This window comes from Primulina eburnea, unplaced genomic scaffold (assembly GCF_022965805.1).
Source record: "Primulina eburnea isolate SZY01 unplaced genomic scaffold, ASM2296580v1 ctg128_ERROPOS2300000, whole genome shotgun sequence".
Classification (NCBI taxonomy): Eukaryota; Viridiplantae; Streptophyta; class Magnoliopsida; order Lamiales; family Gesneriaceae; genus Primulina; species Primulina eburnea.
In genome coordinates, this window is record NW_027330812.1 from 757,651 (window position 1) to 829,739 (window position 72,089).

Sequence of the window (72,089 nt, forward strand, 5' to 3'; positions counted from 1 at the left end):
GAAAGAAGCGTTCTTTCCAGCGTACCAAGAAGAGCGAGCCCTTGAAGAGGCAGACTTCGAGTCCCGTAGTGGCAGCCGCGCCAGTGAAGGCTGAAAAGACTGTTGACATCTGTCACCACTGCAAGAAGCCTGGACATTGGAGGCTTAACTGCAGGGAATATCTTGCGCAGAAGGGTTCTGCCAAAGGTATGTTCTTTATTGAAGTAAATATCTCGATTAACTCTACTTCTTGGGTATTGGATACCGGCTGTGGCTCACATCTCTGTAACGATTTGCAGGTGATGGGAAGAAGTAGAAGGCTCCGAGAGGGTGAGACCTTCTTAAGGATGGGCAATGGAGCAAGAGTTGCTGCCAAGGCCATAGGAGATGTTTGTTTAATTTTGAACAATGATTTTAAGTTTGTATTAAGAGATGTTTTATTTGTACCAGACTTGATTAAAAACATTATTTCCATTCCTATGCTTGATATTGATGGATATTCTTGTTTATTTGGCAAAGGTGTTTGCAATATTTACAAGAATGAATGTTTAGTTGGTACCGGTGAACTTGAAAACAATCTCTACACCTTAAAATTAAAAGATATTCCACTTAACAATGTCCAAACGATAACAACAACAAATAAGCGCAAACAAGATACTCTTAATTCGGCACAATTATGGCATGCTCGATTAGGTCATATATCCCTAAGAAGGATGAACAAGTTAGTGGGAGTTGGCATGTTTGATATGTCCGATATTAATGCTCTCACGACTTGTGAATCCTGTCTAAAAGGAAAGATGACCAAAATTCCCTTTAAGGGCCATGCGGAGCGAGCCAAAGGGTTATTGGATTTGATCCATACCGATGTGTGCGGTCCGCTTAGCATCACCACTAAGCATGGACATGCCTACTTCATCACCTTTACCGATGACCATTCGAGGTATGGGTATGTGTATTTGATGAAATACAAGTCTGAAGCCTTTGAAAAGTTCAAAGAATTCAGAAGTGAAGTAGAGAATCAATTGGGACGAAGCATCAAGACACTTCGATCGGATCGAGGTGGTGAGTACTTGAGTGCCGAGTTCCAAGAGTATCTTAGAGAGAATGGGATTCTCTCGCAGTGGACTCCGCCCGCTACACCGCAGTTGAATGGTGTTTCGGAGCGTCGTAACCGGACTTTGATGGACATGGTTCGGTCTATGATGGGGTTCACAGAGTTGCCGCCATCCTTTTGGGGATATGCGCTTGAAACAGCGGCAATGTTGTTGAACAATGTCCATACAAAGGCAGTTGACAAGACTCCATATAAGATATGGATGGGTAAGCCTCCCAAGTATTCTTATCTAAGAATATGGGGGTGTCCTGCTTATGTGAAGCAGACAGTGGGAGATAAATTGGATAGTCGATCCATTTTATGCTACTTTGTGGGATATCCAAAGAATTCAATTGGATATTACTTCTATCATCCCCAAGAAACAAAGGTGTTTGTTTCTAGGAACGCAACCTTTTTGGAAAAGGAATTTCTATTGGATAGAAAAGGCGAGATGATAGAACTCGAAGAGGTTCGAGAGACACCCACAGTTGTAGAACCCACACCCGAGAAGCCAAGTGAGGAGATACAAGCTCCTAGAAGAACCGAGAGAGTCTCGAGACCACCTGTGAGGTATGGTCTGCTTCTTGAAGAGGGCCATGATGAGCCTAATCTTGGATGTGATCCAAGGACCTTCAAGGAAGCGTTATCTGATGCCGATTCATCCAAATGGCTTGAAGCAATGGAATCTGAGATGAATTCCATGCATTCAAACCAAGTGTGGAATCTCGTGGATCCACCTGAGGGAATTGTTCCCATAGGGTGTAAATGGATTTACAAGAGGAAACTTGGGGCGGATGGGAAGGTATTGACCTTCAAGGCGCGACTGGTAGCAAAAGGGTATACTCAAAGGCAAGGTGTTGACTATGAGGAAACCTTTTCTCCAGTTGCGATGTTCAAGTCCATTAGGATTTTGCTAGCCATAGCTGCATGGTATGACTATGAGATATGGCAGATGGATGTCAAGACTGCCTTCCTTAATGGGGATATTAAGGAAGAGATTTACATGTCTCAACCTGAAGGGTTTACATCTATCGGAAGTGAGCATATGGTATGCAAACTTCAAAGATCTATTTATGGTCTTAAGCAGGCATCTAGGAGCTGGAACCTCAGATTCGATAGTACAATCAAAGAGTTTGGTTTTACTAAGAATCCTAAGGAACCCTGTGTGTATAAGAAGGTCAGTGGGAGTGCTGTGACATTCCTAGTTCTTTATGTTGATGACATTCTACTCATTGGGAATGATGTAGGAATGTTGCAATCAACAAAGATATGGTTAGCAAGTAAGTTCTCAATGCAGGACTTGGGTGAAGCATCTTTTGTATTGGGAATACAGATCTATAGAGATAGATCAAAAAGATTGCTTGGTCTCACCCAGTCCACATACATTGATACCATCGTGAAGCGGTTCTCGATGGATGAGTCCAAGAGAGGACATCTACCAATGTGTCATGGCGTGTCCCTATCCAAGTCTATGTCTCCCAAGACTGATGCAGAGATAGCGGCGATGACACGAATTCCGTATGCTTCGGCTATTGGTAGTATCATGTATGGGATGATATCTACACGTCCTGACGTGGCATTTGCACTAAGTGTAGTGAGTAGATATCAATCCAACCCCGGTCTTCCACACTGGAAAGCTGTGAAAGACATCCTCAAGTATTTGAGAAGGACCAATAAGCTGTTCTTGGTCTATGGGGGTGGAGAACTGAAATTGGAAGGCTATACCGACTCTAGCTTCCAAAGCGATGTTGATGACTCGAAGTCAACCTCCGGATTCATATTCATGCTCAATGGTGGTGCTGTCTCTTGGAAGAGTTCCAAGCAAGACAGTACTGCGGATTCCACCACTGAGGCAGAATACATTGCTGCATCGGCTGCAGCAAAGGAGGCTGTTTGGATTAGGAATTTCGTCCAAGAGTTGGGCGTCATTCCAAATGGAGTTGCTCCTATCCCGGTGATGTGCGACAACACGGGAGCCATAGCTCAGGCGAAGGAGCCAAGGTCTCATCAGAAGTCCAAACACGTATTGAGAAAGTACCACATCCTCAGAGAGATCGTGGAAAGAGGAGATGTCGTGATTGACAAAGTCGGCTCCGCAGATAATGTTGCTGATCCACTAACTAAGCCTTTACCAGGACCATCGTTCGAGAAGCATCGCGAATCAATGGGTCTAAAGTATATAGGTAGTTGGCTCTAGTGCAAGTGGGAGATTGTTAGAGTAGGTGCACGTCGAGCCAAGTGTTGGCCGACTGTTCACGATGAAACTCTTTGTATAAACGATCTTTATTTTAATAATATTTCAATTTATTAATTTGGCGCATCTTTATCTTTATACCCATGCTTGTTGCATAGATAAAGTCCTTGAATATACAAATAGTAGAAAGAATATGAGATGCTCATATGATGAGTATCATGAAACTCATATTTGGAATACTGTATATTCTAAACCGTTCCTAGTCGATTCAGCCGCCACTAAGAAGGATAAAGGCCGCTCGAGTTAGAGACTAGTATCTGCGATGTGAGTACCATGTTTCATTGGTAGGGGACATTGTGATGTCCGAGCATGCAGATAGGTGCTCCTGGTAGAGTGCACTGAACAACCCTCTATAAAGGACTTTCCAAGTGGTTCTCACTTATCGAGTGGAAACGTCCTAGTTTATGGTTGTACACCATTAGTCCTTATGACCCGGGACAACATTGAGACTCTATATGCTAGCGTTCCACTTTGACTTGTTTACCGACTCTTTTGGGGTCATTAGGTGGCAAGATTGGGTGTTACGGCGAAACATATAGGAGTCGATGCATTGTAGTCGGGGATTCACCGCTTACCTACGGGTATGGATATCCTATGTGTTTTTCATGTATGTGTGGGTTGAAATCTCTGATCAGAGTATGGTGGTAATTATGAAAAGGGTTTCATAGATTACACCATCGATGCAACCACGACATGACACATAGTATCGATTCATTGACAACTCTCGATAGACCAATAGTTGTCGAATCGGTCGGGATATATGAGTTGAAGGGACCGTACTGTACGCTAACCATAATTGAATGGTTCTTGCAGGCACTATCATGTGATACCTAGGGAATCACGTAAGCGATGCTGCTAGGCGCTTAACGTGATTGGTTGGGTACTATCAGACTTGAAGTTCTGACGTTCTTACTATCAAGGAGTTGATAAGTAAGAATGGAGCAATTGGGGTATGCTCGTATAAGGACATGTTTAGTCCGAATCACATTGAGATGTGAACCCACGGCTAGTTGTATCAATGAACCATTGAGGGCCACACAAGTACTTGCTTAGTAAATCCCGAAGAGAAGTAAAATAGTTCAATGTGTTGAACGGCTTATAAATGTGTTTATAAGCGTAAAGAAAATTAGAAGTATGACTTCTATGAGAGAAATATAAATTTTAATTTATGGAAGTGTTCCTAAGATTAAAATTTGGCCAAGTAAATAATGTAGTTGAAAATTGTGATTTTCATAAACATTGTTGTGGACTAAATTAAATTAATTCAAGTGTTGAATTAATTAAACACTAGTGGACCTAGTAGAGTCTAAATAATTAAATTAATTCAAGTGTTGAATTAATTAAATAATATTGAGTCTTGTAGAGCTCAATTTAAATAATTATTTAACTAGTGGGACTTGAGTAAAATCAAGTAGTATTTAATTAATCTCAAAATGTTTGAGATAATTAAAATTTAGTCTATGGTTTTTAATGTGTTAAAAACCATATAATATATGTGAGACATGCTAGGGTTTGCATGCTTGGGAGGTGAAGAGGTGTGGAATATTTTTGATTAAAAAATTGCAAAGGCATGCAACTTTTCTCCCAACTTTTCCCACACCCAAGACTAGACTTCACTACACACACTTCCCTCCTCACTTGGCCGAAACTTGAAGGCATTTCTCTCTCAAATTTTTCCTTTTGTTCTTCATTTTCTTGGAGAAAAAATTCTTCTCTTTGATAAATCTTCAAATATTTCTAGTGCAATATTTGAAGGGGTTTACAAAGCTAAGTGGTGGGCCTAATTTTTGGAGGATTGGAGGTGGAAGCTTGTAGACTTATCTTGCCAAGAAGAGCTTAGTTGCTAGCAACTAAGTTGGAGCCATCATCAACTTCTTGAAGTTGATAGGTAAAAATCCTAAATCATCCTATGCATGGTTTTAGTTTATTTGTAAATATTGCACAAAAACAATGAGGGGGCCAAAATTTTCTTGATAAAATTTTATTTTTCGCTTCCGTTGCGTTTCCGGCCCCCGTAACCGGTCCGCTTTCAAGTGGTATCCGAGCTAAGGTTACGGTTTTTGTGTAATATTTGCATAATGTTATGTTGAGATCGATTTCTAACCGTTTGAGATTTTTTGTGCAAGAAAATCAAAGGGCCGAAAATTTTGAAGAAAAACAAAAAAAAAAAAATGATTTTTCGGGCAGCATGTTGCTGCCCGAGGGCTGCCCGAGCTGCCCTGAAATTTCGGGCAGCAAAGGGCAGCCCGAGGGGCTGCCCGAATAAATCCAGCTTTTAAAATAAAAAAAAAAAATTTTTTTTTTTTTGTTGTTGCCGGAATCCGGCGACGGAGCTCCGGCGACGGCGATGACGGCTAGGGTTTCCAAAAGTGTTTTGGACAATCTTAGTGTCATGGGCCTTGAGATGTTGGGCCATTGGATGGCCAACATAATTTGTGAAATTTAAATGGGCCTAAATATTTTTGGTGAAAAATGGTTTTTGGGCCCTTAAGTTTAAATTTACAATTGTTGCACATATTTTCTCATAAAATAAATAATTGAAGTTGGACTTTAATTATTTATAGTAAATTGTGATTTACAAGAAATTCGATTATAAATAAATTAATTTGAAAGTAGACAAAGGGGTTTGTATACTTTGTTAATTTAATTTATAATTGTGGCGGTTAGTGATTGGATCAAGATATATAATATTGGATCAATTAATCATAGTGATAATTAATTGATGGTGTATGATATGTGATATTATGCATGAAGGATGATCAAAAGCCCAAGCCCAATTTGCTAGGTGTATGCTAGGATATTTGTGTTGTATGATTGTAATAATTATCAATTTATAAAGTGGGCTTGGTTTATGGCCCGTTCCCACCCCATGAGATGTATCCCTATGTGCCATGGATATTTAATTGTAAATATTAGAATAGGGGAAGATCAAGATTGGAAGATGGTGGCCTTGGTGATTATGAAGATCGAAGACATGTAATATTGGATGCTAATGTAATAATTTAGTTGCATTGCATCCCTGCATTTACCCTAGGATTGGACCTAGGCCCGTGTTTGGCTCACACGGGCCATTAGTTTTGGGGCAATTGATCATCCTTGTACTGTTTTCTATTTATAATATATGCATGATATGTTATAAATAATGAGTATGTGCGTTATTATTATTATAATAACAAAGTTGCATGAATCCGGCAAACATACGATCAAACATGGCGAGCTTTTAAAATAAAATTAATGATGAGACCTTTCAAAATTAAAAACCCTCATTTTGAATAAGATTCAAAATTAATATCAAGTCCGAAAAGGGGAATTATAAATTTGTTTATAATTTCCTTGTCTTCCATCGACAATGGATGCATGATGAACGCTACCCGTACTCGGGGCTCGGCTCATATTATTGAGGGGGCCCTGGGTGCCGGAAAGCTGTGACATCCATTGACATGGTGATGTGAACTACGTGGAACTCCCATGATTTCGGCTCATATTATTGAGGGAACTCATGGCGACCGTCCATTAAGGTTCAATATCGATGGGTTAGGCTTGACACGTAAAGATGAACGACGTCATATTATTGGGTCCTAATCAAACGTGAGACAAAAGTATACGTAGAGGGTTGCATGGCGATGCAATTGGAAACTACCTTTTAGGAATTGTGATGGCCGATATTATTCGGGATCACAATTCGCTAATTGGACCTTACGTACCTTCTGAGGAAAGTGTTTCCCGTTTTCACTAGAGGGTAGTGAAAATGTCAAAACAGTGGGAGCGATTATTTATAAAGTAAAAGTCCAAACTTTATATCTTATTAAATATTTTAAAATAGTCATTAACATTTATCTGTTTTACTTTTCAGTACAATCTTTGACATGTCATCAATTCGCAACCCGTTTTCGGTCATTCTCGAAAAACACATTCTAACCGGACCAAACTATATCACTTGGCTAAGAAATTTAAAGCTTGTCCTAAACTCGGAGAAGATCGCATATACACTTACTGAGGCGCCCCCTGCTGAGGCTCCTATAGGCTGCACTCCTGAGGAATTGCAGACCTACAAGGATTGGTGCGACCATGACTTGAAGGCGAAGTGTTATATGCAGGCTTCGATGAACGATGAGCTGCAAAGGCGATTCGAGGATGCTAAGAATGCTGCTGACATTCATATGCACCTCAAGGAGCTCTTCGGTGAGCAGACTCGGCTTTTGAGGCATGCCACAGTGAAGGAGCTCATCACTTTACGCATGCGAGATGGGACTTCGGTCCATGAGCATGGCCTAAAGTTGATTGGGCTCGTGGACAAGCTCGTAGGCATGGATTTGATCTTGCCATCGGAGTTGACCACGGATGTGTTGCTGTTGTCACTGCCCAGCTCTTTCGATCCTTTTGTCGTGAACTTCAACATGAACAAGCTTGAGCCCAGCCTTGAAGAGTTGGTGAACATGCTTGTGACCTTTGAGTCCACGATCAAGAAGGAGAAGCAGGTTCTTTTTGTGGGCTCTTCATCTGGCACGAAGACCGGTCCACCTGGGAAGGGAAAGAAGCGTTCTTTCCAGCGTACCAAGAAGAGCGAGCCCTTGAAGAGGCAGACTTCGAGTCCCGTAGTGGCAGCCGCGCCAGTGAAGGCTGAAAAGACTGTTGACATCTGTCACCACTGCAAGAAGCCTGGACATTGGAGGCGTAACTGCAGGGAATATCTTGCGCAGAAGGGTTCTGCCAAAGGTATGTTCTTTATTGAAGTAAATATCTCGATTAACTCTACTTCTTGGGTATTGGATACCGGCTGTGGCTCACATCTCTGTAACGATTTGCAGGTGATGGGAAGAAGTAGAAGGCTCCGAGAGGGTGAGACCTTCTTAAGGATGGGCAATGGAGCAAGAGTTGCTGCCAAGGCCATAGGAGATGTTTGTTTAATTTTGAACAATGATTTTAAGTTTGTATTAAGAGATGTTTTATTTGTACCAGACTTGATTAAAAACATTATTTCCATTCCTATGCTTGATATTGATGGATATTCTTGTTTATTTGGCAAAGGTGTTTGCAATATTTACAAGAATGAATGTTTAGTTGGTACCGGTGAACTTGAAAACAATCTCTACACCTTAAAATTAAAAGATATTCCACTTAACAATGTCCAAACGATAACAACAACAAATAAGCGCAAACAAGATACTCTTAATTCGGCACAATTATGGCATGCTCGATTAGGTCATATATCCCTAAGAAGGATGAACAAGTTAGTGGGAGTTGGCATGTTTGATATGTCCGATATTAATGCTCTCACGACTTGTGAATCCTGTCTAAAAGAAAAGATGACCAAAATTCCCTTTAAGGGCCATGCGGAGCGAGCCAAAGGGTTATTGGATTTGATCCATACCGATGTGTGCGGTCCGCTTAGCATCACCACTAAGCATGGACATGCCTACTTCATCACCTTTACCGATGACCATTCGAGGTATGGGTATGTGTATTTGATGAAATACAAGTCTGAAGCCTTTGAAAAGTTCAAAGAATTCAGAAGTGAAGTAGAGAATCAATTGGGACGAAGCATCAAGACACTTCGATCGGATCGAGGTGGTGAGTACTTGAGTGCCGAGTTCCAAGAGTATCTTAGAGAGAATGGGATTCTCTCGCAGTGGACTCCGCCCGCTACACCGCAGTTGAATGGTGTTTCGGAGCGTCGTAACCGGACTTTGATGGACATGGTTCGGTCTATGATGGGGTTCACAGAGTTGCCGCCATCCTTTTGGGGATATGCGCTTGAAACAGCGGCAATGTTGTTGAACAATGTCCATACAAAGGCAGTTGACAAGACTCCATATGAGATATGGATGGGTAAGCCTCCCAAGTATTCTTATCTAAGAATATGGGGGTGTCCTGCTTATGTGAAGCAGACAGTGGGAGATAAATTGGATAGTCGATCCATTTTATGCTACTTTGTGGGATATCCAAAGAATTCAATTGGATATTACTTCTATCATCCCCAAGAAACAAAGGTGTTTGTTTCTAGGAACGCAACCTTTTTGGAAAAGGAATTTCTATTGGATAGAAAAGGCGAGATGATAGAACTCGAAGAGGTTCGAGAGACACCCACAGTTGTAGAACCCACACCCGAGAAGCCAAGTGAGGAGATACAAGCTCCTAGAAGAACCGAGAGAGTCTCGAGACCACCTGTGAGGTATGGTCTGCTTCTTGAAGAGGGCCATGATGAGCCTAATCTTGGATGTGATCCAAGGACCTTCAAGGAAGCGTTATCTGATGCCGATTCATCCAAATGGCTTGAAGCAATGGAATCTGAGATGAATTCCATGCATTCAAACCAAGTGTGGAATCTCGTGGATCCACCTGAGGGAATTGTTCCCATAGGGTGTAAATGGATTTACAAGAGGAAACTTGGGGCGGATGGGAAGGTATTGACCTTCAAGGCGCGACTGGTAGCAAAAGGGTATACTCAAAGGCAAGGTGTTGACTATGAGGAAACCTTTTCTCCAGTTGCGATGTTCAAGTCCATTAGGATTTTGCTAGCCATAGCTGCATGGTATGACTATGAGATATGGCAGATGGATGTCAAGACTGCCTTCCTTAATGGGGATATTAAGGAAGAGATTTACATGTCTCAACCTGAAGGGTTTACATCTATCGGAAGTGAGCATATGGTATGCAAACTTCAAAGATCTATTTATGGTCTTAAGCAGGCATCTAGGAGCTGGAACCTCAGATTCGATAGTACAATCAAAGAGTTTGGTTTTACTAAGAATCCTGAGGAACCCTGTGTGTATAAGAAGGTCAGTGGGAGTGCTGTGACATTCCTAGTTCTTTATGTTGATGACATTCTACTCATTGGGAATGATGTAGGAATGTTGCAATCAACAAAGATATGGTTAGCAAGTAAGTTCTCAATGCAGGACTTGGGTGAAGCATCTTTTGTATTGGGAATACAGATCTATAGAGATAGATCAAAAAGATTGCTTGGTCTCACCCAGTCCACATACATTGATACCATCGTGAAGCGGTTCTCGATGGATGAGTCCAAGAGAGGACATCTACCAATGTGTCATGGCGTGTCCCTATCCAAGTCTATGTCTCCCAAGACTGATGCAGAGATAGCGGCGATGACACGAATTCCGTATGCTTCGGCTATTGGTAGTATCATGTATGGGATGATATCTACACGTCCTGACGTGGCATTTGCACTAAGTGTAGTGAGTAGATATCAATCCAACCCCGGTCTTCCACACTGGAAAGCTGTGAAAGACATCCTCAAGTATTTGAGAAGGACCAATAAGCTGTTCTTGGTCTATGGGGGTGGAGAACTGAAATTGGAAGGCTATACCGACTCTAGCTTCCAAAGCGATGTTGATGACTCGAAGTCAACCTCCGGATTCATATTCATGCTCAATGGTGGTGCTGTCTCTTGGAAGAGTTCCAAGCAAGACAGTACTGCGGATTCCACCACTGAGGCAGAATACATTGCTGCATCGGCTGCAGCAAAGGAGGCTGTTTGGATTAGGAATTTCGTCCAAGAGTTGGGCGTCATTCCAAATGGAGTTGCTCCTATCCCGGTGATGTGCGACAACACGGGAGCCATAGCTCAGGCGAAGGAGCCAAGGTCTCATCAGAAGTCCAAACACGTATTGAGAAAGTACCACATCCTCAGAGAGATCGTGGAAAGAGGAGATGTCGTGATTGACAAAGTCGGCTCCGCAGATAATGTTGCTGATCCACTAACTAAGCCTTTACCAGGACCATCGTTCGAGAAGCATCGCGAATCAATGGGTCTAAAGTATATAGGTAGTTGGCTCTAGTGCAAGTGGGAGATTGTTAGAGTAGGTGCACGTCGAGCCAAGTGTTGGCCGACTGTTCACGATGAAACTCTTTGTATAAACGATCTTTATTTTAATAATATTTCAATTTATTAATTTGGCGCATCTTTATCTTTATACCCATGCTTGTTGCATAGATAAAGTCCTTGAATATACAAATAGTAGAAAGAATATGAGATGCTCATATGATGAGTATCATGAAACTCATATTTGGAATACTGTATATTCTAAACCGTTCCTAGTCGATTCAGCCGCCACTAAGAAGGATAAAGGCCGCTCGAGTTAGAGACTAGTATCTGCGATGTGAGTACCATGTTTCATTGGTAGGGGACATTGTGATGTCCGAGCATGCAGATAGGTGCTCCTGGTAGAGTGCACTGAACAACCCTCTATAAAGGACTTTCCAAGTGGTTCTCACTTATCGAGTGGAAACGTCCTAGTTTATGGTTGTACACCATTAGTCCTTATGACCCGGGACAACATTGAGACTCTATATGCTAGCGTTCCACTTTGACTTGTTTACCGACTCTTTTGGGGTCATTAGGTGGCAAGATTGGGTGTTACGGCGAAACATATAGGAGTCGATGCATTGTAGTCGGGGATTCACCGCTTACCTACGGGTATGGATATCCTATGTGTTTTTCATGTATGTGTGGGTTGAAATCTCTGATCAGAGTATGGTGGTAATTATGAAAAGGGTTTCATAGATTACACCATCGATGCAACCACGACATGACACATAGTATCGATTCATTGACAACTCTCGATAGACCAATAGTTGTCGAATCGGTCGGGATATATGAGTTGAAGGGACCGTACTGTACGCTAACCATAATTGAATGGTTCTTGCAGGCACTATCATGTGATACCTAGGGAATCACGTAAGCGATGCTGCTAGGCGCTTAACGTGATTGGTTGGGTACTATCAGACTTGAAGTTCTGACGTTCTTACTATCAAGGAGTTGATAAGTAAGAATGGAGCAATTGGGGTATGCTCGTATAAGGACATGTTTAGTCCGAATCACATTGAGATGTGAACCCACGGCTAGTTGTATCAATGAACCATTGAGGGCCACACAAGTACTTGCTTAGTAAATCCCGAAGAGAAGTAAAATAGTTCAATGTGTTGAACGGCTTATAAATGTGTTTATAAGCGTAAAGAAAATTAGAAGTATGACTTCTATGAGAGAAATATAAATTTTAATTTATGGAAGTGTTCCTAAGATTAAAATTTGGCCAAGTAAATAATGTAGTTGAAAATTGTGATTTTCATAAACATTGTTGTGGACTAAATTAAATTAATTCAAGTGTTGAATTAATTAAACACTAGTGGACCTAGTAGAGTCTAAATAATTAAATTAATTCAAGTGTTGAATTAATTAAATAATATTGAGTCTTGTAGAGCTCAATTTAAATAATTATTTAACTAGTGGGACTTGAGTAAAATCAAGTAGTATTTAATTAATCTCAAAATGTTTGAGATAATTAAAATTTAGTCTATGGTTTTTAATGTGTTAAAAACCATATAATATATGTGAGACATGCTAGGGTTTGCATGCTTGGGAGGTGAAGAGGTGTGGAATATTTTTGATTAAAAAATTGCAAAGGCATGCAACTTTTCTCCCAACTTTTCCCACACCCAAGACTAGACTTCACTACACACACTTCCCTCCTCACTTGGCCGAAACTTGAAGGCATTTCTCTCTCAAATTTTTCCTTTTTGTTCTTCATTTTCTTGGAGAAAAAATTCTTCTCTTTGATAAATCTTCAAATATTTCTAGTGCAATATTTGAAGGGGTTTACAAAGCTAAGTGGTGGGCCTAATTTTTGGAGGATTGGAGGTGGAAGCTTGTAGACTTATCTTGCCAAGAAGAGCTTAGTTGCTAGCAACTAAGTTGGAGCCATCATCAACTTCTTGAAGTTGATAGGTAAAAATCCTAAATCATCCTATGCATGGTTTTAGTTTATTTGTAAATATTGCACAAAAACAATGAGGGGGCCGAAATTTTCTTGATAAAATTTTATTTTTCGCTTCCGTTGCGTTTCCGGCCCCCGTAACCGGTCTGCTTTCATGTTGTACAAAGTTTGAGCAAAAATTTGTTGGATCGGTTTTGAAATGATTTTAGATCTGAAAACTCGAAATTTTCTGTCATTTCAAATACTACGACTTTTCTGTCGATTTTCTGGAAAAAATTTCAACATATAAAACGTAAAACTTTTATATGTCATCTGTCAGTACAGAGATCTCTTCAGTCAGAGATTCAGATATTTTGGTTAGAGGTTTATCCTAAGGGTAGAGCTCCTAAGCTGTCTAATATGACAGTCCAATCTTCTTTGTTTGACCGAATCCGTAGATGTTAGCCTACAGATAAGCAGTTCCAGAAATGACGACTGAAGGGTGAAGCCAATGGCAATGTACTCTACACAGTGTTTGATGATATTGTGAGGTACAGAGGAAGGTTGTGGGTGGCATGTGTTGATTCGATCAGAGAGTGGGTTAGCATTTTTAATTGTTTTCTAGTTATTAATTAAGCTCATTATTTCCCATTGCACCTAAACTCATGCACACATCCACTAACACAAACACACACACACACACACACTCAGCCTACACACACACAATTCCTTACACTCCCATTTCAGATTTTTATTGGAGAAACCTAGGGTTCTAAGAACTTCAGAAGCCGCACCTCCCCTCACTGATTTTCCTAGCTATTTGTTGGCTTTTATTCAAGAAAAATCGTATCCCGTTCGTCCCGGATCGTCTCTCGCATCCTTCCCGCTTCGGTGTCGTCGTTTCGGTAACTTTAAATATTAAAAGACATGTATATTCTTTTGTTTATGCATCGATCTCGTCATAGTATTTGTTTTTATGTTTATTATGTGTAAAATTCACGTATGTTGTACAAAGTTTGAGCAAAAAAAAAGTTGTTGGATCGGCTTTGAAATGATTTTAGATCTGAAAACCCGAAATTTTCTGTCATTTCAAATACTACGACTTTTCTGTTGATTTTCTGGAAAAAATTTCAACATATAAAACGTAAAACTTTTATATGCCAGCTGTCAGTACAGAGATCTCTTCAGTCAGAGATTCAGATATTTGGGTTAGAGGTTTATCCTAAGGGCAGAGCTCCTAAGCTGTCTAATATGACAGTCCAATCTTCTTTGTTTGATCGAATCCGTAGATGTTAGCCTACGGATAAGTAGTTGTAGAAATGGCGACTGAAGGGTAAAGCCAATGGCAATGTACTCTACACAGTGTTTGATGATATTGTGAGGTACAGAGGAAGGTTGTGGGTGCCAAGTGTTGATTCGATCAGAGAGGATATTCTGACAGAGGCACATGCATCTCCGTATTCCATTCATCCAGGAGGTACCAAGATGTACAAGATTTTACAGATTCTATATTTGTGGCCAGGTATGAAGAGAGATATCCGTCGATTTGTGTCTGAATGCCTCACTTGTCAACAAGTGAAGGCAGGTCATCAGAGGCCAGAATGAATTCTTAAGCCACTCCCTATCCCTGATTGGAAGTGGGAGCATATCAGAATGGACTTCGTTGTTGGTTTGCTGAGGTCAGACAGAGGATCCAATGCCATTTGGGTTATAGTGGATCGACTCACTAAGTCAGCGCACTTCTTGCCAGTGAAGACGACTTTCTCCATGACGTAGTATGCGGAGATCTATCAGGGAGATAGTCCGATTGCATGGAATCTCAATTTCTATTGTGTCCGACAAGGACCCGAGATTTACATTGTCCTTTTGGAAGAGTTTGCATGCATCCATGGTGACGAAGTTGCTATTCAGTACAGCTTTCCACCCTCAGACAGATGGCTAGTCTGAGCGAGTGATTCAGATTTTGGAGGATTTGTTGATAGCTTGTGTGATTGATTTCCATGGGAATTGGGAATTGAAGCTACCTCTTGTGGAGTTTACATACAACAACAGCTTCCAATCATCTATAGGTATGGCTCCCTACGAGGCATTGTATGGGAGGAAGTGCAGATCGCCGATTCATTGGGATGAAGTTGGTGAGAGATCATAACTTGATCCAGAGATTGTTCAGCAGACTGCAGATGTGGTGGTCAAAATCCGAGACAGGATGAAGACCACACAGAGTCGTCAAAAGAGTTATGTTGACAAGAGGAGGATGGATCTAGAGTTTTCCGTAGACGATCACGTTTTCGTGAAGATAACACCCATGAAGGTTCTTATGAGATTTCGGAAGAGAGGCAAGCTTAGTTCGAGGTTTATTGGACCGTTCGAGATTCTTGATAGGGTTTGGACATTAGCTTATCGTGTAGCTCGGATCTAAGCTATGAGCCGTTACATCTTGCTCCGGATCTGTCGTATGAGAAAAGACCTGTCCAAATCCTAGACCGACAGAAACGGAGATTTTGGAACAAAGTATCCAAACTGGTCAAAGTCCGGTGGCTAAATCAATCAGTAGAGGCCACTTGGGAGACTGAGGCAGATATGAGGAACCACTACCCAGAATTGTTTGGAAAGATTTAATTTCGAGGACGAAATTTATATAAGTGGGAGATGAACTGTAGAGCCCAAAATCAGTACACGTAAAACCCATGCTTTTATTTAATTGTTAAATTATTTATTTAAGTTTAAAATGATTTTTAGTGATGCATGATTGATTAAATTACATTATTTTGATTATTTATGTTTATTTGATGCACGTTAAAATGTTTTATTGAGTTTCATATTTCAAGCGATTATTCGATGCGAGTTCGAGGAAAAGAGAACGTTGATGATTTTGACAATTTTAAAATGTGGTATTTTATTTTAAGTTGGGTTTGGGGCATTTTAAATGATTTATTAAATTTTAGTATTTTAAAGTCTAATTTATTATTTAGTGATTTTAGGATTTTAAAGTTTAACAAGAGTGCATTTCATTTTTAATTAAGGGATTTTATTAAGTTAAAAGTGAGTTAGCATTTTTAAATGTTTTCTAATTATTAATTAAGCACATTATTTCCCTAATTTACACCTAAACTCATGCACACACCCACTAACACACACACATTCACGCCTACACGCACACACACAATTCCTTACACTCCCATTTCAGATTTTTATTGGAGAAACCTTGGGTTCTAAGAACTTCAGCAGCCGTCCCTCCCCTCTCTTATTTTCCCAGCGATTTCGTTGGCTTTTCTTCAAGAAAAATTGTACCGCTTTTGTCCCGGATCGTCTCTCGCATTCTTCCCGCTTCGGTGTCGTCGTTTCAGTAACTTTAAATATCAAAAGGGAGGTATATTCTTTCGTTTATGCATCGATCTCGTCATATTATATGTTTTTATGTTTATTATGTGTAAAAATTCAAATATGTTGTACAAGGTTTGAGAAAAAATTTGTTGGATCTGTTTGGAAACGATTTTAGATCTGAAAATTGTAAATTTGATGTCATTTTAAATACTGCGACTTTTTGCTCGATTTTCTGGAAACAACTTTCCACATATAAAACGTAGAACTTTTTGATACCTTCGATTTGGCAGTAAATTCGAAATATTTGGATAAGAAATGAGCGAGTTATGATTGTCTGCTCAAACTGCGATTTTCTGAAAATGCGTTCTTGATGTGTTCTTGAAGTTTTATTGTTGCACGCTTCATTGCTGATCGATAGGTGATCGTTGCTGCATTTAATTATGTTGAGTATGATGTTGGGATGGTTTTTTGTGTGTCGGATCGCATTGATAGGCACTTGGTTGCATTAGAAGTCGTAGGATGCATTTTGGTGTCAAATGTCGAGTTCACGGATTGGGTTGCATTGTTTGTGATGCGTAGTTTTTTTGGGGAGTTTGTTTGAGTTTGAACAAGTGTCATAGAATCCTAGGATGGGTCTCGAGGCATTGGTTCACGGTCCGTATGATCGAGTTAGGAGGAATAAGCCATAAGTGTAGTATTTCTTCCTCGGTTCACAATTCTAGCACCTACACGGACCCAAAGTCGGACCCTGGCACGGGGTCCGTGCACTTTTTCCTTCAAAATACAAATTTCCAGCAACTACATGGGCCCCGACACGGACCCTTACATGAAGTCCGTGTCCTTTTAAAAAAATTAATTTTTTTAAGGATTGTTTTGGGTTTTGATTTTATGATTTAGTACGATAATTAAACGAGGTCAAGTCCCGAGAGATTTAGAACGTTTTGTCATTTTTGGGTGTAAGCATGACTATACGTCTAAGTATGCAAGTTAGGTATTCGAAATCATGTTAGTATGTTCAGCAGTGACCTCAAGCGAGATCCAACGAATCCCTCAAAGCCACGTAAGTATGTTCGACGTGCAAAAGAAAATATTTTAAGTTTTTGAGGTATGCTAAATGTCTTGTGACCAAATTATGAATGTTTTTGGAAGTCGGTGAACGTGGCCGAGGAGGACCTCTCCACCCCGGTAAAGCATGACCGGGTTTAGATCAAGATTGGAAAGCGGTAGAGCATGACCAGGGACCAATCCATCCGGTAAAGCATGACTGGGGATCTCATGTATGTGGCAGTGGATTTTTTCTGTCAGCTCAGTACTGCTGTTTAGTCTGATCAGGCACATTTATGTATGGGTCACTTGCTTTGAAACATATCTCTACGCAAAATGATGTTATGTATGCTCAAGTATGTATGATGCAAGTATGTTTAAGAAAAGCCTTATGATGATAGCACGTCTACGTTTATGCTACTACGTTCAAGTTTCAAGTATGTTTATGCTATTACGTTTAAGTTTTAAGTATGTAACCCCTACTTTAAAGATGCATGTGGTTTTATTACGTATTACTTCTTTTATCCAGTTTATACGTGTTGAGTATTTAGACTCACTAGACTTGATCGATGCAGGTGATGATGACTTTGAGGAGACGAGTGGTGGGGGCCAATGAGCCGACTTGGACTGAGCAGGAGGCTAAACCCGAGGACCGCCGATGTTTTTGAAAAATTATGCAATGATTTTAATATTCTGATTTTCATGTAGTTGTTTATGATCTTTAAAGGATTATTACTTTTGACAAACTTGGTTGTTGTTGTTTTTATTGCAAATGTTTTTAGACGAGCAAGTTATTTTAATGCAAATTTGAAAGTTTATTTTGTATTTAAGAAAATTTTAATTTTTCCAAAAATTTTAAAATAGTTAAAAGTACGGTACGTTAGAGAATAAATTTAAGAAGTTGAATTTATATAATGATATATTAAATTCAAGGAGTTGATTTTATGATAATTAAGTTTTGAGAAAATAACTTCAAGGGGTTGAATTTATGAGATAATAAATTCAAAAATTGAATTTATGAAATTTTGAGAGAATAAATTCAAATGGTTGAATTTATAAAATTTGAAGATTTAATTTATTAAACTCCAAAGTTGAGTTTATTAAATATTAAATTAAATATAGTGAGAAGTATGCATAATGGGCTTGTAGGAGTATAAGTCCAACATACTAAATAATTAAGTTCTTCATGGACTTTGATTAATTAATTAAACTAGTTGGACTAGCTCAATTAATTAATCAAGCCCATTAATATTAATCTTATAAAAGGTAATAATCAAGGCATAACCTGAGCCACCACCATTGAAAACCTCGAAATTCCCTCTCCCAAAAGTCTCAAAATTTCGGCCACCCTCTTTGCAAAAGGGGATTGAGTCGCCTCTCAAATTTTGATCTCCTACGTAAAAAATTCTTCCAAATATTCTAGTGCTATTTCGAAGAGGAACAATTCTTCCAGCCGTGGACTTAATAAAAGATCGAAGGAAGGAGTTTTTGAAGAAAGTTCATAGGGAATTCATCAAGATCTATATCCGCCTATACCAGATTAGTTGGAGCCAAGTGAATTAATTCATCAAACGTAAAAGTTTTAAACATCCTATGTATGTTTAATTATTAAAACCATACAAGTGTTCAAATATATCTTGAAGGTCATAATCTAAAAAAATTTCAAAACTTCCTCTGTGTTTGGACACGAGAAAACCGAGATCCAACAGTGGTATAAGAGCCAGGTTTTTTTCTATATCGTATGATTTTAAATCATATTAAATAATTTATTTCTAACAACACAAGAAAATTTTTGGACCATAAAAAAATTAATTTTTCAAGAAATAAAAAAAAAGAAGCTGCCCTGAACTCTTCTGGGCAGTGCGCGCTGGCGGAGCGTCCCCACAGCACGCGGTGTGCGGAACGTCCTCACGCTGTGCGCAGGGCATGCCGCCGCGCAGAGCGCGAAGATCGCACGCAGCGTGCGCAGCGTCCGCACGCTGCGTGCCCTATGCACCCAGGTTGCTGGGCGGGTGGCTGCCCAAGAGTGTATCGAGAACCGTTCTGAATAATGGGCTTGAATTGTCTGGGCCAAGGGTACGATTTTCTGATTTTTTAAAACTTTGGACTAAATTGATATTTTATAAAAATTAGTTCAATTTATTGTTTTTGAAAAATTTATTTTTGGAAAAATAATAATTTTTTTGTAAATAAATAATTAGAATATGATTTTAATTATTTATGGTAAAAATGAGTTTTACAAGATATCAATTATTATTGAATTAATTGAAAATTAAATAAATGTGTTTATTTAATTTATTAATTCTTTAATAATTGTGGTTGTTAGTAACAAAATTATTAGATATATGATTTATTTGTTAATTAAATTTGTTTAATTAATTGATGTTAATATTTGATATTAAATGCATGAAGGATGATCGAGAGCCTTGACCAAAGTGTTAGATGTATGTTAGGATATTTTACTGTTTTATACATTTTGTTAATATTTGATATTATTAAAGTGAGCTTGGTTTATGGCTCGTTCCTACCCCATGAGATTTATTCCTTATGTGTCATGGCTATTTAAATATAATTATTAGAAATAGTGGGAGATCAAGACTAGAAGATGGTGGACCCGATGCACAAGATGAAGACTTGTAAAATATTGGAAGCTCTTGTAATAGTTGCATGTGCATCCCTGCATTCACCTAGGTTTTGGACCAAGATCCATGTCTGGTTCACATGGATCTAATAGTGTTGGCAATCGATCATCTTTATTTATTATTGAATGTCATATTATGATATATGTGCGATATATAGTAGTATGCATGTATGTATATTATTAAATAATATAGTTGTATGGATCCGACAAACATACAAACTCGTGGCACACGATTTTAAATTAAAATCATGAGAAAATTTTAAAATTGAAATCCCTCATTTTGAATAAGATTCAAAATTTATATCAAATAGAAAAGTAAAAATTAAAAGAGTTTAATTTATTCTTGCCTTCCATCAACCGTGGTTGCATGTTGATCGCTACCCGCAGACCGTGTCTGACTCATATTATTGGGGAGGCTTGGATGCCGGAAAGCTGTGACTTCCACCAGACATATGATGTGAATTGAGTGGAACTTTCATGACTTCAGCTCATATTATTGGAGAAACTTATGGCGACCGTCCACTACAATTCAATATTGATGGGTCGGTTTGACACGTAAAAATAAACGACGTCATATTATCGGGTCCTTATTAAACGTGGGGCGAAACACGCTGAGGTTGCATAGGGATGCAATTAGATTTTACCTTTTAGAAATTAAAATTGCCTGATATTATTCGGGATTATAATTGGCTAATTGGACTCTATGTGCCCACTAAGGAAATACGATTTTCTTTTTTCATCAGAGGGTGGTGGTAATGTCAAAATAAAGGGAGGAAAATTTATATAATAAAATCCATATTTTATATCTTAGAATTATTTTCAAATAATCAGTAACCATTATTCTGTTTCCATATCGGTATATTTTCGATTTCGTCACATAATCCATTTCTGTTATTAACAAGCTAACTGAATCTAATTTTCAAGACTGGTTGGGAAAATTGTTCTGAATTCAGAGAAAGTTGCATACACACTAATGTCAGTCCTGCTGAATTGACAAAGAATGCAAGATGGTAGGACCATAGTATACAAGCTAAAGTGTAACATGCTCGTTTCTATATCAAATGAATTGTAGGGACAGTTTGAGCAAATATTGAATGCTGCTAACATTCAAATACACGTGCAAGAGTTGCATGGTGCAAGAAAGTCATACAATGATGCACACCACTTTCAAGGAGCTCATAACTGCACGCATGAAAGATGTGGCTCTGGCCCATAAGCGTGGTGTACATATGACTGGGCTTATTGAGAATGTGTTGGGCCTTGAATTTGTGATTCCTAACGAGTTACTTGATGAAATCAATTTGTTGTCTTTCTTTTTCTCATTTGACAGGGTTATGGTGAACTTCAATTTGAAGAAGATAGATGATAGCCTTGAATAGCTAGTCAATACTCTTATGACGTATGAGATCACCATAAAATAGGAAATTTTTTTTTCTAATGGGTCTCCCGTCAGGATGAAAAATGGCTCACAAAGTAAGGGAAAGAAATGTTCTGTCCCTCACAAGAAAACAAACCCAATAAGAGGAAACTCTGAAGGACACTTAAGGGGCATACAAAGCTCGATAAGTCAGAACATATTTATTTCACTGCAAGAAGCCCGTATATAAGAAATTATATATGCCAGAAATGTTCTAGAAATGATAAGTGAATGTCCAAGTAAACAGGAATTCAACAACAAACAAAATAAAGTTAGATGAACCAAATCCCGCGCAAATATGGCATGCTATCATGTCACATTTCTCAAATAATGATGCACAAACTAGTGGGAGAATGCGTGTTTGACTTGTCAGATATAAATTCTCTAATTACCAGTGAGTCCTTCCTAAAAGGAAAAATGACCAAGACTACATTCAATAGAACGTGGAACGTGCGCATGGTCTACTGGATTTGATCCACACGGACGTTTGTGGCTCGCTAAGTGTTAGTACAAAATATGGGCAATCCTACTTCATTACATTTACTGATGACCATTCGAGATATTTGTACGTTTATTTGATGAAACACAAATCTGAAGCATTTGAAAGGTTACAAGGATTCAGATCTGAAGCAGAAAATAGCTAGAAATGAGTATTAATACACTTTCTAAGATGAAATCTCTAGGATGTCGAACAGTCCGATGAATCTAGGGCTGATCTTGCCTTTCTTCCCAAATCTCATCACACCCTTCATCGGTACGACTTTCATGAAAATGTGATCCCCTACTGTGAAATCAAGAACTATGCGCCTCTGATCTGCATAATTTTTCTAGCGGCCCTCATCTAGTCCTGAATCTTTACCACAAATCTGCGGTCTGCCTGACAATATCCGGACCTAACTCTGCTCTCTCTCATACCTCATCCCAATACACTGGGGACCTACAATTCCTCCCGTACAGTGCTCGTATAGAGCCATATCAATCAAAGCCTGATAACTGTTGTTGCATGTGAACTCCACGAAAAGTAACTTCGGCTCCCAGCTATCCTGGAAGTAGATCATGCAAGCTCGGATTAGGTCCTCCATAATTTGAATCACCCTCTCTGACTGTCCGTCTGTCTAAGGATGGAAGGCAGTACTGAACAGAAATTTAGTACCCAATGCCTAGTATAGACTCTTCCAGAACACAGACGTGAACCTCTGATCCCTGTCTGACAAGATGGACATTGGAATCTCGTGAAGTCTGACTATCTCTCTGATGTGCAGATATGAATATTGAGTCATGGTGAAATTCTTCCATATCGGTAGGAAATGAGCTGATTTAGTGAGCCGATCAACTATCACCCATATGGCATTATATCATCCAGTAGTCCTCGGAAGCCGTGACTCAAAGTCCATGGTGATGTTCTCTAATTTCCACTCCGGAATAGGGAGTGGTCTCAGCTTCCCTGCAAGCCTCTGATGCTCTGCCTTGACCTACTGACAAGTTAAACACTAGGAAACGAATCTCAAAATATCCCGCTTCATGCCCGGCCACCAATAAAGAGTCTGCAGATCCTTATACATCTTCGTACTCCCTGGATGGATGGATGGATGGATTACGGGGTGCTGCGGCCTCGATCAAGATATCTCCTCTAAATGAATCACTATCAGGAACCCATAGATGGTCCATATATCTGACTATGCCGTCCATTACTATGTACAGTCTCTGGCCCTTAGCTTCGTCCCTCTGTCTCCAATTCTTCAACTGCTCGTCAAAAGTCTACCCTACCCGAATTTTGTCTCTCAATGTCGGCTATACTATCAGAGAAGCAAGATTTGGGGCGTCGCCCTAGCATTAACTGCAAGCTCAAATCTCCGAATCTCCGCCTGTAGCGGTCTATGTAGTGATAAATGAGCAATCACTGAGTGCTTCCTGCTCAGAACGTCCGCAACCACATTAGCTTTACCCGGATGATAGCTAATGTCATAGTTATAATCCTTCATTAGCTCTAGCCATCTCCTTTGTCTCATGTTCAGCTCTTTCTGTGTGAAGAAGACTTCAAGCTCTTGTGATCAGTGAAAATCCTGTACTTCTCCACATATGAATAGTTTCTCCAATTATTCAGGGCAAATACCATTGCTGCTAGCTCGAGGTCATGAGTCAGATAATTATTCTCACGGACCTTCAACTGTCTGGATGCATAGGCTATAACCCTGTCATGCTGCATCGGAACCGCGCCCAAACCGAGCTTCGAATCATCTGTGTAAATGACGAAGTCTCCTTACCCAGATGGTATAGATAGAACTGGTGTAGTGGTCAATCCTTTCTTCAGTCTGTGAAACCTCTCCTGGCATTCAGATCCCCATAAAGACTCGGCGTTCTTCTTCGTCAAGGCGGTCAAGGACATCGCAAAAGAAGAGAAGCCCTGAATAAACTTCCTGTAATAACCGGCCAATCCCAAGAAGCTATGGATCTCTGTAACACTCTTATGCACTGGCCAATCTCTTACTGCCTCGACCTTAGTGGGTCGACCTCAATACCATCTTGAGATACAATGTGGGCCTAGAATGTCAATCTGTCAAGCCAGAACTCGCACTTACTGAACTTGGCATACATCCGTCTATCCTGTAGAATCTACCGTACGGTCCTCAGATGCTGACTGTGCTCCTCTCTGCTCTTCGAATAGATCGGGATATCGTCAATGAAAACTATGATGAACTGATCAAAAAATGGGTGAAACACGTGATTCATGAGATCCATGAAGTCAGACCGAAGGGCATCACCATAAACTCGTAGCGTCATAACGCGTCCTGAAGGCTGTCTTATGTACGTCACACTCTCTCACCTTCAACTAATGGTATCCGGATCGGATGTCTATCTTAGAGAATATTGATGCTCCCTTAAGCTGGCAACGAATATTTTTTCTTGATTGTGACTCTGTTCAGCTCTCTGTAGTAAATGTAGATTCGCATGCTACCATCTTTTTTCTTGAAAAACAGTACCGACACACCCCATGGAGAAAATCTAGGGCGAATGAAACCCTTATCTTGCAAATCCTATATATGATCTTTCAGTTCTATCATCTCTGCATGTGCTAAACGGTAGGGTGCCTTAGAGATAGGCACAACACCTGGCATGAGTTCGATAGAGAAGTCCACCTCTTTGCCTGGTGGGATGCTTGAAACATCGTCAGGGAAAACACTGGAGAACTCTCTGACCATATCCACGTCCTCTAGCCAATGAATGACTGGCTCTGGCACTGATATAATACTGGCCAAAAACTCCTGCCAGCCTCTCTTCATGAGCTTCCTCGCACACATGCAAGAAATGATTTGAGGCATCTGCTGATGTCTGGCTGCGTAAAAAATAAACAGCTTACCATTAGGCAGTCGGACAAACACCAACCTTTGTCGAAAGTGTATGATAACTCCGTTAAACGAAAGCAAGTCCATACCCAAAATGATGTCAAAATCCGGCAACGGTAGCACTATCAAATCTGCCTGCACCGTATAATTCTGTAACCGAAGCTCCAATTTCTTCACTATCAGTGAGGTAAACATCAGATCCCCGAATGGAATTGATACTCGGAATCCCAAATTCATAGCCTCCGGTATGATACCTTGTCTCTTGAAGAAAGATTCGGATATAAACGAATGTGTAGCTCCTAAATCTAGAAAGGCATGCATGCCTACACCAGAAATATAAATAATTCCTGCGACAAAACACACCATCAAATCTAATCGTGTTGAAACTTAAGAAATTTTTTTACCGGAAATTATCCCAAAATTCTCGAAAAATTAATGAATTTACCTAAGTATTCGTCAAAAATTTCTGAATTTGTAGTTTAATCCTTAAAGTTTCGAAAATCACGCTTTGACCCTAACAAAATTTTTAGAAATCTGCAATATGGCCCCATGAAAATTTCGAATTTAGCCTCATGAACTCGTAAAATTCTTGAAAATAAGTATTAAATCCCATTAATTTACAAAATTCGGAAATAGCCCCTTGAATGTTTGAGTTTAGCAAATAGGTCCTCAAATTATCGGTTATTACAATAGTGTCCCCAAGATTCTCAAATTAAACAATTAAATTCTTAATCCCAACTAGGTAGAGCATGCATCCTACTTTTTTCTATGTTCACAATTTCAGAAATTGATTCTAACAACAAGCGTATAACTCATGCAATCAAGCGATAAATTTAAAATCTTAAACATAAGGGTTACCAGTAAAAAAATTCGAATCTGGCTCTGCCTCGACCTCCTCGGCATGCAACATATATGCTAGGCCAGTAGTGGGCCCTTGTTCCTATGGTAGTCTGCTGCCCTATGTCCCTCCTTGTAACGACCCGAAAATTTAAAGGTCCATGCAAACCACATGCATGCAATTATTAAATTATCTTGTATTTTTGTTAAATTTTTTAATTGCATGAAATAATTATGTTGTGCATATTTTCATGTTTAAAATTATATTTTTCTACATGGTTGCATTAAAAGGTATTTTTAAAGGTTATTCGAGTTGCGATCGAGGAACGGAGACCGAGGACTGAAATATAAAAAATGTTTTTATTTGTTAATTATTTTTAATTATTCAAATTTAGGGTGATGCTTTTTCTTAATTTTGAAAATAAGGGGGTTTGAGGTGATTTTATACGCTGGTACGTAAATTTTATAGGTGTCGATTTTTCAATAAAAATGCGAGCTTTTTTGGCAACCCTGCTAATAAATTCACAAATTTATTTAAGCAAAAACCTTGGTAATATTTTTTAATTTAAATCCTAATTAAGATTAATGAGCCTAATTTAGTGGCTTAATAGGCCTAAAGCCTTGTTAGTGACTTAATTAGTATAAGGTATACAAATCCCACCCCAAAACCCTACCATTGTACATGCCTCCCTCTCATTAAAATATTCAGAAACTCTCCCAAACCTAGACCCGGCACAAACTAAATTTGGAAGGAGAAATCAAGCACGGTTTGGGAGAAAAGCATCCTAAGGTCTCTTACGTCAAAGTCCCTCGTATCGTCAACGCTTAATCGTGCTTTTAAAACGCAAAGGCACGCCATATTTCTTTCTTTTCTCATGTTTCACACCATAGTAATTATTTAAAATTCTTTTGAATGAGAAACATGGCACACAAGATGGAATTTTCGTAACTATATGCATAGTTGTCTTGAACTCGTGTTTTTGCTTCCCAAAATCATGTTTTTATATTGTATAAGGGGCTGTCATGATTAGGACTTTGTTAAGGATGATTTTCATGAAATTAAGAGTCCTAAAGCACACCAAAACATTGCAAAAAAAAAAAAAAAAGAACAAAGCTGTAACCGAAGGCCAAAGAAAAGAGGCAAGGAACGTGAGTTTGTTGGGTTGTGCAAAGCCAAAGGGTTTGATCACTATGCATGGGGCCTTGGGGCTTGACCAGGTCAGGGTGTTGGGTCCTAAGGGACATGGGTCAGGGTCAGGAAAGGTCCTAGCATGGCTAGGACCCCTCGCGCGCAGCCCTTGAGGAGTCCCATGGAGAAGGGACTCCTCACGCGATCTGTTGCAAGGGGCAGCAGCGCGGTTCATGGGATTACTACGGGGACGTGGGCAAGTTAGGTAGGTGCAATAGGGTCTAAGGATGATGGGCAGGGGTCGGGGTAAGGGCTGGTGCGGCTGGGTCGCAGCTGGCTCAAGTAAAAAGCTGCAAACGTAAAGAATCAAAGACGCGCAGGTTGTATCCTTGGATTCAGAAGCTTCGAGCTTGGGTTCCAGGAGCTGTGCCGGTCTGGGCTAGGTCTGGGTGTGGTCCACGGAAGGTTAGGGTCCTGAAGGGTCAAGTGGTTGAGGGCTGGGAGAAGTCCTAGACTAGTTAGGAGTCCTATGGGTCATGGGAGTCTCATGCATAAATCATGCAGAAATTGGGTGAGTTTCCAGCAAGCTTTGGGTCGGGCCAGGGCTTGTTTTACGGACTGGGCTTTGTCAGGAGGGTCTCTAGATGGGTTGGCTAGGTTTTGGTTTGAGGTGGCTCGGGCATGACTCGAGTAAATTTTGAGATGGCTCGTTGTGTCAAAAACGAAAATTATAGAAGGAAAATTGAATCCATGGGTCCACGGGTGTGGCTCATGAATTGGAGGGTAGAATAAATATTAAAAAGGTTATGTTTAAAATTTGGGAGCAAAATATTGAGTTTTGGATTTATTCGGGATTTAATCGCCGCACGAAATGCTAATTAACGAGTTAATTGAAACGCCTGGTTTTAAGCTTTATAAAATTATGAAAAATTATATTTAAGCTTAAATAATTATTATAAGTCTAAGTTTTTAATTTGGTAATTTTATATTAAGATTTGATTTAATTTGGGATTAAAACGCATTAATAAGTCACATTTAAAGATTAATTTGAAAGTCATTGATTTATGCTAAATAAAAATATGAGAAAATTTATGAAAGCTTAAATAATTATTTGGGACATGTTGGAGTCAATGCAATTAAGAAAATTTCAAAAACGTGAGATTTTATGTCTAGGGGTAAAACGGTCTTTTTACACCTATAAATTAGTAAACGTCATGGCAGTGTCCTGAATGTTGTTTTTTTATGTTAATATGATTATTTTCAATGATTATGGATGTTTATATGTTAATATGTCAATTTTACATGTTTATGCAGTTTTAAGTCATTAATATGTTTAATGTTTTATGATTAATATGCTAAAACATTTATTTTAAATGTTCATGATTTAAATGTTTCGTTTAAGCGTTTATGATGTTATGTTAGGATCGGTTAGGGGAGTAAATCGATGAGCTACAATAGCTCGGTTCTTGAAATATTGAACACCGATGAATTAAATCAAGTTTGATATGAAATCAAGCGGAAAACACTCGAAATAATCCTTTGTAGAAACCGATTAAATATTTTGTAAAGCATTTAAAATATATGCAAGTTGAATGAGTAAAAAATATTTTGGTTGAAGCATTTTATCAAACACTTGGTATGCAATATTTTGGTATTTGAAGAACACATAAAATGCTTCAACAATGCATCCTTTAAAAACTACGAAAATGATAAGTAAATGCAATAAACAAATAGACAAGAATTTGTTTATGGATGTTCGGAGATTTCAACACTCCTACGTCACCCCTTCTTCCCCTTGGGAAGGATTCACTAGAGGACTTTGATTTATACAACACTTTGTACAAACCCATTCACCTAGGACTTACCAACTGCCTAAACTGAACTCCTAGCACTCAAGATTGTAGGCAGCACCTCACAATCATCATATTGTTTAATGTCTCATATGCAAAGACTACATACACAAGTTTTACGTCTTTGTGCAAGACTCACTCAACTAGTCTTTGAACTTCAACTCTCTTGTATATGTGTGAGTGATCGTGTGTGAGTAATTTATCAGTTACAGTGTACATCTCAAATGTATCCTCACACAAGAGCTTATGCTCACAACTAGCTAATATATTCATGCTAACTGCCCATGCTTTGAATCCACTTCAAAAGCTCTTGTTTAATCTTCAATATGTTGTATTTATAGGCTCCAACACTGATATATATGTTAGACACAAGAATATGACCGTTTGAAAAGTTTTTGTACTGTTTCCGAGATTGCAACGGTCACATTCAGCTTGCTGGGCATTTTCCCGACTGGTCAACTCTGGTCAATTGGTCAACTCTGGTCAACTCAACTATTCGTTCAGTTCAACTGGTCAGCAACTGGTTCAGTTCAGTTGGTCAACTGCTGGTTTAGTTCAGTTGGTTGGTCAGCTGGTCAGCAGCTGGTTCAGTTTCAGCTGATGTGCTGAAATCAGCCTAGCTGATTTCAGTTTGTGCAGAACCAGTAGCTTCATCGTCATTTATCAGCATCGTAAGCTTCGATTCAGACTTTGACTTCTCAGAATGATTTGTATATCTTTGTCTTATCTTTCCAACTTATACTTAATCGCTTCGTTTCGATAACCAAGCTGAGAGATATGACCAAAATACAGCAGCTGCTCAAACACAACTGATTGCTGTTTTCGTGTGATCAGTTCGGTAATTGAGCGATCGGTTAGACCATGATAACATCCGATTTTGCCCAACTGACGTGAAATACGATTTGTTCCAAATTGAGTTTTCTGATCAGTCCAATTGGCGGAATTTCATTTGAATCATCCATTAAGAGATATCATCAAAACACCGAAGCTTGCTAGAAATTCAGTTTGTGCATAATTCAGTTTCAGCTTGCTTCTTGTGTTTGCAACTTCACACTTGAGTAAATATGTTAGAAACACAATAAAAAGTTTTGTTAACATCAAAATCAAGATTGAGAACTTGAAAAGTTCCAACAATCTCCCCCTTTTTGATGATCACAAAACTTGGATAAACAATCAACTCAACCAACATATTTCTCCCCCTTTTTGTGTGAATCAAAAAGTCATATTTTCAAAAAATTTTAAACAAAATTTTCTCCCCCTAAATATTTAAAAAAATATATACTCATTAAAGTTATAATGAGTTCTCCCCCTATATTTTTGAAATTTTGAAAAATGTAAAAGAAGAGGGATAACTAACCAATTTTCTCCATGGCTCATTTTCTACTGCAACACATATGACCTGTCTTCCACGAATAAACTGTATTTTCTCGAGCATAATTAGGCTGCAAATTTTATACCGTTGTAAACCTCTATGAGTTTAGTTTGCAACGCAAAACACGGTTTGTCATTTGGACACTCGAGCAAAGAGATATGCCATTTTTCCCATGGTCGCTACAAGCTGCGCGAAAATTAAGTTTTGCATATATATATGTGTAAAAAATCTGAAATTTCAAATTTTAAACATCAAAATCAATTTCAATGTTATTTCAAGAACAACCCGCTCTGATACCACTTGTTAGGATCGGTTAGGGGAGTAAATCGATGAGCTACAATAGCTCGGTTCTTGAAATATTGAACACCGATGAATTAAATCAAGTTTGATATGAAATCAAGCGGAAAACACTCGAAATAATCCTTTGTAGAAACCGATTAAATATTTTGTAAAGCATTTAAAATATATGCAAGTTGAATGAGTAAAAAATATTTTGGTTGAAGCATTTTATCAAACACTTTGTATGCAATATTTTGGTATTTGAAGAACACATAAAATGCTTCAACAATGCATCCTTTAAAAACTACGAAAATGATAAGTAAATGCAATAAACAAATAGACAAGAATTTGTTTATGGATGTTCGGAGATTTCAACACTCCTACGTCACCCCTTCTTCCCCTTGGGAAAGATTCACTAGAAGACTTTGATTTATACAACACTTTGTACAAACCCATTCACCTAGGACTTACCAACTGCCTAAACTGAACTCCTAGCACTCAAGATTGTAGGCAGCACCTCACAATCATCATATTGTTTAATGTCTCATATGCAAAGACTACATACACAAGTTTTACGTCTCTGTGCAAGACTCACTCAACTAATCTTTGAACTTCAACTCTCTTGTATATGTGTGAGTGATCGTGTGTGAGGAATTTATCAGTTACAGTGTACATCTCAAATGTATCCTCACACAAGAGCTTGTGCTCACAACTAGCTAATATATTCATGCTAACTGCCCATGCTTTGAATCCACTTTAAAAGCTCTTGTTTGATCTTCAATATGTTGTATTTATAGGATCAACATTGATATATACGTTAGACACAAGAATATGACCGTTTGAAAAGTTTATGTACTATTTCCGAGATTGCAACGGTCAAATTCAGCTTGCTGGGCATTTTCCCGACTGGTCAACTCTAGTCAATTGGTCAACTATGGTCAACTCAACTGGTCGTTCAGTTCAACTGATCAGCAACTGGTTCAGTTCAGTTGGTCAACTGCTGGTTCAGTTCAGTTGGTTAGTCAGCTGGTTAGCAGCTGGTTCAGTTTCAGCTGATGTGCTGAAATCAGCCTAGCTGATTTCAGTTTGTGCAGAACCAGTAGCTTCACCGTCATTTATCAGCATCGTAAGCTTCGATTCAGACTTTGACTTCTGAGAATGATTTGTAGATCTTTGTCTTATCTTTCCAACGCATACTTAATTGCTTCGTTTCGATAACCGAGCTGAGAGATATGACCAAAATACGGCAGCTGCTCAAACACAACTGATTGCTGTTTTCGTGTGATCAGTTGGATAATTGAGCGATCCATTAGACCATGATAACATCCGATTTTGCCCAACTAACGTGAAATACGATTTGTTCCAAATTGAGTTTTCTAATCAGTACAATTGGCGAATGTCATTTGAATCATCCAGTTAAGAGATATCATCAAAACACCGAAGCTTGCCAGAAATTCAGTTTGTGCAGAATTCAGTTTCAGCTTGCTTCTTGTGTTTGCAACTTCACACTTGAGTAAATATGTTAGAAACACAATAAAAAGTTTTGTTAACATCAAAATCAAGATTGAGAACTTGAAAAGTTCCAACATGTTAAAATGTTTATTTTAAAATGTTCATGGATGTTTATGATTTTTAATATGTTAAGTTATGATTTTTAAATGTCTATGATTTTATGATTTAAATATGAGCATTTAAAAAGTATGTTGCATACTAGGTTTCAAAATAAAATGATATTATATGCATGATTTTATTAAGTGATGGAAATACGACATGTTGAAGGATGTGAAGGATTATAACTACTACTACATGTTGGAGATATCGTGAGGGTTATGGTCCCAGTGGGAGCCCGACGATCGTGTTTCTTTTGATACGGACACGGATAAGGAGTCGGATACGAATACATGATACAAATATGAATATGTTAATATGTTGGCCAAGGCCCAGTTGACGGGTGAGAGTATCGCCTGTGTCCCCGCCGTCCAGTACTGTGGTTACATGTAAATGGACCCATCGCATAATACGTTTAAGAATACGAGTCACAATCACGATTTGAATTCAACAAACATGAACATGAACATGATTATGAATATGAATATGAATATGGGTACGAATATGAATATGAATACGAACATGGACACAAATATGGATATGATATGAATATGTTTATGTGATATGTTTATGTTTTTGAAAATGTTTAAGTTTAAAATTTATGCATTACGAAGAAAATGATATTTTAATTACAACTATTTTTCACTGTTATATGTTAAATGTATTACACATTACTCGTTATCAAGAATATGACGTGTTGAGTCTTTAGACTCACTAGTTGTGATTGACATAGGTGATATTGATTATGAATATGATAATGGAGGTCTTCATGGTTGACTTTGCTGGACTGACGGTACACATAACCCGAGGACCGACGCTAGTTTTCCGCACTAGTTATGATTTTAAGTAATGTTAAAGATATATTTACGTCTTTTATTTATGTTATGAGAGATTTTTGAGAGGTTATAGTATGAGCTATACTTTTCAAATAATGTTTTTAGGTTAGTAAAATGTTTGACGATTTTATGCTTTAAAATATTTTCCTTTGGATTTTTAAATGGCAGTTGGATGTTTATTTTTAAAATGGTGACAAGATATTTTAAATATTTATATATATGTATATTTTCAATTATGGAGATTAAGGAGAGAGAAAAAAAAATTTCTAGCACCTTTTAAGAAAACGAATAGCAGACGTTTCAGTTGGTATCAGAGCAAAGGTCCTGTAAAGGGTTGTGCCACCATCCGCGCCGGGAAGATCAGTCGTCAAGCCTCAAATTTGTAAGTTTTTACATGCTTTATATGATTCAGTATGATGATACCTGCATAAATACATGAATTATATGTTTACGTCACATGTAGAATAGCATCACGAGGATATATGTTTTATATGAATTAATACTTTTATACGTGATACGATATGAAATAGTAAATTATTTGATTTCAACGCATGTGGGTTTGTGTTGGAAATTGAACTATGTTGATTTTTGGGTTTTAGTATTGACATTCTACTTTTTGGGCCATAAGTTAATCATGAATATTATGAATGCTTTGGGACACATAGATCTTTTTAAGAAAATATTTATGATTCGTGGTTACTAGTCGAATTAATTTTTGAGAATTACTCATAAGAAATAATGATTCGAGGATGTGCAATGACTTGAGAGTAAAAAAATATATAAATTGGGAATTTAAGTTTTATGTAAAAGTAAGATTGGTTATAGGAATCGATTTTTGGGTAAATAAGTTTATTTTTTTTTTTGAAATTTCATTATGAGAAACTTGTAGAAAGAAATTAAAAATGCCAAAAATTTATGGGATAATTAAGGAATTTTCGAAATTAAGGAACAATGGGAAATTTTTTGGGAAAATTAAGAATTTATTTTGCAATTTTTAAGAACTTGGGAACTAGTTTAACAATAAGCGAGAATCAAATGGGTTCAATAAAAATTTTCGATGATTTAGACTTTTAAGAATATTTGGAACCTTGAGATATTTTGGTTATAATGCGATAAGGAATGTTAATCAAGGATTTTTAAGATTGAATTAATATTAGGCTTGAAAATCTAAGCGTTAGCGGATGCATATGAGATTTTAAGATTGAAATTTGATAAGTTGATGAATATTTTGAGTATAAAATAAGGAAAGTAATATACGATAAGTTTGGTCATCCATCTTTTAATATTGGGAATTGTAAGAAAAATTGAAATTCGAGGTTATAGTAGTAATAGCACTAAGTCATTATGGGTTTTTTAAGTTGCGAATCGAAAATAAGAATTTAGAAGGAAAATTTAATTGGAATGAAGGAGACGTAAGACCTTCTAGAATTTAAGTTTTACCAGAGTAGTGCAGCGGAAGCGTGGATTTTTGGGAGACTAGAACTAAGTCTAAACGTTGGGTTATTAAGGATAAGCGAATTTCGAGGACGAAATTCAATTTAAGAGGGGAGGATTGTAACGCCCCGAAAATTTAAAGGTCCGTGCAAACCACATGCATGCAATTATTAAATTCTCATGTATTTTAGTTAAATATTTTAATTGCATGAAGTAATTATGTTGTAGTACATATTTGCATGTTTAAAATTATATTTTTCTACATGGTTGCATTAAAAGGTATTTTTAAAGGTTATTCAAGTTGCGATCAAGGAACGGAGACCGAGGGCTCAAAAATAGAAAATGTTTTAATTGGTTAATTTTTTAAATTATTCAAATTTAGGGTGATGCTTTTTCTTACTTTTGAAAAAAGGGGTTTTGAGGTGATTTTATACGCCGGGCGTAAATTTTATCGTTGTCGATTTTTCAATGAAAATGCGAGCTTTTTTGGTAACGCGGCTAATAAATTCACAAATTTATTTAAGCAAAAACCTTGGTAATATTTTATTTTAATCCTAATTAAGATTAAGGGACCTAATTTTGTGGCTTAATAGGCTTAAAGTCTTGTTAGTGACTTAATTAGTATAAAATATACAAATTCAACCCCAAAACCCTACCATTGTACACGCCTCCCTCTCATTAAAATATTCAGAAACTCTCCCCACCTAGACACGGCACACACGAAATTTGGAAGGAGAAATCAAGCAAGGTTTGGAAGAAAAGCATCCTAAGGTCTCCTACGTCAAAGTTCCTCGCATCGTCAATGTTTAATCGTGCGTTTAAAATGCAAAGGCACGCCATATTTCTTCCTTTTCTCATCTTTCACACCATAGTAATTATTTAAAATTGTTTTGCATGAGAAACATTGCACATAAGATGTAATTTCCGTAACTACATGCATAGGTGTCTTAAACTTGTGTTTTTGCTTCCCAAAATCATGTTTTTATATTGTATAAGGGGCTGCCATGATTAGGACTTTGTTAAGGATGATTTTCATGAAATTAAGAGTCCTAAAGCACACAAAAAACATTGCCCAAAAAAAATAACAAAGCTGTAACCGAAGGCCAAAGAAAATAGGTAAGGAACGTGAGTTTGTTGGGTTGTGCAAAGCCAAAGGGTTCGATCACTATGCATGTGGTCTTGGGGCTCGACCAGGTTAGGGTGTTGGGTCCCAAGGGACATGGTTTAGGGTCAGGAAAGGTCCTAGCATGGCTAGGACCCCTCGCGCGTAGCCCTGGAGGAGTCCCATGGAGAAGGGACTCCTCACGCGATCTGTTGCAAGGGGCAGCAGCGCGGTTCATGGGATCACCACGGGGGCGTGGGTGAGTTAGTTAGGTGCAATAGGGTCTAAGGATGATGGGTAGGGGTCGGGCTAGGGGCTGATGCGGCTGGGTCGCTGCTGGCTCAAGGAAAAAGCTGCAACCGTAAAGAATCAAAGACGCGCAGGTTGTATCCTTGGATTCAGAAGCTTCGAGCTTGGGTTCCAGGGGCTGTGCCAATCTGGGCTGGGTCTGGGTGTTGTCCAGAGAAGGTTAGGGTTGTGAAGGGTCAAGTGGTTGAGGGCTGGGAGAAGTCCTAGACTGGTTAGGAGTCATATGGGTCATGGGAGTCTCACGCATAAATCATGCAGAAATCGGGTGAGTTTCCAGCAAGCTTTGGATCGGGCCAGGGCTTGTTTTATGGGCTGGGCTTTGTCAAGAGGGTCCCTAGATAGGTTGGCTAGGTTTTGGCTCGAGGTGGCTCGGGCGTGGCTCGAGTAAATTGTGAGGTGGCTCGGTGTGTTTGTCGTTGTGTCAAAAACGAAAATTATAGAAGGAAAATTGAATCCATGGGTCCACGGGTGTGGCTCATGAATTGGAAGGGTATAATAAATATTAAAAAGGCAATGTTTAAAATTTGGGAGCAAAATATTGAGTTTTGGATTTATTCCGAATTTAATCGTCACACGAAACGCTAATTAAAGAGTTAAATGAAACGCCTATTTTTATGCTTTATAAAATTATGAAAAATCATATTTAAGCTTAAATAATTATTATAAGTCTAAGTTTTTAATTTGGGAATTTAATATTAAGGTTTGATTTAATTCGGGTTTAAAACGCATTAATAAGTCACATTTAAAGATTGATTTAAAAGTCATTGATTTATGCTAAATAAAAATATCAGAAAATTCATGAAAGCTTAAATAATTATTTGGGATATGTTGGAGTCAATGCAATTAAGAAAAATTCAAAAAAGTGAGATTTTATGTCTAAGGGTAAAACGGTCTTTTTACACCTAAAAATTAGTAAACGTCATGGCAGTGTCCTAATGCTGTTTTATATGCTAATATGATTATTTTCAATTATTATGATGTTTATATGTTAATATGTCAATTTTAAATGTTTATGGACTTTTAAGACGTTAATATGTTTAATGTTTTATGATTTAATATGCTAAAACGTTTATTTTAAATGTTCATGATTTAAATGTTTATTTTAAACGTTTATGATGTTAAAATGTTTATTTTAAAATGTTCATGGATGTTTATGATTTTTAATATGTTAAGTTATGATTTTTAAATGTCTATGATTTTATGAGTTAAATATGATATTATTTTATTTTGAAACCAAGCATGCACATGTCTTTTAAATGTCTATGATTTTATGAGTTAAATATGGGAATTTAAAAGACATGTGCATGCTTGATTTCAAAATAAAATAATATTATATGCATGTTTTTATTAAGTGATGGAAATACGACATGTTGAAGGATGTGAAAGATTGTGACTACTACATGTTGGAGATATCGTGAGGGTTATGGTCCCAATGGGAGCCCGACGATCGTGTTTTCTTGGATACGGATACATATACAAATATGAATACGAATACGTGATACGAATACGAATATGTTAATACGTTGGCCAAGGCCCAGTTGACGGGTGAGAGTGTCGCTGGTGTCCCCGCCGCCCGGTACTATGGTTACATGTAGATGGATCCATCGCCCAATACGTTTAAGAATACGAGTTACAATCACGATCTGAATTCAACAAACATGAATACGAACATGATTATGAATATGGATACAAATATGAATATGAATACGAACATGGACACAAATATGGATATGATATGAATATGTTTATGTGATATGTTTATGTTTTTGAAAATGTTTAAGTTTAAAGTTTATGCATTACGAAGAACATGATATTTTAAGTTCAAGTATTTTTCACTGTTATATGTTAACTGTATTACGTATTACTCGTTATCAAGAATATGACGTGTTGAGTCTTTAGACTCACTATGTGTGATTGATTCAGGTGATATTGATTATGAATATGATAATGGAGGTCTTTATGGTTGACTTTGCTGAACTGAAGGTGCACATAACCCGAGGACCGACGCTAGTGTTCCGCACTAGTTATGATTTATGATTTTAAGTAATGTTAAAGATATTTTTACGTCTTTTATTTATGTTATGAGAGATTTTTGAGAGGTTATAGTATGAGCTATACTTTTCAAATAATGTTTTTAGGTTGGTAAAATGTTTGACGATTTTATGCTTGAAGACTGAGCTGCAAAAGCTGGCGGTGGCGCAACCCTATACAGGACCCTTGCTCTGATACCAACTGTGACGTCTACTGATTTAAAATGCTGGAATTTTTTTTAAAGCTTACATTAATCGAAAATAAACATATAAACATTTTGCGTACATAAAACCCTACTGAAAATTACACCTTTTAAAAAAAAGTATAATCGTAATCCGATGGTAGAAAAAATTCCACAGTTTAAAAAAAATCTGACAAATAAAACATTGTAGTTTAAAATTGCCAATACATCCATAATATGTGCACGTAAAATAACTCAAGCAAAAATCTTGATAATCATCACCCTAACAAAATCAACGTATCAAAATGTTCATGTCCTCTCAAACTCATAAAAACATGATGTGCGGAAAAGTGTGGTCCTCTAGTCGTGTGCGCACCTCCAGCCTGCCTACTAAGAATTCGGCACCTCCTGTCCCCTCATCGACATGCTCACTGTTGCGACTCTGATTGTTGCACTCCTAAGAGCAGGTTGTCCACAAGTAGTATAATTCGGTGAGTCCGATATCGTATCTACAGGGAAGCTAAGGTAATTACAAGTCCACTACAATGTCTTTTTGTTTTGTTTTTGTTTCTTTTTAATTTTAATTGTTTAAATCTTTAATGGGTAAATTTTAATTGTTCAAATTTTAATTTAAGTAGTTGAGATTAAAGGATCCACTCTTGGTATTTTAATAAAGTTAACATTAACGAACAATATTGAAATCCACTTAATAAAATGGTTCCAATATATTAAATAATCATATTTATATTATGTTATAAATTATTATCTCATAAATATATAATATATACCAAAACTTATAAATGTAGTCAAGTATTTATTGTGCTATATATATATATTTATAAACACTAAATCAAGGTTCCCACTTTAAATGGTTGGTAAAACCAAACTAACATTTAAATGGTACCAAGAAAATATTATTATGATATATTTATATATAGTAAATCAAGGAATCCAAGTTAAATGGTTGGTAAAACCAAACTAACATTTAAATGGTTCCAAGAATTTAATATTATAATATATTTATATATAATAAATCAAGGCATCCACTTTAAATGGTTGGTAATACCAAACTAACATTTAAATGGTTCCAAGAATTTAGTGTAACATATAGCAACAATATATCAAAACTCCCACTTATAAGTAGGGTATAAAAATGCTTAAAGAAATAAATATAACATAAACAATAAATAATGATTAAATAATATAAAATATAGATTCTTAACTTTTAATAACCTTATTATCATGCCAAGAGTTTCACCTTATCATCTCAACTTTAGGAAGTTAGCTATTCATTATTCAAAGTGTAAAACTTTGAATATGAAATTAACATGCTAATTATATTTAAATGAAGAAATAAAGGAAAAATATAGAGAGAAATATTATGAACTCAAAGGTTTGTTCATAGAATGAGGGATATCTCAATACATTACAATGCACCCCTATTTATAGCCAAATTTGGGGAGACAACCACAAATAAAATATTATTTTTTTACACAAAAGTCTTCATTGGTGTTCCAAGATATTATATTATATTACACACCACTTTTGAAAATCTTCTTTTCCGAATTTGCTTCTTCACATAAAAAGAAACATGTGGATAATTGAGTTGTCTAGTTGTGGTATTTTTTTCAAACCATTTGACCAAGTAATTTGAGAGATATGATCAAAATACTAGAGCATGGTAAAACTGCCACTCTTTTGGTAACTTTATTTGTTGCTTAATTTGATCCCACTTGTGAGAAGATTTTTATCTCATGCTTGCCATCAATATTGTAGATATTAACATCAACTTTCTACAGGTCCAAGAATCATCTTAATCCCATTTGAAACTCCAAGTTTATTCTTGTTTTATCGAACCTGTAAAAAATAGTAAAAACTTGTAATCACACAACAACTTATATTTTATACAATTTATTATAAAACATATAATATTTAAACATTTAATAAAACAAAAACTATATATTTATATTATAAAACATTTAATTAATGTACAATTTTTATGTTTATCACACCTCCCAACAAGCTTCTTGCTAGTCCCTAGCAATTTAAGCGTTAATAGCAATACAAAACATATTGATTAATTTAAATAGAAATGCAATCAGAACTATCTAGGTGTTTAAATTAAATTTGAAAACTGTCAAAGTTATATCAAGATCATCATAATTATAATTTATGAAATAATTTGAGATGATCAATTCAAAGCTTATTTCAGGTAGTTAAATGTACACGGCCTTCAGAAATTCCTAGTAAGAGTCTCAACTCCATATCCTCACAGGTTAATAAATGTTTCAATTTATGGCAACGATTTCTCTCATGGAGTTGGAATACAGATAAATGCTCAGAAAAATGGTTTACAGAATGCAGACAGAGAGACGAGCCAAACTAATCAAAAGATAGAAATCCATTGATTCAAAATCTAGTCGTTCTTATTATATATTTTTTTCCTGATATATTTTTTTCCTTTTTTTTTCATAACATCATGGAATCAGATTAAGTTTATGCTTCTTGACCACATATATATTTAATTTGTACAATAAATTTCTCTCTTTTTTTATTAATTTTTTTTATGAGAGATATATGGGTCGTAGCATATACCTTAAAAATTACATAGATCTTCAATATCTTTCTTTTTGTATTTTTCTCCTCTTTTTTTTTATTCAGGAAATATCATTTTTTTTTTCAAAATAAGAACTCAAGATCTAAACAATAGATAGTCTCCCTCATGATCAATAAAGGCTCGAAAGCTGTTTTCTCAGTCCTCTCCACTCACTCACAAAATATGTGTGAGTTTAAAATTTTAGGCACTCTTGTAAGGTATATCTTGGGCCATATACTTTAATACCTGATTTTATCACAATGGTTAATCACTCAAAAAGATTTCATAAATCATATTTTTATATTGATCAGAATATTAAAATTGACTTTTTTTTTTCAAATAAAAATTAAGCATCCTTAGATAGATTAATACATTTTCTAATTTAAACTTTTCAAATATGTAATGTATGATATTTTTGCAAAAATTACAAAGATACAAGCAATAAACATGATTTTATTATAAAATAATATATATATTTTTATATTTTTTTTAATTTTTTTTTATAAGTTGGTTCTGCCCCCAATCAGAATATGACATTGTCCCTAATGTCAAAATAACTATTAATAGAGAGTACATAATGAAAGAGATATCACCTGGAATTTTATTGAAGATAACAAACTGAAACAAACGCAAACCAATCCACGACGTTTGAATCAATGATCCAACTTCCTTTTCTTACTCCTTGATTGCGACCAATTGATCTTTGTTATAATCGGATCAGGCTTATGAACAAAATCTTCCAAATCATTAATTAATTGGTCGGCAGTCGAAGCACAGATGAGCATCCGTCGTGAATTTTCTGAAATGAAATTCTGTTCTACAGCTTTATCAAGAAATGTCAACAAAGTGTCATAATAATTATTGATATTCAACAAGCCCATAGGTTTATTATGGATATTAAGTTGTGCCCAAGAAAAAGTGTGAAAAATTTCTTCTAATGTACCAAAACCACCTGGTAGTGCGATAAAAGCATCAGAATTTTCAATCATTTGAGTGATTCTTTCATACATAGAATAAACTTTTAATTTCTCCCCAACCGTAACACCTGTAATATTTCCTTCAGCTAAAGCTGTAGGAATAATACCCAAAACCTGACTACCTCCAAGATGAGCAGATGTTGAAACCGATCCCATTAACCCAATATTACCTCCCCCATATACCAAGTGAATTTTTCTCTCAGCCAATATCTTTCCAAGATTATTCGCTGCTTCTACAAACACTTCATTTTTTCCAGGACTCGACCCACAAAATACACAAATATTTTTCAATGTTTGTGTAGAGGATCCAGCCATGTTTTTACTTTCTTTTTTTGGTCTGCAAAAATAGAGAGAAAGATGAGAGATTTTATTGGGGTAATATGTTATCATAACAAAACTATGGGTCACAGCTGTAAACAGAATAAATAGTAAAAACAATAATGGCACACATGCATATAAACAGTAGTGTGATTGTGGCTCACAATTTTCCTCTGGTTTTACGTCCAGAAACGGCTTCAACGCCTTCTATGAGTCGAGGATATTCTTCCCATCCAATTTTCTTATAAATTGGTAAACAGGGTCTTTTTTAGTCGGATTCCCAAGACTATGACGCTCATCTTGGAATTGTTTCCATAAACGGAGAAGTTCAATATGCACATGTCCACCAGAATGCGTCTCAAGAGTCAATAAGATGTTATCTAAAGACTCTTTACTCAGCCCATTCTTAATGAAACCAATTTTATCTTCTCTGTTATCGGAAACACATCCCAAAGATCTGCATCGTTTGTCACAAGTCCATCTTGCATACTTATGACAAACCCCTAACCTTTTCGCCCTTCGTTTTTTCGCATAAGTGCTTTTTCCTAATCCAGGCAAATACCGAATGAGCAATGATTGTGGAACTTCTCATCCTATCGGACCTTAGCTTCTATTAGAAGACGAATATCTTCTGGAATTTCTTTTTGCATTAGCAATCTCAATCTTTCACACCTTCCTGCATAAATTTTTCTTAGAACATTTTCAGAAACAGAGGGAAAATATTCACAAATTTTTTAGAGAATTTCATCCATTTTGAAAAGGAAAGAAATGATTTTTTTTTTATTTTTGTATCAGCAATTGTGGGAAACTGATTTAACCGACTATGAGAGTCACGGAGTACCGTTATCCGCCATTTAACCGGGAAATAAAAAGATTAAAGAAACCTGAAATAAAAACAAACAAAATTAAATGCAACATAAAAATTTAAGGATCAGAAAGGGAAATAAACTCTTCTTGAAAGATTTCATTTTCCAAAAATGGTTTAAGCCTTTATCCATTCACTTTAAAAACATCACAATTTTTAGGATTTTCAATATCCACAGCTCCATAAGGATATACATGCTTTACAACATATGGGCATGTCCATCTTGATCGTAATTTTCCTGAGAATATGTGAAGTCGAGAATTATAAAGCAAAACTTTTTTACCAATCTCAAAAGATTTTCTAAGAATTGTTTTATCATGAAATGACTTGATTTTTGCTTTATAAATCCTTGAATTCTCATACGCGTCATTTCTGAGTTCATCAAGTTGCAATTTACGCAATTTGTTGGCATCATCCATGCTTGAATTTAAAGTTTTGATCGCCCAATAAGCTTTATGTTCCAATTCCACAGGCAAATGACAATGTTTTCCATAAACCAACCTATAGGGAGACATATTCAATGATGTTTTAAAAGCTGTTCGATATGCCCAAAGTGCATCACTAAGTCGCAGAGACCAATCTTTTCTATTTGAGTTAACAGTTTTTTTCCAAAATTTGCTTTATCTCCCTATTAGCTAATTCAACTTGTCCATTTGTTTGAGGATGATAAGGAGTAGTAAATTTATGAGTAATACCATATTTTTTCATTAATGAAGCAAATGGTTTATTAACAAAGTGAGTTCCCCCATCACTTATCATGGCTCGAGGAATTCCAAATCTACTAAAAATATTTTCTTTTAAAAATTTGATGACGATTTTATGATCATTTGTTCGACATGGAATTGCCTCTATCCATTTGGAAACATAATCAACTGCAACTAAAATATACAAGTATCCTAACGACGGTGGAAAAGGTCCCATAAAATCAATTCCCCAACAGTCAAAGATTTCAATTTCAATGATAGGATTCAAAGGCATCATGTTTCTTTTTGAAATCGCACCCAATTTTTGACAATTTTCACAGATCTTGCAGATTTCGTGGGTGTCTTTAAACAAAGTGGGCGAATAAAATCCACACTGCAAGATTTTTGCAGCTGTTTTCTTTGAAGTAAAATGTCCTCCGCATGCTTCTGAATGACAAAATTTAATGACACTACTTACCTCATTGTCGGGTATGCAACGTCGAAAAATTTGATCTGGACAATACTTGAACAGATACGGATCATCCCAATAAAAGTTTTTTACCTCATTCAAAAATTTTCTTTTATCTTGGGAACTCCATTGCGGTGGCATTTTTCCTGTCACAAAAAAATTTAACTATGTTAGCAAACCAAGGTGTAGTAGTAACTGAAAATAGATGTTCATCAGGAAAATTATCGTTAATTGGTGTCATTTCACAAGATGATCCTGTTACTAGTCTCGATAAATGATCGGCTACGACATTCTCGGTTCCTTTTTTTATCTTTGATCACAATGTCAAATTCTTGGAGCAACAAAATCCATCGTATCACTATGTGAAAAAAGACTTTTTACTTCGGATATTATCTGAAGTAATATGGTAGTTAAGTGCCGAAGTATATGGACGTGAAGTAATAGATGTACCTTTTACTTCGCATAATACCCGAAGTTGTAGTATTGAAAATACCGAAGTCTTTTGGCCGGTTTTGGGAGGAAAACCGGTCCGGAATTGGACCGGTGCCGAAGTAATAAATGTATTTTACTTCAGCGATTATAGTGAATAATGAAGTAGTATATTATATATAACTTCATCTTAATTATTATTTAGCGACGTAATTTATAATATTTTACTTCATTATTTTCAATAATAGAAGAAGTAATTCAGCTGAAATACTTCGTAATTATGTATTTTAATGAAGTAATACATTCAAACAACCTCACAATTTATCCTATTTGTTGAAGTAAATTTATTCTATAACTCCAGCATTTATCCTATTTGTTGAAGTATTTTATATTATGTTACTTCACAAGTAACATTTAGTGACGAAGTAATAAATGTGTTTTACTTCATTGATTATAGTGAATAATGAAGTAATATATTATATATAACTTCATCTTAACTATTTTGCGAGGATGAATGCAAAATAGTTGCTCGCTAAAGTGAGATCCTAGCTATGGGAGATAATGAAAACTACCGTGCTCGGCAACTCAACCGTATGAATACGCGAAAATATATATCACACCCTAACACATGATATTTCTTAAAAGAACAAGTGAGAAATCTGAAGGATGTTGAGAATGAATATTTTATATGGCCTCAAATTGTTATACAACGAACATTTACATCATTCTGATATTAAGGTGAGAATGAAAGAAAGATCTACCGGACACTATGGACATGTGGTGGTCGGTATTTCAGCTTACTTCTACACTGTTACATAGCAGCAGAGATCAAATTAAGTATTCATAATAAACCAAGAAGAGGGCATCCGGGGTGTCTTTTGGTAAGTTGTTTATATAGAGATAGAACCGTAAAACGTCTTCTTTTGAAAGCGTTTCTTGATCAACTACGTCTCTGCTGCAAGTCAGAACTCACAAATCACCAGAATTCCCTCTCTTGAGGCTACCGCGGCAAAAAAGGCATGATTCTGATCTCATATTCCTGCAAGAAAGTAAAGATGTACAAAGAAGAACAAAGATTGAGCTTTCTTTTAAGATCAGAGTAGGGAACGAGGGTCGTGCATAGTTTATATACCAGTCCCGGTAGCAGTTGATGCACATTTCATGACAGCAATCTGGTAAGACAATCTTGGTACAGGGCTCTAGGCAAATTCCACACTCATCTTCCCTTTCCAAGTCGACTTCCAAATTCTTAAAAGTATTATCGGATTTCTTTTTGGCAATCATGTCCAAGCCATGGACTTCACCTTGATAACTATCTTTATCCAATGTGGTATTGTACAAGTGTTCCAGAGAAGGTAATATCACAGCTGCAAAGTATGCGATATATCTTTTATTAGCCAATCGAATAGCAAAATTGGAGAGTTGTCGATTGGTAGCGTGAACTTGAAACTCTTCTAAAAAAATATATTCACGCCATCTTTAATTGAACATACACAATTTTGAAAGGTGAATCCAATAAAAACTCAGAACCACGCAGGAAAACAAAGGAAATCTAAAATTCATCGAGCATTACCAACCGGTTTTGAGATGACAAGTGAACTAGTTGACTTGGAAAAGAAGAGTAAAAATAAATAGATTGATGCCCCTTTGAATCATATGACAGCAAAACATAATTTGCATACCATAGAACTGTCTAATAGTCGCTTTTCTACCATGGGAAGGAAACTTCTGTTTTGAGTCGAGTTGCACCTGAAGAAGAAAATACGCTAAACTTAGACTATGCCGTAATCTTTGAAAAAACAATGAGCAATGGCTTGTAAAAAATCTTGTTAATAACTGACCTTATAAACAACTACGTGGATAAGATTTAGATAGCTTGGAAATAAGCATGAGCACGAGCAGTCAAACCATTGCAATAAAAACAAAAATATAGGTGCCAACTGATTGTAGACCAGTTTCATTTTCAGACATGCACCGCCTTTAGCTTTTGAAATCGAAGCTGCCCTGGAGCAACAATTTGGCTATATTATGATCCATGGAATTTAGAACAATGTGTTTCTAAGAATGCTTACGCTCTGCTAAAAGACCAACTAAAACTCAACAAAGCCATTAAGTTGATATCAAAATGTATCATCTTGACAGATTTGTGTGAGAATAAAATATCAAGAAAGTCGAAACGTCGAAAACATTTTAAACACAACTACAGATATGGCATATACAGACAGATCAACGGCATAAGATAGTTTCTAGCAACAGTAAATTGCGTACTAAGGACATATAAAATAACTAATGGCCAAAGAATTCAGTTCAATAACTTACTTGCTCCTTTTGATGCTAAAAGAAGTAATTGTTCTTGACATCAACAATTTTTTTCACCAATTATACACAGAAACAAACTCGCACGAATAATAGAACAACCCCATGAAGGAAGTCCATATGTCACATAATCAAAGCTATGTCGGCTAAAGTACAAATTTTCAACGCTGATTGTAGCAATCATAGAACTAAACAAACACAATTCTTGTTGTGTTTATTGTAAACAGCTAAAGGTTCTCTGTTCTAGGCTTCACCATTCACCACAAGCAAATCAAAACACACCAGAATCACAGGAAAAATTTAGAAACTATACACCATAATCAGTCCCATTCTCTACAAACGAAACAAACAGTAACCACACAAGTTCTTTTCAGATAAAAGATTCCCCACTTGGTAATTCGATTCCACCATGAAACCATATTCGAGCAAGTCCAAGGCAAACACACACCCAAATATCGCTTTCCGAGGCGAAGGAGAGTAGCAAAAGAGATTGAGTCGCGCACAGGACAATAGAAAGAGATGGGCGTAAGGCAGATGGGAACGACAGAAATTTAGGAGGAAAGAACGAAGTGACTTGTTTACCTCTCAGACAGGCACAACCTCTTTACTGAGTTGAGACCCTACGTAGAACTTATCGGCTCATCTATTTACTTCGCTTGTGTTTCAGATCGGCGACGGTTTATGCCAAAACGGTTAAATTTAAACCGTCGCTGATTCATAATATCGCGACGGGTTCTTCTTTAACCGTCGCTCAAATTCGATATTAAATTAATAAAATTTATCGGTTCAGTTTTTTACTTCAGTAAGACCTTTTTTTATTGGTTTGTTGCTTCATAAAAATAATATGCCGAAGTAAAATAAAAAAAAATTTAAAGTGAAGCCCGTGTTTTTACACAACCGAAGTAAAATATATTATTTTACTTCGCTTGTGTTATTAATGAAGTTATTGGTAACGTATTACTTCGTAATTTATTTTTGCCGAAGTAACGTCTGGCGAAGTAAAATGTCATTTTTCACATAGTGTATCAGTCGTGGCTTTGCATCTTGTTTGGTCAACAAATATCTAATAGCAGAATGATCAATAAACACAATAGTCGTTGATCCAAAGAACGAAATTTATCTAATGCAAATATTACAGCAAGTAGTTCTTTTTCAGTTGTGGAGTAATTCATTTGAGCATTGTTTAAAGTTCTACTTGCATAATATATCACATAAGGCTTACCGTTTCTTCTTTGACCCAATACTGTACCGACTGCATAATCACTCGCATCACACATGATTTCAAATGGTAAAGACCAATCAGGAGGTTGCATGATAGGAGCTGATGTTAAATGTCGAATGATTTTATCAAAAGCATTTTGACATTCTTGAGTCCACTCAAATGCAGTGTCTTTTGTTAAGAGGTTACAAATGGGTTTAGAGATTAAACTAAAGTCCTTTATAAACCTCCTATAAAATCCAGCATGTCCCAAAAATGAACGAATTTCTTTAATGGTTTTTGGAGGGGGTAAATTGGCAATGACATCAACTTTTGCTTTATCAACTTCAATTCCATGAGATGACACGACATGTCCCAAAACAATTCCAGAAGTAATCATGTAATGACATTTTTCCCAATTTAAAATAAGACCTTTTTCCTCGCATCTTTTTAAAACTTTTTCCAAATTTTCAAGACAATTATCAAATGTATTCCCAAAGACAGTTAAATCATCCATGAAAATTTCCAAACAATTTTCAACCATGTCGCAAAAAATGCTTAGCATACATCTTTGAAATGTTGCTGGGGCATTGCATAATCCAAATGGCATCCTTCTAAATGCAAATGTTCCAAAAGGACATGTGAATGTATTTTTATCTTGATCTTCGAGTGCAATGGGAATTTGATAATAACCTGAATATCCATCAAGAAAACAGTAGTATGGATGACCTGCTACTCTTTCTAAAATTTGATCCAAAAATGGTAATGGAAAATGATCTTTTCTAGTGGCGTCATTTAATTTTCTATAATCAATACACATCCGCCAACTAGATGGGACTCGACTTGTTAACAATTCACCTTTTTCATTTTTTATCACTGTGATGCCAGATTTTTTTGGAACTACTTGTGTTGGGCTTACCCACTTACTATCAGAAATAGGGTAGATAATCCCAACATCAAGTAGTTTGAGAACTTCAGTTTTCACAACATCTTTCATGTGTGGATTTAATCTCCTTTGTGGTTGTTGAGATGTTTTAGCATTTTCTTCTAAATGAATTTTGTGTGTGCAAATTAGTGGATTAATGCCCTTGAGATCTTTTAGTGTCCAACCAATTGCATTTTTATGTCTTTTAAGCATATCAACTAATTTACCTTCTTGATCACTTTCTAGTTTGGAAGAAATTACCACCGGATATGTTTCATCTTCTCCAAGAAATGCATACTTCAATTCTTCTGGCAAGGGTTTTAACTCCAATATGGGTGGTTCGTCTTTGTTCTCATATTTTGAATCAAATTCTTTCTCTGATCCTGGTAACGAGTGATACCTGATAAAATCATCAAGATCAATTTCAATATTTTCTTTAACAGTTTCAATTAAACAAATATCTAATTGATCACGAGTACTCCCTTCTTGAATGTTTTCTTCCACAAGAGTTTCAATAAGATTTTCATCTTCACTTTCATCTCCTTTGTCATGTGGTTGCTTACAAAGATTAAAAACATTGAGCTCCAAGGTCATGTTACCAAATGACAACTTCATTATTCCATTCCTGCAATTTATAAGAGCATTAGAAGTTGCTAAAAATGGACGACCCAGAATTACAGGAATTGCATTACAAGCTTCGATAGGTTGTGTATCTAAAACTATGAAATCGACAGGATATACAAAGTTATCAACTTGGACCAACACGTCTTCTACCATACCTCTTGGCACTTTAACAGATCTATCAGCAAGTAAAAGTGTTACCGAAGTAGATTTTAACTCTCCTAAATTGAGTTCTTGATAAACTGAATATGAAAGTAAATTAACACTAGCTCCAAGATCAAGCAAGGCTTTTTTAATCTTTTGTTCTCCAATAATACATGAAATAGTAGGACAACCAGGGTCTTTGTATTTCAAAGTATTATTATTTTGAATGATTGCACTTACTTGTTCGGCTAAAAATGATTTCTTTTTCACATTCAATTTTCTTTTCACAGTGCACAAGTCTTTAAAAAATTTAGCATATGATGGTACCTGTTTTATTGCATCTAATAAAAGAATATTAACTTTTACTTGTTTAAAAATATCATATATATCAGAATTTAAATTTAATTTTTTTGTATTTTTTAATGCATGATGGAATGGTGGTGACACTGTCTGTTGAACCTCCTCTTCGGAAGTTATGGGTTCCACTTCCTTACCCTTTGAAGTTGATTTATCATCATCTTCACAAGGTTCAAGAATGGATTTTTCCACAACATTACCACTTCGAAGGGTAATAACAGATTTTACCTGATCCATCGGTTGAGTTCCAGAAGTTACAGTTTGTAAATGATGATCCTTGGGATTAGGACAACCTTTGTGAAGGAAATTTACCTTTCTCATGAACATTAAGTGCAGATGCAAATTTAGCAAGAGTATCTTTCAAATCTGTCATGGTTTGAGCAGTTTGAGTATTGATAGACTCTTGCTTTGCAATGAAAGAATTCAATAAATCTTCCAAATTCTTTTTAGGTGGAGGAACATAAGGTGCATAATTTTGAAAATTTTGTTGATTTTGAAAATGTGGTTGCGGAAATTGTGCAGCTTTATCATTCCTCCAACTAAAATTTGGATGATTTCGCCAACCTGGATTGTAATTTAGAGAAAATGGTTCAAAATTTGGCCTTTTGAAATTGTTCAAAACATTGGCTTGTTCATGGAGACATTCTTTAAAAGAGGGCAAAGTGAGTTGTAAAATGAACACTTGTATCACAGATGTGACACACAATTTCTTGAACAGATTTTAATTGACCATTCTTTTTCAATTCAAGTGCCTCAACTTTTCTTGCCAAAGAGGTAAATCTAGCTTGAAGATCATGTTCATCTTTAAGAGTGTACATACCTCCACCAGATGTAGGAGATTGAATCTTGTTTGATGGTTCGATTGTACCTATAGTGTCCCAATTTTGAGCATTTTCAGCTAATGAATCGAGATACTCAATTGCCTCGTTTGGATCTTTATCTTCAAATGTTCCATTACACATAAATTCAACCATTTGCCTATCTTTAGGTGTTAAGCATTCATAAAATTGAGAAACAACCCTCCAAATTTCAAAACCATGATGTGGACAAAGATTAAGCCATTCTTTGTATCTATCCCAACACTGATAAAAAGTTTATCCTTGTTTTTGAGTGAAAGTGATGATTTGCCTTTTGAAAGAATTTGTTCTATGCGATGGAAAAAACTTTTTCAAAAATTGTTGTTGCAATTCATCCCAAGTTCGAATGGATCCCGATCTAAGATTTTGTAGCCAAGTTTTAGCTTTATCTTTTAAAGAAAAAGGAAAAAGCTTAAGTCGAATGATGTTCATGCTACAATTTAGATCATTATATGTGTTGCACACTTCTTCAAACTCTCGTAAATGAATGTATGGATTTTCAGAATCTAAGCCATGAAAGTTGGGTAAAACTTGGATAATACCAGGCTTAAAACTGAAATGAGATGCATCAGGGGGAAAAACTAGACATGAAGGTGCACTAGTACGTATAGGATTCATGTGAACTCTAAGTGTTCTTCGTCTATCATGATCATGTTGAGATTGAATTTCATCTTCATTTTCTTGGATGGGTTCTTCCGCCATGTTTTGTAAAAATAAAGGGTTATTTCGAATGAGTCGACCACTAAGTGTACGTGACCAAATGCTCATGCAAATGCAAAAGAAAAAGAAAAAGAACACACAAAAGCAATAAAAATTCAAATAAAGAAAAATAAACAATAAACAATTTTAAATAGACTTGAAATTAAATTATACTTCCCCGGCAACGGCGCCAAAAACTTGTTGCGACTCTGATTGTTGCACTCCCAAGAGCAGGTTGTCCACCAGTAGTATAATTCGGTGAGTCCGATATCGTATCCACAGGGAAGCTAAGGTAATTACAAGTCCACTACAATGTCTTTTTGTTTCTTTTTAATTTTAATTGTTTGAATCTTTAATGGGTAAATTTTAATTGTTCAAATTTTAATTTTAACGAACAATATTGAAATCCACTTAATAAAATGGTTCCAATATATTAAATAATCATATTTATATTATGTTATAAATTATTATCTCATAAATATATAATATATACCAAAACTTATAAATGTGGTCAAGTATTTATTGTGTTATATATATATATATATATATATATATATATATATATATATATATATATATATATATATATATATATACATTAAATCAAGGTTCCCACTTTAAATGGTTGGTAAAACCAAACTAACATTTAATGGTACCAAGAAAATATTATTATGATATATTTATATATAGTAAATCAAGGAATCCAAGTTAAATGGTTTGTAAAACCAAATTAACATTTAAATGGTTCCAAGAATTTAATATTATAATATATTTATATATAATAAATCAAGACATCCACTTTAAATGGTTGGTAATACCAAACTAACATTTAAATGGCTCCAAAAATTTAGTGTAACATATAGCAACAATAAATCAAAACTCTCACTTATAAGTAGGGTATAAAAATGCTTAAAGAAATAAATATAACATAAACAATAAATAATGATTAAATAATATAAAACATAGAATCTTAATTTTTAATAACCTTATTATCATGCCAAGAGTTTCACCTTATCATCTCAACTTTAGGAAGTTAGCTATTCATTATTCAAAGTGTAAAATTTTGAATATGAAATTAACATGCTAGTTATATTTAAATGAAGAAATAAAGGAAAATATAGAGAGAAATATTATGAACTCAAAGGTTTGTTCATAGAATGAGGGATATCTCAATACATTACAATGCACCCCTATTTATAGCCAAATTAGGGGAGACAACCACAAATAAGATATTATTTTTTTACACAAAATTCTTCATTGGTGTTCCAAGATATTATATTATATTACACACCACTTTTGAAAATCTTCTTATCCGAATTTGCTTCTTCACATAAAAAGAAACATGTGGATAATTGAGTTGTCTAGTTGTAGTATTTTTTTCAAACCATTTGACCAAGTAATTTGAGAGACATGATCAAAATACTAGAGCATGGTAAAAATGCCACTCTTTTGGTAACTTTATTTGTTGCTTAATTTGATCCCACTTGTGAGAAGATTTTTATCTCATGCTTGCCATCAATATTGTAGCTATTAACATCAACTTTCTACAGGTCCAAGAATCATCTTAATCTCATTTGAAACTCCAAGTTTATTCTTGTTTTATTGAACGTGTAAAAAATAGTAAAAACTTGTAATCACACAACAACTTATATTTTATACAATTTATTATAAAACATATAATATTTAAACATTTAATAAAACAAAAACTATATATTTATATTACAAAACATTTAATTAATGTACAATTTTTATGTTTATCACTCTCCTGCAACATTCACGCCTAGTGAGTTTAAAGGCTCAACACACTTGAACCATGATAACAAATATATATACATAGCACACAACAGTGAAAAAAAAATATGATAATCAACATACATTGCATGAAATTAAAAGTATAAACGTAAACATGTCGTACAAAATCATAACGTGTAAAAACATGCCTTAACATTTCATCATATACGTATACATTTTTCCTTTAATTGAATTCAGTTCATTAGTTATGACTTTCGTATCAGCTCTATTCGATGGATCCATTTAATATAACCGCGGTATCCAGCGGCGGGGACATCATCGATAGTATTACCCGTCCACTGAGCCTTGGACAGAACTCATAATATCTCATATAACCGAATTAGTCACAACCAACTCTCATCCTTCAAAACGTGTCATCATATTCATCACTTAATAAAAACATGCATATACGTAAATTTTCCTTAAAACCAAGCACGCACTCTATTCTTCATAATTACGTAAAAACAATATACATGATGCATGAACATTTAAAAACATGATAAATTTGTGCTCAAGGTGCTGTCAGGACTAAAACTCGCCCCGGGTTAAAAATGACTATTTTGCCCCTAGAAACCCAAAATGACTGTTTTACCCTTGGACATCTAAATTCCGACCCGAAGTTTACAAAACTACCTTAAGCCTCCCAAAACATATTTATAAGCATTCCTTAGGCGTAAACTCAAGTCTGTTTCCAAATCATATATTCGTTTTAAAACTTGGACGGGGTCCCGGGTTTAACTGAAATCAACCCGAAACTAACCTATCTTTCCAAACTCGAACAATGAATTAATTCTACTAGACCAGCCCCTATACCAAGATTTCCACATCACTTATGACGCCCAAAAACCTAGCCAAAAGTTGCTGGAAAAAAATTTGCGCGTGAAGCTCCAACCCTAGTGTACCAAACTTGGGTTATTCAATCCTAGACTCTACCGACTTGGAACAGTATAGAAGGAGGCCACCTAGGACCAAGACCATCTCGAGGACTTACTCCTGGACCAACCCAATCCAAACCATCAGTCCCAAGTGTGTGCACCGCTCGAATCCCCAAGAGCATGCATGGCCGTACCCTACTCGGGATACAATTGACCCTAACAAGATACGACTCCTTCCTAGCCGAGTCCAGTTAGTTATGGACCTCCCTTAGCCTTGGTTGGACCCTCCTAGATCAAAACTCAGCATGGTGTAGTCCTCCCACAGTCGAGCCTCCCCTATTCTCCACAAGCAAGGTTCGAACTCTAGTCACCTAGGATAAAGAACATCGGCCTTCACCCAAAAACTGAGCACACTCTAGACTCTCATCATCATGACACCTTAAACGCAGCACACTCGACCCGTCTGGACCAGAAATCGGCAGCCCCATGCAACAAAAAAGAAAAACGTGAGAATCATGCAAAGGAGATCAAGTTTCATGACAAACGTTTTACATAAACGTATACACAAGCAAGATCGAAGGATGTACATGCAAATACATATATTTCAGCATATTTATGGCATGAATGATGAGAAAACGAGATACAAGTGTGCCTTGATTTGTAGATGCTCAAAAACTCGAAGGAACGCGTGTCGGGGAAGCACCGGAAGAGCGAGGAGGTAACTTGATTGAAAGAAAAATGGAGGAAAAACAGATGGGGGCTGGTGGCTGCTGAATTCTTACGTGAAGTGCTACTGATGGAGAGGGGAGTGGCGGATAAATTGATATAAGTAGGGTTAGGGTTTGATTAAGGGTAGTTTAGGTTAATTAAAATGCAGTATTGGGCCTTATAAAATAATTAAAGGAGTTTAGAAAAAGGTTTTAGGCTCATTAAGAAATAAAAAAATTCCAACAAGCCCAAAAATACTCTCGAAAAATATTTCGTTTTGGTACTTTTTTGAAAATATCGTCTGAGCCCTCAAAAGTCCTCAGAATCGTTAAAATTTGTGTACCAATTAAAAAAAAGACTCGGTGAGTAAAAATACCCACCAAGGCCAATTTTTGGAAAACGCCTTTAAAAACACCCCGTAATAATTAATTAAAATTTATCATTCCTTAAAAATATTTTTCCTGATAAATCCCCGATCATCGTTTCTCGTTCGAGCGCGAAATGCATATGGAAACCCTAATGCATGAAAATTTAAAATAATCGTGAAATGAATCATATCATGAAATAATTATGCATTAAATGCATAAAGTCAATAAACAGATGATTTAAATAAAATCCTAGATTGCATGCATTCAGGTTACATAAATTTGAATATCCTGGACCTTACAAGGAAGAGTCCTAGTTTTAATTAGTAGGGGAAGGGCGAGAGTTATAAGAGTTATTGGGTAGGGCTAGGGACTTTTATTTGAATTAAAACTCCTATTGTAGGCTTAGGCTCATTTACCTAGTATATTTGGCTCATTAAGCCCATTAATTAATTTTTAACATATTTTGTTTAGAAAAGGTTGCGAAAATATTAGCCGAGTTCTCGAAAAGTTCATATTTTAGTAAAAAAATCGAATAGTGGTTAAAAATACGTGAAATATTAGCCGAGTTCTCGAAAAGTTCATATTTTATTCAAAAATCGAATAGTGGTTAAAAATACGTCTCACGTATAAAAACACTTCAAAACTCCCCAATTCGAAATTTACATTTAAATACACTACACATTTAAACAATTAAAAATAATTATTTAATAAAAATATTTTCCTTTATATGGTATCCGGTCTCCGTTCCTCGATCTCATCTTGAATATATTTTTAAATATAGTTTTATGCATTCCAATAAAATCTCTATTGTTTTACAAGTAATCATGCATATCATAATTAATTCATGCCATTAAAACTATTTAATTAGTCATTTTCCATTTTCCATGTATTTGCATGCAGTTGGATTACGTTATCATGTTTTAGACCTTACAAATCCAAAATTGAACCAAATAAACTTTTGGGAATCAAGGCAATTTTCTTGCTAGAATTACATTCTGAATGAACTTGACAATACATTATACAATGCGTATTTTTAAGTGAAAAGTGCAAAAGAGTTTTTGGATATGCTTGAAAAGAAGTATAAAACAGAAGATGTCATTCTTATTCATTGTTGGATGTTTCTTGGATTTCAAGATGGTAGACTCCAAATCTGTAGTGATTCAAGTGCAAGAAATACAAGTACTATTGGACAGATTAATGCGAAGGGAATGAGCACAAGCTATTCTTTTCAAGTTGCTGCATTGATTGAAAAACTCTCTTATTTTTGGAAAGATTTCAAAAACTACTTCCAAGTACAAGAGAAAAGAAACAGGACTCGAGGGTCAGATTGTTCATATAGGGATTGAAAAAGACAACCGTGATACGAAGATAAAAACCAGTAAGATGTTTGCAAAGTAAACATGGTGGAACCAATAAAAAAGAAAAAAAGGTCCATGGATGGGCAGCAGCAGCAACAACAACAACAACAACAACAACAACAACAACAACAACAACAAAAGAATAAGAAAAAGTTAAAAAGAAACTGTTATAACTATGGGAAGCTAAACCTCATGGAAAGAGCCTGCAGGCATCCGAAGAAAAGTAAAGAGCAAGCAAACATAGTTCAATAAAAGGTCAATATACCTTTTGATTATTCGGAATTTGATTTAACCACAGTGGTTTTTGAGACAAACCCTGTGGAAAACCCAAATGAGTGACAGGTTGATATGGTTACTACCCACCTATTAGGATCGATTAGGATCGACTGGGTGAGTGAAAGTGTTTAGAAGAAGGGTTGAATAAATACTTTACGATTCTCGAATCTTTTTGATGGAGTGAATCAGTTTAGTGATAAGCTGAATTCGATAATCTTGTTGTCGATGTCAATCAGTTAACTTAAAGTGTGAAAACAAACTGAAAGACTGATTGAATACTTGAAAAATAAGGACACAAAGATTCATGGATGTTCGGAGATTTCAAATGTTCTTACGCCACCCCTTCTATATCAAGGATAGAATTTTCATGAAAAGACTTTGATTACTTATAGTAGCATTAATAACCCACTTCAGTTTGGTCTAAAACACTGCCAAACTGAAAGTCTTAGTATCTTTACATTTTTATCAATATGCAACTGATAAATTTTTCCAAGCACAACTGATTTAAAAATATCGAATAGAGTAGCAATAAGTTCTTGTGCTAGTGCTCGAAATATAGCTTGAAAGCTATGAATTTATCTGATAAAGCGTGAGCGTTTTGTAACTGAGAATGATTTGCTTTTTCTTATTTTTTCTAACTCGATAATTATTTATTTTCATTATTGCTCTATTACTCTTTTCTCAGCAGATCTTCCCGGATATTTATAGGCTTTGCTTCAACGGTAATATTGAATGTGTTTAAATGTCATATATCTGTTGATTTGTCATGTAATGCCCGGGATTTTATTTATTGTAATTGAGATTAATCTGAAATGATTTATGAATTAATTGATGTAATTATAAACGGAAAGTATTAGACCGGGAAAGACGAGAAAAGACGCAAAAGATGTGCGAGGGTAATGCATTCGCGCACATGTACGACTTGATGCGTGAGCATGCGCGGAACGGGAAGGAGTCCCCGCGCATATGCGCGGAGTGAGGGCGCGCATATGCGCGAGGTGTCCAACAAAAATTCCAGAGAATAAGGTGAACATGCGCGGAAGACGAACGCGCATATGCGCGAGAAGCCAAGTGACATGTCCAGAGAACCCCGCGCATATGCGCCGAGGGAAGGCGCGCATATGCGCGAGAGCTACCGAGATGCATGCGCTGAGACTTTGTGTCTCGCGCATATGTGCCGATGGTGGTCGTGCATGTGCGCGAGACGTGTATTACAAAGAACAAGCCACGTTTTCTATACATGCAACGTGTGTATATATATATATATATATATGACTTAAAAATTAAAGAGGAAGAGAAACGAGCTGCCGAGGAAAGCTCAAGTTCTGATTTATGATCTATCATCTGAGTTGAAATCCGAGTACAGTACCATGTTCCTATCGACGACAACTCCAACAGGACGTAAGTTTTGTTGTGTTTTGATATCGTTTGAAATTATAATATTGTCAGAATTGAATATGAATCATATATGGTGTTTCTGATATAGTAGACATCGTATATTTGAAGTCAGATTGAATAACAGACTGTGTATGTGATTGTTATGATTTTCAGAACCGATATAATCGAGATTATACAGATTTGAGATTACTGTCTGTTATTGTTGAGATTATGACTTGTACCGATAGTGATTATGAGTTCGGTTATTATATCTGTGATGTTGAGATTGACGGGGTTATCGAGACTCTATTGTTATGCTGTCAAAACATCAGTACATTGATATTGATCAGATTCAGTATTGATTGAGATTGTATTGTTGTATCATTGACATTGATAAGATTATGTCTTGATTTGAGTATTGATCGGAACAAGTTCTAAATTGAATGTATATTGATATTGTGCCTCTTCAATATTGTCATTTCCAGATTGGGTATGGAAAGATTTGAAATAGAAATTTCAACTTCGTCAAACAGAGAAGATAAAGGTATAAATTGATGTTGATGTGGGATTGCACAACTCGAGTTTGATTTAACATGATTCTCCCAAAATTACATACTTTATTTTATTGCATTATTATTTGCAATTGAATGATATTGATATCTTTGATCTATTGATTTTGTATTGAGTCATAAGCGGATATGCCTAGTCGTAAATGAGTAATCTTGTGACAGTAGTGCCGGATAGTGATGGAATCGTCACTGGCACATTGCATATTGTCACAGGATAGGATATTGGTGAAAATGCCAAAGTCTGTGACGGATAGGTCAAGACACCGGATGTTTGGTCATATCTAAGTGGATAAAATTGGAGTTTCTTCTATTAATGATGTTCGATATGGAAAGGGCCAAAGTCCGTGAATAAGAACATACAATCACCCCGACCGAGAGTGTAGGTGGGTGTATGTTCTTACTACGATCAGGATCCCTAGATTAGAACGAGTCGAGTCAGAGTCCATGAGTCACTGAATGTGATTCAGAGTTTATGTTGATTCATGTGTCGGATTTGATACATGTTATATTTAAAGTTTATATTGATTCATGTTTCTGATTTTGATACATGTTATGAATGTTTATTTCATGATTTTATAAATGTTTATATGAAATGCATGTATACATGATTTATAATGGGAATGTAATTCTCACTGGAGCTATCCGGCTAATGTCTTGTTTGTATGTGTGCTTGACAACAGGTGGGACATGATCAGGATCAGGAAGAGGATGAGAGATTATAGTTAGCGTGGAGATCCGGGCCCAGAAGCAGAGTAGGATTCAGCATTTGATATATAGATGCTGAACCTAGTTGAGATAGATACATGTAGTACATGTGTTGTACTTGTATACTGACATGTATATTAGATAGATTACATTACAATTCCGCATTTATAATTTAAAAAGAAAATTTTTAGTCCCACTTTTTCTTAATTGTTATTTGACGTTAATAATGATTAAAACATGAATTAGCGTTTGGGTCCCCACAACAGGTGGTATCAGAGCAATAGGTCCAAAACTGTAGGTTTTTGAGACTGAGATAGAAACTAGTGAGCGGGGTAGAATGAATTCTCTTTCCTTGCATGTGAATGCTAGCATGTAATTTATTATAATGTCGAATTACATTGTATATGCTAATATTGCAGTATGTTTTTACTGTTTTCGAAACTACATGTTACCTGAATATCTGAGTTGATTTGGTAATGTGTATTATTTGGAAATGAATTAGAACCCATTCTTGGTCATAGGTAAGCTGATCAGAAAGGGACTGAGACGGATTTATCTCATGTGATTGCTAACTCTTGTGGTAACCAGATATACCTCCTCGAAGAATTCCAGAACGAGGTAGTACTTCGACTAATCAGATGATGTGTCAGAAACTCTGATGGAAACACAGTTAAAGAGGTTTCAGTCGTTTCAATCGCCGATTCTGAAGGGTACTGAGACGCCAGTTGATTGTGAGAATTGGTTAGATGATATAAAAAAGCTATTTGAATTTCTTGGTTTCACAGATGATTTTAGAGTTAAAATGATTGGGCACCAGTTACGGGAAGTCGCAAGGAGTTGGTGGCTGGTAACCAAAGAAGCCTTAGAAAAACGAGGTCCAGTGATTACGTGGAAAATTTTTAAAGTTGAATTTTATCAAAGATTCTTCTCCGTATCATACAGACAGCATAAAGGTGCAGAGTTTGCAAATCTGAGACAAGGACAGTTGAATGTTGATGAGTATTTGGCCTAGTTCTTTACTTTGATATGTTTTACCCCTCACGTGGCTAGGAACGATGAAGCTGTATTTGATCAGTTCATCCAGGGATTGAATCCGGAGATACGTACATTGGTAAATGTGAAACGACCGAATAACCTTGCTGATATCCTGAACAGAGCTAAAAGAGCAGAAACAGTTCTGATGAGACAAAAGGAAGCTTCGTATGTTCTTCCCACACCGAGAACACAGCAACTGCTTCCTTGAATCGAGATTGGTAGCAGCAGTAGTGGAAAGAAAGAACAGTTGAAAGCTCGAAAGAAACAGTTCAAGAAGTTAGGGAGCAGTTCATCTAGCTCCAGTGGTTCTAGCCCGAGTTATACCGGAATGTATTGTAGAACCTGTGGAGGAAGACATTCCACAGAGCAATGCCGAGGAGTATTTGGTCGTTGCAACGTCTGTCATCAGCCAGGACACTTTGCTAGAGTATATCCACTGAGAGCTTCCCGACGATCTCAGGCAGCAGAACCATCTGGATCAATGGTACCGTCTGATAGACAATCACCGGTTGTTCACTCTTTCCAACCGCCAACAACTTCTCAAGCACAACCAGGGCAAGGGCACACCCGATGAGGTCGTGGCAGGTACTTATTTATTGTATGGTTATTTTGCATATGTATTGATGATACTAATGTATTCCATACGATTGTTCTTAAATGAATTGCATTGATATATGCTTTGAGTATTGTGTTATTATATGCTGTAGTATTGATCTATTTATAGTTGGGGAGAGGTTTTGTATCAATGACATCTGTTGGATTTTGTATGCTACAGTATGACAGATATGAGATTGAGTTAGATGATATAGTACTCGGTGTCATTTGATTCTGACCACATTATTTATATTGATGTGTTGGCCAAGTACAGAGCTATCGCAGATTATTTCAAGGAAATGGTAAGAGTCGGACCTGAAATGGCCGAAGAATGAACATGGTACGGTAAGGATTCTGGATTTAGAATACCTTTGATATATGTGATATTAATAATTCGATGATTGTCGAAAGGAATGGAGTGATTCCTTATATAGTTAGTTGATTTACTAAGAAGTAGTGTATCATTGACTGATTTGCCAGTGACAGGAGAGTTGCTAAAGTCGTCTTAGATGAACTTCTGGGTTTGCCTTTAATCAGGAAGATTGATGTCCACCTTGACTTGATACTGGTACAGTTTCTTTTCTTTAGAACTTTGTACAGAATGGCACCGATAGAACTGAAAGATTTGAAAAATCAGTTTGAAGATTACTGGCCGAGAGTTACTTCTGATTGAGTAGTTCTCTTTGATGATATATCAGCTATGTTTGAAAGTTGATAAACTCTGTATTCAGAAATATTTTTATGATTCTATGCTTGGGTTAATGGTGATATTCTGATATATTTGAAGAATACGGCTGATTTTGTTGAATATCAGAGAATTGTATTGAATATTCTGAGAATTGAGATATTTTATACATAACTTTTTAGATGCGAATCTTGCCTGAGACAGATTGTGTTCAGAGTATGTGACATCTGAAGACGATATGTCTGTTGAGCTGAGTACAGTGAGGCTGTGATCGTTGGCCGGGATTGATGTTAGTGTCAGATATTTGCAGTTCTATGAGTTTAGCAGGCTATTATCTATGACTGATAATGTGAATTTGATTTGAAATTTCGGTTGTTCTGAATGAATAATTGGGACGGAATTTAAACCATTGACATTTGATATTGTACCGACCGAATCAGAACGGATTTTCATAATTAAAGCAGTTCAGAAATTTGATCAGAATGTTTAGAACTCGGTTTCGATAATCATAACATGGTGTCGATCAAAATATCAGATATGGTTAGAAGTGCACAGTAGCCGATTCAGTATTTATTCTGGTGACAGACAATATATGATAATTCAAAAAGATAGTTTTGATAGAAATAGATAAGATTAGTTGTGGCAGAATTTGTACTGAGATGTCTATATTGGCCACCAATAGGAGGGAACGAGAGGAACCAGAAGATTGGTTATATAAATTATTGATTCCTGAATAGAAATGGGATACATTTCTATGGATTTTGTGATGGAACTATCGCAATATTTTCAAGATTGTGATGTGATATGATTGTGAGTGACAGATTGTTCGAAGCTGTATATGTTATTTTGTATAGGAAGATGTACAAACATGATCAGACGACTGAGTTATATGTCAGAAAAGTCGGCAAATTGCACTGAATGCCAAAGTTGATTTTATCATATCCAGGATTTTCGGTTGATTTTGTACTTTTGGCAGAATATACAACAAGATCTTTCACCTAACGTTTATAGATCAACGGATAGTCGGAGCGAACTATCCTGATACAGGAGGATATCCAGGAACTGTTGTGCTGTATTTTAGCACTAGTTGACATGATTTATTGTCACTTGTAAATTATCGTATAATGATAGTTATTAGATGAGTATCGAGATAGCATCATTCGAGACATTGTACAGTGAGAACTGTAGATTTCCTTGTATGGGGATAATATCTCTTAGGTACCTGAGATTGGACCTGATAGGATCAGAGATATAATAAAGAAATTGAAGCTGACATAGAAAGAAATGAAAATAGCTCAGAATAGACAAACTGAATATATCAACGCCGGATGGTAATTGTTGATATTTGAGGTTGAAGATTGAATATAACCCTGATTGGAATTATCAACTTGATAGGAGATGATAGTATTAATTTGTTATGAGCTATTAATTGGTATATACAGATGTTGTATAGCCAGTATTGTGAGATTGATTCTATCATCAGTTATTTCGAGTAGTATTATGAGATTATACTTCTTGAATTATTATTCCAGATTGGAGTAAGAGATCCATGAAAGAAAAATAATCCAGAATGATGACTATTCTGCTGTTGAAAATACAGTAAAGTCGTCAGGGTATCAAAGAGACTATTTAAAAGACAGAATCTGATATGAGACTGAGATTTCAGAATTGTTTCATTGCAATGAGTTTTCTGATTAACCTCTATCATACATTTCTTTCTTTATCTGAGTTGATTGCCTGTGATTTCGGGGAGAAATGTAATGCCCGGGATTTTATTTATTGTAATTGAGATTAATCTGAAATGATTTATGGATTAATTGATGTAATCATAGATGGAAAGTATTAGACCGGGAAAGACGAGAAAAGACACAAAAGATGTGCGAGGGTAATGCATTCGCGCACATGCACAACTTGATGCGTGAGCATGCGCGGAACGGGCAGAAGTCCCCGCGCATATGCGCGGAGTGAGGGCGCGCATATGCGCGAGATGTCCAACAGAAATTCCAGAGAATTTGGCGTACATGCGCGGAAGAAGAACACGCATATGCGCGAGAAGCCAAGTGACATGTACAGAGAACCTCGCGCATATGCGCTAGAGCTACTGAGATGCACGCGCCGAGACTTTGTGTCTCGTGCATATGCGCGAGACGTGTATTACAAAGAACAAGCCACGTTTTCTATACATGAAACGTGTGTATATATATGTATATATATATGTATATATATATATATATACATATCAATCCTTAGACTTAAAAATTAAAGAGGAAGAGAAACGAGCTGCCGAGGAAAGCTCAAGTTCTGATTTACGATCTGGTCATCTGAGTTGAAATCCGAGTACACTACCGTGTTCCTATCGACGGCAGCTCCAACAGGACGTAAGTTTTGTTACGTTTTGATATCATTTGAAATTATGATATTGTCAGAATTGAATATGAATCATATATGGTGTTTCTTATATAGTAGGAATCATATATTTGAAGTCAGATTGAAGAACAGACTGTGTATGTGATTGTTATGCTTTTCAGAACCGATATAATCGAGATTATAAAGATTTGAGATTACAGTCTCGATAACCCCGTCAGTCTCAACATCACAGATATAATAACCGAAATCATAATCACTATCGGTACAAGCCATTATCTCAACAATAACAGACAGTCATCGATATTTGCCAGTGATAACTCATCATCTGTATACAGTTGAAGACTAACTGGAGGAGATTTAGTAGGAGCGGAAGAAGATGAGGGTTGAGCATCCTGAGAAGTAGGAACAATCATTTGCTTAGAAGTTTGTTCATCAACTGGTTCCTTTGATGGCTCTGCTGGAGCTCCAGATCTCAGAGCTTGCTCCACCGATGTTCGGCTTCGTGAATCAACTGGTATGTATAGTTGTTGATCCATTTCCCAAACTTTGATCCTCATTTACAGCGATAAAAGATCATAATCCAACTGCTGAAAAACTGCTCTATCATTGTAGGCAGTTGGACTGATCGGATCATAATTCAGTCTGAGCTGAGCTGCTACTTCAGCTAACTTTTTTATGCGCATCAGATCGAAAAAGTAAGTTCTCCTCTCCAGTTCTTGAGCAATTGTGACAGCTTTAACTGTCTTCAAGACTATTGTTTCCAAGGCGATGAACTTGCTCAAAACTGTTGTCTTCTTCAAACGCCTGACAAACACTTCAGTCCTAAATCTGACCCATTCATCATATGTTTGCAATTTTGATTCAAAAAAGTCATTTATTTCATTCTATATTAGATCAATGTGAGTATGAATCGGATTGGTCGTGAAACGACCTCGAATTTTTTTTATAAAAAACATAAATCGAAAATACTAATTTAAAATACTTAACATTTTCAAAACCATAATAAATTAACATTTAAAATCTCAAGTGCATAAAATAAATCTCTAAATCGTCAACTAACCAAAAATCCTACTTCGACCTTTGAAAGATCAACTAACATAAAATTAAAGCATAAAATTATCTATAATAAAATCATTAATATAAATCTTTTAAATCTTATATCTAACAATCTAGTGCGGAAATATAAAGGTCCCTCGGGAGTGTACTGCTGCACTCGATCCACTCAATAGTCAGCTCCTCCCATAAAATCATCAAATCCTGCACCATACAAACCTAGTGAGTCGAATGACTCAGCAAGTTCTAAATATGAGTAACAAATAATACATATACACTCAAAAGCATTTAAAAATCATACTTTTATTTAAAATAGTTTTTGTGGATAAATAAACAATTTAAAATCATTAAAACATTAATCATATATCATAAATCATTTTAATAGTAAAATTTTCAATCTTTTATCATTTTGGGTGAAGTTTGATCCTTGAAAGTGACTAGCTTTTATCCTTCGATCGACTGATCAGTTTTCAGCTCCACATGGTCCATGGGATGGGCACTAGGCTCCACCATATAAATACGATCGCCAGGCTCCGTCTGAGTCTTTTTTCCATAGACAGGGTCTCTCTGGGGCCTTGGCCTGAATATGGGCTCCTCTGGGGCCTTGGCCCTCACGTCATCTCCAAAAAATCATATATCATTTGTGTAACGCCCCGAATATTTTAAGGTCCACGCGAACCACATGAAATTCCCTTCTATTTTAATTGTTTGTTTTAATTGCATGAATTAAATAAGTTGTGCATATTTGCATGTTTAAAATATATTTTCTACATGGTTGCATTAAAATGTATTTTTAAAAGGTTATTCGAGTTGCGATCGAGGAACGGAGACCGATGGCTGAAAACGGAAATTTTTTTTTATTTAATAATTGGTTTTAATTATTTAAATTAAGGGTGATGTTTTTTCTTATTTTTGAAAATATGGGGTTTAGAGGTGATTTTATACGCCGGGACGTAAATTTTATCGGTGTTGGTTTTTCAACTAAAATACGAGCGTTTTGGCAACCTGGCTAATAAATTCACATTTTTAATTAAAGAAAAACTTTTCTATTATTTTATTTAAATCCTAATTTAACTAATAGGCTTAAATTTATGGCTTAATAGGCCTAAAGCCTACTCAGTGATCAAATTAGTATTTAAATTGTAAAAAATTACAAAACCCTAGTCTACCTTGCAACCAAGTCTCGGCCACTTTATTTTTCTGAAAAATATTCTCCCCACCACACACAACTCATGGATGTGCAAACATAAACAAATTGGAAGGATTTCTTGAGGGTTTCGAAGGTAGCAAGAAGAAACAAGCCAACGTTTGCGTCCCGTTCTTCGTCGTCATCGTATATTCGAGCGTAAATTACGCAAAGGCACAGCCTAATCTCCTTTTCTCATCCATCATATCATATAACTCTTTTAAATAATGGATGCATGAAGATCATATAGGAATTTTCTGTAATTTTCGGATTTATGCACTTTTGTATGTTAAACTCATGATTTAAATTCCTTAAAGTGTTCTTTGCATGCTAAGGGGCTACCATGATACTATACTATGATTAAGCAAAGATTTAAAGTAAAACTAAGTCACACACACCCACCCAATTTCGACAGAAACCAAAGAAAATCAGGAAACAGAAAACTGCATGCGGTTGTCTTGTGTTGGGGGCGATCGGGTTTCATGAAGGAGGGTTGGGCTTGGTGCGGCTCTTGTCCAGGGGCTAGCCAGGGGCGTGGGGGAGACCAAGGAAGAGTCCTAGCCATGCTAGGACTCGAGTGGAAGGGCGGCGAAGAGTCCTTTACAGGAAGGACTCAACCCGAGAAGCACAGCAGTTCTTGCGCATGGTGTGCGCGGCTGCTGGGAAGGGGAGGGCTCGTTCCAGACTTGCTGGTCAGGGTTAGGGCGAGTCCTCAGGGTCCTAAGGTGGTGCACAAAACACTGGTTCACGGCTAGAGTCGTTGGTTGGGTCCACACGATCACACAACATAGAGTCCATGCATCACACAACTCTCGGCCAGCTTAGGCGTGGCTTAGGGCGGCTTGTTTTTGGGTTTTGGGTTGATACCTTGACAAAATTAGAGTACAGTAGGGTACTTTGGGGTGTTGGGCAAGTGTTGGCTTGACTTGGTTCGGGGGGTAACTCGATAAAATTAAAAGATGGCTCGGGGTTGAAATTTATGTGTCAAATAGAGTTTTAAAAAGAAAAAAAATTGGAAAACGGATCACGGAGGTCGAGTCGTGATCCATAAGGGCTAAAATAATATAAAAAGACTAAATTTAGAATTTAAGAATTTTATATTAAAGTTTGGTATTTTTCGGGATTAAAACACCGTTAAAACAATTAAGAAACGATAATTGAAAAAGTCTAACAATTAAGCCTAATAAAATTATGAAAAAATTCATGTAAGCTTAAATAATTATTGGGGACATGTTAGAGTCATGAAATCAAGAAAAATTCGATAAAGTAAAATGTCGAGTCCAGGGGTAAAACGGTCTTTTTACACCTAGAAATTAGTAAAGGTTATGACAGTGCCCGAAATGATTTTTTTTATGCAAATATGATTATTTTTATATGTTTATGAATTTCCCATGATTTAAGCATGATTTTTAAATGTCTAAGGAATTTTACGATTTTAAGAAGACATTTAAAATACATGTTGCATGCTTGGTTTCAAAATGAAAATGTAAATTTTTATAAAGTGATGTGAATGAAAAATGTTGAAGGAAGTGAAGTGATTGTGACTAATTCGTTAAAAATGGCGACGTCGTGAGGGTTATGGTCCCAGTGGGAGCCCAACGATCGTGTTTCCATTATTGCGAATATGAGGTTTGAGGTAAGAATGGGAATGTCGTGAGGGGAGAATGCCCCAGAGGGAGCTCATTTATGGGAAAAGGCCCTAGAGGGAGCTCCGACGATCGTATTTCTATTCTATCATGTTAGGCCAAGGCTCAGTTGACCGGTGAGAGTGTCGCTGATGTCCCCGCCGTCCAGTACTGTGGTTTTATGTAGATGGACCTATCGTCATGTCATGTCATGTCAGGAAAGTCACAATTAACGATCTGAATTCAACTAAAGATAAAAGAAAATGTTTATGATCATGTTAAATGTTCATGTCATTTTGAGGAAAACGTTAATGATTTATTTATGCATATCATGAAAAGTTATTTTTACTTATAAGTATTTTCACTGTTGCATGTGTTTTGATACTTATTATTCGTTATCAAGATTATGGTGTGTTGAGTCTTTTGACTCACTAGGTGTGATGGATGCAGGTGGTAATGAGGGAGGTCTTGATGAGTGATACTACTGGACTAGAGGTGCACACAACCCGAGGACCAGCGCTACATTTTTCGCTTTATGCTTTATGATTTAAGTTAAAGATTTTTAAGATTATTTATTTATGCTTTTGAGAGATTTTTTGAAAAGTTTAGTATGAGCTTTACTTTTCAAATTATTGTTTTTTAGGTTTGGTCAAACAGTAGACGTTTATGCTTTGCGACTAATTCACTTAAACTTTCAAATGCTAGTGGTTGATGTTTTGTTTCAAATGTCAAAATATTTTATTAAAAATTTTTGAGATGGCCGAAATTTTAGTGATAGAAAAAAAAAATTTCTAGTACTTTTAAAGTAATAAAAAGGGCAGACGTTTCAATTTTTCACGGTAAATTCTCATCCCTCAAATCTTTTTTCCTTTTTTTTTAAATCATAAATTATCATAACTTTCATAGCATTTTAGACTTTAGACAGTGAAAAGTGCACAACTTTTAAATCTTATATCTAGCAATCTAGTGCGGAAACATAAAGGTCCCTCAGGAGTATATAGCTGAACCCGATCCACTCAATCGTCAGCGCCTCCCAAAAAATCATCAAATCCTGCATCATACAAACCTAGTGACTCTAATGAATTTGCACGTTCTAAACATGAGTAGCAAACAATACATATACACTCACAAACATTTAAAATCATACTTTTATTTAAAATAGCTTTTGAGCCCACATAAACTATTTAAAATCATTTAAGAATAAATCATATATCATAAATCATTTTAATTGTGAAACTTTCAATCCTTTATCATTTTGGGTGAAGTTTGATCCTTGAAAGTGACTAACTTTTATCCTTCGGTCAACTGATCAGTCTTCAGCTCCACATGGTCCATGGGGGTGGGCACTAGGCTCCACCATGGAAATACGATCGGCGGGGTCCTCTGAGGCCTTTTCCATAGACGGGGTTCTTCTGAGCCTTGGCCCGAATATGGGCTCCCTCTGGGCCTTGACCCTCACGTCATCTCCACAAAATCATATATCATTTGTCACGGTCAATTCTCATCTCTCAAAATATTTTTTCTTTTCTTTTAAAATCATAAATCATCATAACTTTCCAAAAATAACATTTTAGACAATGAAAATTACACAGCTTTTACTATAAATAATAAAATATCCATAAATCATATAATATAATATTTTCATCAAAATCATCATTTTGAATGATAAAATATCATTTAACATGCATTATGATCTTTCCGGACGCTGCCAATATTTTACGTATTTTCCAAATGAAAAATTACTGTTTTGCCCCTAGACGTAAAAATTCTCGATTTTAACTTTTTATTACTTTTAATGACATGGGTTTATTCCAATAATTATAAAAGCTTAAATATAATTTTTCATAATTTTAATCGGCTTAATTCGAGGCTTTACAATTATATCTTTAATTAATTAATCGAGAGGCGATTAAATTCCAGATAAATTAAAAACTCATTATTTTCTTCCCAAATTTTAAACATAATTTTAATACCTAATCTACCCTTGTGATCCATTAAACACACCCGTGGCCTGTTGGTTCCAATTTATTCATATTAATCTCGTTTTTTACCCTTATATGGGCAACCCGAGCCATCTCTCAAATTACTCTAGCCATGGTCGAGTCACCTCGAGCCAAACCTGAGCCAACCCACCTAGTCATCCTACTGACCAAGCCCAGCCAATAGAACCAGACCCTAGCTCGCTCAAACACTCCTGGACAGAAGCATTTTGCTGCGCACCTTGAACCTATCCACGGTCAAAGAATCCTATCCAACCTATCACACTTCCAGCTGAGCCACCACCGAGCCTACCATTCCCTAACCGACCCTGGACTGTGACGTGACCCATCCTAAGTCATTTAACCCATGCATCGAGCCACCAGTTCACGAAACCAGTAGTTGCGCGTGAAGGTGCTTCTCATGATGCGGTCGAGACAGCGGCGAGCCCAGTGATCAGCAAAACTTGCACTGTTAAATCCTTAATAAAAATATGGTTTTGTATGCTCAAAATTTATCATAAGTGCACGATGTCAAATAATAGTATAATGTACGTGAGTACGAGTACCGTTCCACTGAAGACTGTATTTGACAATTATTATTTTCAATTATTAAATCTTTAGCAACGAAAATTTGAATGATTGTTTTATTGCTACTATAATCAAATAAACATGCAAATAAAATTATTCAAAATCAAATAATGAAATATAATGTCTAAAATGGTTGAGTAAAAATCAATAAAAAATGAATTTGTTGGAAATATCGGTTCACCTACCCCTCGTTAATTAATTAATTTGTTCGATAATGATTGAATGTCTCCGACAGGATTTCCTATTCAATTGAACACACTCTCTCGAGCTATGCCAAACTAATTCTACTCAATGAATTAATTAAATGTCTTTAATTATTTATCAAGAGTGAATTGCATGTCGATTTATGAAATCCCTTAGTTTTCGACCCTTAGGACTATGACTATCGGCGCGTATCCAATTTCATATATCTATGTAAATTGTAGATCCACGGATTATACTACTCGTTCCTATCACAAGTTATTCTCTCGAACTCACTCGCAATATAAAAACTTTTTCAAAGTTAGCTATGCTCTAACAACACGATAAAACAGTATATAATCAAGAATAACGCAACAATCGAAATATAAATTAATTCAAATCAACGTTCGGGGTAGAATCCCCTTAAATCCCAACAAATAATAAAGGTTTAGCTACTCGAGTTCATATTAAAACTAAACAAAACAAAGTTTAAAGAATAGAAACTAGATAAAAAATACTATACGTGACGAAAATCACAAAGATGGCGCCCGAAAATCTTCAAATCTTCAACTTCTGGCGCAAAAAATCTCCAAAGCTTGTGGCGGCTCTGAAATTATGTCTGAATGTCTTTTTTCTCGTCCAAAAATCATCCCCATATCCTCTCCATTTTCAAACTAAGGTAAGGAATCAGCAAATATATTTTTCCAAAAATAGGTGGCGCTCGGGCGGTAGAATATTACCGCTCGAGCGCCACATCTTCTGTAATCTTGCTTGGGATGTGCGGCAGTCGCGCTCAGGCGGTAGAAAATTACCGCCCGAGCTCCGAGTCTTCTATAAGTTGGCTCTTCAGAAGATAAATCCCGCGTCCGGGCGGTAGAAAATTACCGCCCGAGCGCCACATGTTCCCGACATCACCTTTGGCATTCAACTCTCGCGCCCGGGCAGTAGTTTTCTACCTCTCGAGCGCCACCTTTTCTGCTCATTTTCTTCTTCGATTGCATCCTTAGCTCCAATTTCGGTTCTCCGGTCGTTTTACCTACAAATTTGTCATGCATAAGTAAGAAACGATCAAATACATATGCTTACTCTAAAACGAACAGAAATGTAAATGAAACAGACACATGCACAATGCAAAGACACGCAAACTATTGCATTAAAACACGTAAAAACTACGTCTATCAACGCCCTCATCCTAACCTTTTGCTTGCCCTAAAGAAAATAGGTTACAAACTACAACTCAACATGCAACAAACACAAAGTGAAGAGTATTAAAATAACTAAACTGATGGTGAAGTAGCAAACTGGCATCTCCTGCCTTAGCGGGTTTTTGAACCACATCCACTTAGTCAAATCACAACATACATTACTACCCCTTTTCAGAACATCGCAACACAATTGTATTTTTCCAAAAGGTGTGGTCGTGTGTGCTGTGGATCTTTCTAGCTTGTGTTTCAGACAGTTTTATTCGCAAATCATGCAAGTTGCCGATTCAACCAGTCAACGCAAGTTTCTCTTTTCTGAGTCCTGTTTCTATTTGGG

At 36.3% G+C, this 72,089-nt stretch overlaps 2 protein-coding genes across 2 annotated transcripts; both read right to left on the reverse strand.

The window, feature by feature from the left end:
- Nucleotides 1-23,264: 23,264 nt before the first annotated feature.
- Nucleotides 23,265-51,234, reverse strand: LOC140820612 (uncharacterized). The gene is given in 14 exon segments (XM_073180918.1): nucleotides 23,265-23,486; nucleotides 23,579-23,703; nucleotides 24,575-25,156; nucleotides 26,095-26,156; nucleotides 43,035-43,138; nucleotides 43,140-43,662; nucleotides 47,458-47,514; nucleotides 48,078-48,357; nucleotides 48,781-49,226; nucleotides 49,401-49,645; nucleotides 49,685-49,960; nucleotides 49,962-50,320; nucleotides 50,406-50,657; nucleotides 51,132-51,234. Coding segments are annotated over 14 exon segments (3,636 nt in total).
- LOC140820618 (E3 ubiquitin-protein ligase AIRP2-like) lies at nucleotides 44,793-46,842 on the reverse strand. Its single transcript, XM_073180923.1, has 4 exons — nucleotides 45,956-46,842; nucleotides 45,797-45,863; nucleotides 45,247-45,481; nucleotides 44,793-45,153 (listed from the first exon to the last, which is right to left on the reverse strand). The coding sequence occupies exons 1-4, from the start codon at nucleotides 46,073-46,075 to the stop codon at nucleotides 45,084-45,086; spliced, it is 492 nt and encodes a 163-aa protein (XP_073037024.1). The 5' UTR covers nucleotides 46,076-46,842; the 3' UTR covers nucleotides 44,793-45,083.
- Nucleotides 51,235-72,089: the final 20,855 nt, after the last annotated feature.

What these genes read in the sequence shown, in the direction of transcription:
- LOC140820618 (XM_073180923.1), bottom strand. Translation starts at nt 46,075, where the DNA reads ATGAAACTGGTCTACAATCAGTTGGCACCTATATTTTTGTTTTTATTG. An exon ending in TCCACGTAGTTGTTTATAAG is followed by an intron (nt 45,864 to 45,955) that starts GTCAGTTATTAA and finishes TTTCTTCTTCAG; the next exon opens with GTGCAACTCGACTCAAAACA. An exon ending in ATCAACTGCTACCGGGACTG is followed by an intron (nt 45,154 to 45,246) that starts GTATATAAACTA and finishes ACTTTCTTGCAG; the next exon opens with GAATATGAGATCAGAATCAT.